A 72,089-nucleotide genomic window follows, 5' to 3' on the forward strand; every position below is an offset into this window, starting at 1 on the left:
GAATAGGGCTATTTACTGTATTTTTCCATCCATCCATTATCTGTAGCTGCTTATCCTGTTCTACAGGGTCGCAGGCAAGCTGGAGCCTATCCCAGGACAATGGGCGAGAGGCAGGGTACACCCTGGATAAATTGCCAGGTTATCACAGGGCTGACACACACCTACAGTCAATTTAGAGCCACCAATTAGCCTAACCTGCATGTGTTTGGACTGCGGGGGAAACCGGAGCACCCGGAGGAAACCCACGCAGACACAGGGAGAACATGCAAACTCCGCACAGAAAGACCCTCGCCGGCCGCCGGGCTCGAACCCAGGACCTTCTTGCTGTGAGGCGACAGTGCTAAAGACTACACCACCGTGCTGCCCTTACTGTATTTTTATTATTTACTATTTGATCTCAAACGCTCTAAGAAGGTAAGAAATTGCACTAATTAACTTTTGACGAGGCACGCCTGTTAACTGAAAAGCATTCCAGGTGACCACCTCATGAAGCTGGTGAAGTGCAAAGTGTTATCAAGATAAATGGTAGCTACTTTGAAGAATCTAAAATATGAAACATTTTTAACACTTTTTTTGTTTACCACATAATTCCATACATGTTATTTCATAGTTCGGATGTCTTCAGTATTGTTCTACAATGTAGAAAATAGTCAAAATACAGAAAAACCAATGAATGAATAGGGGTGTCCAAACTTTTGACTGGTACTGTACTTCACCCATTTGAATGAAAGCCATACCAGCTTTTTAACTGGATAATAAAAATAAAATAGGGACGTCCTACGCAAGTACAAACAAACAAACAAAAGCTAAAGGTTAGCAGGCCTATTACATTCTTTTTGTTTGTTGTATTTTATTTTCAATCTCAGCCCTCACGCGCGCCCCCTAGAGGGCACTTTGGAAAAACAGTTCAGCATTGAGCACTAATTTAATATCGATAAACTGCAGTGATTATGTGCTAATATGATTGCAATCTCGACATCTCCCCACTATTTCATATTGTTAGTCGTATATATGGATATGTAAAAATTAACTAACTAATTAACCGAAATGACTCATTCACGAATATAAGACATAAAAAGAAACACTTGCGAATTAAAATGACATCACGGCGGAGGTTTCTATCGAGTGTGACATCATCAAAGTGCGCCTCAGATTTGGTGCACTGTACTCGTTTTCATGGCGCGTTAAAAGTCCTGAGTTGGGGTTGATTTGGGGGCTTTCTTCCGTATTTACATGGTAAATTACTGTTTACCGTAAGCAGTGTTTGTTAATAGATAAATTTTGTTTTATGTACTATAGACTGACGAGGCTACGATTGCGGAGCTAATTCTCTCGTTAGCTAAAATATGTTTGAGGCGGCTGTTAGCTAGCTAGCGCTCTGTTTAGCGAGCGCATGCTATATAAACTTTTTTTATGACTAATATTGCTATCCAACGCTCATTTATGCTTATCAAGTCGAACTGTGGCGTTAGCGTATTGCGTGCTTGATAAATTAGGGTGAATAAAAGCTGTACGTGTAATTTGCTAACTGCGTGTTAGTTATCTCGGAGGCGTCATTTTTTTCCCTACCTGTATTCGTATAAATCCCGCCTCCTTGTCTAGGATTGGTTAAGAACGCTTTTTAAGAAGCGTACACAGCCAATCAGCGAACTGCTTGTGAACATGAACACGCAGTGTTCGAGGAAGAGGCGGTTTTATTTTTCTGAATACGAGTGGGAGAAAAACATGTCAGTTCGCGAGGCACGGATATCATTCGGGTTGGTTGGTTGTTTTTTGGTGCTCTTTGCGGTTCCGAGCCTTTACCATTGATGTTTTTTCCGCAGTTTGCCATCTCAGTAACTTACAATGAGCTTGTTCGGATCAAGTTCTGGATTTGGGGCCGGAAGTACAGGTGTTTTCGGCAGCACCACAACAGACAGCCATAATCCAATGAAGGTATACAGACTCGGCCCACAGCACTGCACATCTCATCTCAGTTGTAGTAGCACTTTTCAGGCCTGGTGTGACTTTTTCTAAACCCATCTCCATCTTGTTGTTGATGCAGGATGTTGAAGTGACGTCCCCGCCTGATGACAGCATAAGCTGTTTGGCCTTTAGCCCTCCAACATTGCCTGGAAACTTTTTGATTGGTGGCTCTTGGGCCAATGATGTAAGTTATTTAATTATTATATAATCATAGTGTGTCCTACACGTGTTCTAAGACTTGGTTCTTCTTTTTTTTTTTATGCTATTTGCTAGGTGAGATGCTGGGAGGTGCAGGATAACGGGCAGACGGTCCCTAAAGCTCAGCAGATGCACACAGGGCCTGTGCTGGATGTCTGCTGGAGTGATGTAAGTATAAACAGAAATAAAAACACATTCGCAGTACGCATCTCCCATAACCCAGGACGGAACAGTACCGTCACGTATTTTAATGTGGTGTCACGTATTTTCTCATATTTGGCTTCCGGGTTTTTATATGCCGTTCCATCCCATGGTGTTCAGTCCCGCAATACCATTTTTGTGACATTTATTTACATAATGTCTAATCTTACCTTTTTTTGTTCCAGTTTCAGAGACATCCGTCACGTCCACCATTTTATTAATCGGTACTTACATTAGTCATCCCACCCGCCTTTATAAATGAACCCGTCCGGTCACGTATGATAATTAAAGTTAGAAGAAAAACAAAATGTATTATTTTGTTGTCAAAACACCAGGATTTCTTTCTGACGTCACGCCGAGGTATATTCCGTAATTGGAGTTCCGGGCTTTTAGGTCAATTTCGATTGCAAATATCGTGAATAGAACGTTAATACAGTGTGACAGGATATAATAATACTGGATAATCATGACAGTGATGCGTGTGAGTGCAAGATGTTAAGTATGAAACCCCTGAATCAGCGCTCGAAACTAACGGTGTCCCGATGTCCCGGGGACCATAAAAAATGTCATCGGGACACAAAATTATCATATCTGGGACAATCCCGGGACAATGGAAAAAAAAATAGATCTAGAAAAAAAGTTCTACATTAATATTATTTACAAAGCCGTAACACATACGTAGACATTCACCTAATTTGTCAATTTTAATTTTAAAACGTTAACAGCGAAAAATACATAGTAGCTACACTTTCGATGCACCTGCATCCGCAGGCTACAGAGCAGCGCATTCTGTTCTAGAATCTTCGGCCGGAGTCCGCATTATATGGACTTGGAATGGAATTGCTACTGCACACGCTGCGCCGACTCTTGCCAGAACAAAAATGCTGAAGTGGTTGAAGCGGACCGACCGCGGGGAAGAAACTGAAAGCCCAGACATAACGTCTCCGGGACCTTCAGGATCCAAAGCGTCATCGCCTGGTCTGCAGGCAACGCTAGCAACTGAATGAACTTAATGACCACTGTTAGACACGTTATAGAATACAACAGGAATGATGTGGATGATACTGACGGAAGATACCGTTCAACAGAATAAGTGAGTTTTCTTGGTGTCTTTCTAGTTCAGAAAGTTTAGTCAGTCAGCAGCACAACTAGGCTCGGACCTGCCACTATGCTGATGTTGCTAACATTTGCACCCGGCAGCGAAAGTTCATAAAATGGATAACGGAAAGTTCATAAAAATGGATAACGGAAAGTTCATAAAACTGGATAACGGTAATGGTGAAAATTATAAGTTGGCCTTATAAGTGCCAACAGATATTCAAGGTATAAGTAGATGAAATGAACATAAAAGGGGTCTTATTTTCAACTAAAGTGTACTGCAGATGTAGGGAGTTGAAACATTTTCTGAATGAGCTAGTTGCCCCTTTAAATAAACGGGTATCTATTCATACAGTGAGATCGCCAAAGTTTAATAAACTGAAAATGCAATAACTGTAATTTTGAAGTAGATGATGTATTGGACATGTGTCGCTTGTGTCTTGTGACTTACTGTAAAAATGATATAAAGGGTTCAAAATCGCATAGTTACAAATATAATAGTAACTTCATATGATAATATTAACCACTGGTTATTTCAGAGAGGAAAAAAATGGGGACACTATTGCTTCCATTCGGGACAATACAACACAGAATTCGGGACCACTGGGGGACACAAAGAAAAAAAGTTAATTTCGAGCCCTGCCCTGAATGTTTAGAAAATGTAATGTTATTGTAATGTCCCGTTCTGGGTCATACGTACTTTCCGTACCGGGTTATGGGAGACATCTTTGCAGGACTAATCGTGCAGCCCGGTACATAATCTACAATTAGTGCTGTCACTATTTATTGGATATGTAAAGGTGTGTACAAAATCTACTGAAAATGTTGGTGTTGTATGCCATTACATTAATTAAGAGAGAATGTGTAAACAATTTGGTAGATATAGGAAAATAACAATGGTGATAAAATGTTTCCAGACACTGGTACACTGTATACCAAGGGGAGACTTCACATACTGATGGGTGACCACATTAAAGGTTAAAACCAAGATGAATCTTGTTGACCAACCAGAACAGCTTCAGTGCACCTTGGCATAGATTCAACAAGTCTGTAAAGCTGTGCTGGAGGGATAGAACATCATTCTTTCAACAGATATCTCCTCAATTTTTTTTGTTTATGGTAGTGGCGAATATAGTTTAAAAACTTATCGGTGTTCACATAAGTTGAGATTTGGTGGTTCTTTTCCCCCACATCTTTGTAGACCAGTGCCTGTTTTTGCAAATGCGCATCGTCTATCCTCTAAGAATTTTATGCACTGTAACTATAACTCTGTGTAGCTGCCAACAGACTGCAACCGTTTTTTATTTTTTCTTGCATGTGCACTGCACATGCTTCACTGTCAGTGTGCATTCTCAAAACTGTTTCTCATAGAAAGAGCAAGTTTCCAGCTAGCGCTTGTCCCACTCATCATTGAAGAGCATAATCCATCAGTAACGAAGAGAAAATTACTAGCAGTCGTCACAGTGACGAATGTATTTATTTTAAAAATCCCTCCGTTTGCTGAAATCCAACTGCAGTGAAGAGAGGACGGGAAGCCAGAGTGTAAACAATGAGTACCTGCCTGTCCCCAATAAAAACTGATTACACATAATGACTAAGTGAGCGCCAAGCTTTAGACCAATTGCAATGTGTCTTAATTGGTTTGGTGTGGTGGTGTAATTATCTCTGCGTGAACCAAACAATGGCACAGTTGACGCTGGCGGTTTTTTGAACAGGCTTCTTCAAGCACTGAAGATGATTTAAGGCCTGAAACAGCCATGGGGGAGGCATGCTCAGAGCTCCTACCGTCCCCAAGCACATCAGATGGTGTCAGTAATACAGGGGTCAGTAAAAAAACACCAAAGTGAAAGTGCTGTCAGCCAACAAGCAACTGAAGGGAGCTATGTTTCAGGGGGCATAGGCGAGTGTATGATGAAAAACGCGGCGTCATTCTGTGTTCTGCTTCTAAATCTGTGGGGAATTTGGATTTCTGCTCTGTTGGTTGTTCCAAGATTCTTCTTGACTCTGTCCAATTGTAAATGAAGTTTTGTGTTGCAGTAAAGGCTAAAGGGAGTCCTAATACCTCTTTTGAATAATTCCATGCTAAAACAAGTAAACTCAAACTAAAGAGGTTTATTTTTGTTGATTGTACACAGGCTGCCCAAAACGAAGTCTTATTAGAGGCTGGAGTGGAGCCCAAATTTATATGTAATGGGAGAGGCCTGTATCTGTACAAATATTTGAATTGTGCCAGTTTGGTTGGTATAAGCCTGTATTAAGTCCACTTTGATATGTGGGTTACTAAGAAAAAAATACAGACTAAGTAAAGAAAAAAAAAAGTTGAAGAATACTTCTTTGACTTGATTTTTCAAGGGAAAAAAGTGGAGATGATTTTTCAGAACTTGGGGGGGATGCTGAAAGACGTCAGTAAATATACAGGGGTGGGCTTCCTGAAAGCCTCTTAAGGCTACAAGCATCTTTAACTAGTTCTGAAGAGCCATCGTTAAGCAAATGTGGTTTTCCTGAACAGCAGCATAGTAGTACTTTAACTTGCGATGTACCTGGATCACTCTTTCACAACAGAGGTGGGGTTTACATTAGACCGTATCAGCGGATCATCAGATTAACGTTTTTAAAACGATTAGCGTGCACACAGCAACACCAATACACGATTTGCGTGCACACAGCAACACCAATACACGGATACGCTCGGCTCCGCGGGCAACCTGCGCTCCAAATCACTCCGCCCTGAACAGCGAGTGCCCTCTGGAGGGTGCGCACTCCGGCCCTGCGCAGCTCACAGAGCGCGCGAGTATAGTGCACAAGCAGTGATTCGGGACTGAGCCGCTGTGTGTGTGATCCCAGCGCATATCACTTACCACTTGCAAGTGGAAGGATGGCAAGCCTAAAGACAATCATAACTACACAATGGGCAGTATTTGCATCAGTATTTGCAGTATTTTCATACTTTTGTACTCTTTAATGAAAGGTGATACAAGGCGGAAGTCCGCGCCGTTTTTCAGCAGTCGCGTCACATGACCAACGCCAGCGAATCAGGAAGGTGGATGTCACAGTGACGTTGTCCAATGACGACGCCAGCTAGAGCTCAGCACAGCGTATCCGCGTATTCTCAATGTTTACACAGCACCGGAGCTGACACGATCTGGATTGAATACGTGGACGCTGGCGGATTCCCGTTTCCAGGCGTTTTAATGTAAACGGACAGTGCATCCACGAAGAAAACGAGACAGATACGGTCTAATGTAAACTTGGCCAGAGAGCGTGTCCTCGCTGCCGAATATACAGCATGTGCCTTTGAGGGATTCTTGCAATCAGTGGTCGGAAAATAGTCTTAAATATGGTGCGGCTGTTAATTTTTCTTGTATATGGCAAGTATATTGAGTTAATTATTAAATAAATATATGTGGAACATTATGAATATATTTCAATATGTTATGGAATTATGTATGGGTATCGTAATGTCATGTTGATCTTGCCACATTTTAATCAAATTTAACTCAGGCTATCTAATTTAGTGTCATGAGACAGATTTCTGCACCTGTTTTTGTGTGTGTAAAAGGAACATCGTCAACTTGCCATTGTGGGTAACAGTTGAAATAATCATGACTGCATGTTTGGGCAACAGTGAAATAAGCAGGCACAGAGAAGTTCCTTAATTATTTAGCTGGTTATTTGTTCATTGAATTTAAAAAACTACACTTGGAATAAAAAACGTTATTGTGTGAAAATGAAAAAGTTTAAATTATTAATTACCACTTATAGACCCTTTTCAGTCACGTGACCTTCGTAAACGCGACCGCCATTTTGGACATGTAGTGGACTTCGGCTCGAATCAGTTTGAATGCGAGGAAGGCGACAAACGAAAAACATAAAAGAAAAAGGAGCGAGATGCAGAAAACACCTTCACTATCCAGCGACGTAGGGCATTTACAGGGCGAGCAGAGGGAGAGGCATTTGCAAAAATTGAGGTTAGCAGGCTTAGAGAACGACGTTTACCTGCTTCCACCAGGATTGTTCACTGACGTACGGAAGTACACGAAGCCCTCATCTTTACCTGACTTCGGCCCACGTGATCTGTATACATATGTCGTTAAAAACCCATCGCCATACACGCCAACGTCCGAGGTTCCGGAGCGCGCTCCGGCTTGCTCCAGGAGTGCTCCGGCCGAGGTTCCAGAGCGCGCTCCGGCTTGCTCCCCCTCAAATTAAGCAGCGCGCTCCGGCTTGCTCCGGAGCAAGCCGGAGCGCGCTGCTTAATTTGAGGGGGAGCAAGCCGGAGCGCGCTCCGGAACCTCAGACGTCGGCTCCGGCAGCTATTTACACTGGATCCGGTGTAAATAGCTGCCGGATCATAATTACAGTAAACTAGTAAATACAGTAAAGGAAAAACTTGAGACTGAAAGGTTTTAACAGTCATCCAAATGACTGAACGTAAACATTGCTACAGTAACATACTAGCTACTATATTGTTGACATTAGCTAGTCAACAATAGCTACTACAGAAGAACAGAGGTTACAATGGGTTATTTTAACCTATTTGGTTACACACTCGCCGCCACAGAATGTTAACAGCAATGTAATGCCTTTTCTGGCTAATTTTATTCGTCTTACCTCCAACAAAGTGGTCACTACACAAGCGCTGGTATGCCGAGGGCTGCCAATCTTTCCTGTTAATGGCCGCTATCCATCTTCTCCGTCGGGATCCGATAAAATGATAAACCTTGCCTTGTTTGTTGATGGTTACTACATCCAGGTGCACAACAATATAGTGGCATGATGGAAGTCTTGCTGAAAGTAAAAACTTTCTTTGCTGCCGTTCCTCAATGTTGGCTGTGGTAAACTACTGGTAGTACATGTCCAAAATGGCGGCCGCGTTTGTCGTGACGTCACGTGAAAAGGGTCCATATATATAAAATGCTTAATTATATATTTTAACAATTATTTATTTTAATATTTCATTGTGTTTTGGTTAAAAACGAACGCCATGTGACCTCACTGACTGGATTTAGCAACTACTGATGCCTTCAGCAACTACAGTACTAATGCCTTTGTCAAGGGCGTGTGCTGGAAAGACGCTCTTCGCAAAGTTACTCTTGAGACTCCTTATGAGTGAATTCGGAAAAACCATGTACAGAGATGACGTTCTTTGCTGAAGAGCATCTTTAAACTCTTTAGCCCGAAAGTGCAATGTTATCGGAAAACCTACCTGTAATCAGTAACAATACAATTTTCACTGGTGTCTTTCCCATAGAAAGACTTTGAATTACTTGACTGCTTAAAAGTTTATCGTTAAACTTTTATCAGATATTTTTGATCAATTTTAGGTTGCACTTATGTTTAAGGTTGCCCAATGTGTGATGCAAAACAAATGTCAAGATGCACACAGCTATTAAAAAATAACATTTTCTGACTATCGTTGCCCTATTATTAATTGTAGCAAATCAGTTTTGAAGACCAAATAAAATACAATTTCCAAATATTATGGTCATGAAATTAAAAATATATTGTGGTATTTCAGTGCAGAAGTGATGTATATGGCTTGTGCACTGAATTTGTAGTGCAGTATAGGTAATAGTTTGGTGTACTCTCCCAGAAATATCTACTAAGATTTTGAGGAACCCTATATTTTAAACACTGTTGATGGACTTAAATCGTGCACTGTACGGTAATTCGGATCTCGCTGTTGAGTACGTTTTAACTAGTCGATAGATACTTCATCAGTATTAAGTTGTTTTGATACCTTGGAGTGAAACTATCAGTGCAAACCTCCAAGAAAAAAACATAATGAATATGCAAATTTTGGTTGCATGAATAAACCCCAGGTATGCTCTCTCCCTGCCTAATAAACAGCATACAATATCCTTTTGTTGCATACTCCATTATAAGTGACACGCAAACAGCCACACGTTTAACAGGTGTGTTCTTCAGTTGCACCATGGACATGTAACAGCAGAAACAGTGTGGAGTGAAAATGAGCAGGGTTTCCCACAGGTATTAAATATACTTGTGGTGGTAGCTGGTGGAAAGGGCCAGCATTACCTGCCAGCGCAAAATACTCTATGCATATTATTTATCAGCAACACAGGTTGCTTCAGGGTTTTGTATTCTGATGATCTCATCTCATTATCTCTCTCTCTAGCCGCTTTATCCTTCTACAGGGTCGCAGGCAAGCTGGAGCCTATCCCAGCTGACTACGGGCGAAAGGCGGGGTACACCCTGGACAAGTCGCCAGGTCATCACAGGGCTGACACTAATACCCCTTTTCCACCAAATCAGTTCCAGGGCTGGTTCGGAGCCGGTGCTGGTTCACAACTCGTTCAACTTGCGAGCCAGCTGAGAACCAGCTTGCTTTTCCATCGCTTGCGATGCTAAGAGAAGACACGTCATTATGTCGCTGTATATGTCAGTTACGTCGTTGTATACGTCATTACGTCACTGTATACGTCAGTTACGTCGATACGTTTGCATAAACCTTGGCGCGAATATCGAAGCAAAAACAATGCGGAAGAAGCAGCAGCAACAACAACAATAATAATGGATGACTTCGCGTTTGTACAGCTGCTGCTTCTCGTCGCTTAAAAATGGCGATCTTTCGCGGTCTTGTTATTGTTGTCGGTCTTAACAACTCCGTCCCCCGCTGACGTAAGTGGTTCTTTCCTCTGGCCCAGCAGAGAGTTGGTGCTACCCTGGAACCGTTTTTTCTGGCCCCATAGCCAGTTCTTTGTCAGTGGAAACAGAAAACCCGGTTCCAAACTAAGCACTGGCCCCAAATCAGCCCTGGAACTGCTTTGGTGGAAAAGGGGCAATAGACACATACAACCATTCACACTCACGGTCAATTTAGAGTCACCAGTTAACCTAACCTGCATGTCTTTTGGACTGTGGGGGAAACCGGAGCACCCGGAGGAAACCCACGCGGAGACACGGGGAGAACATGCAAACTCTGCACAGAAAGGCCCTCGTCGGCCACGGGGCTCGAACCCGGACCTTCTTGCTGTGAGGCGGCAGCGCTAACCACTACACCTCCGTGCTGCCCTATTCTGATGATAAAACCCAAAATTTCCTATTAATTTTTGTTCCTGACATGAAAATATGATAATCAAATGTACACGTCCTGTTAACATCCTCTTAAATCAGTTTAATAGGCTAGGGAAAAGTACTGTGAAAATGCTGAATGTGCTGACTGGACTAGAGCACTCCATGTTGTCATGGTAACAATGACAATAACATGTAATGTGCACATTAAGATTGTCGACAGCATGAAAGCTGTCCATTCGTGTAGTCGGCTGTTTGGCCAATCATTCCAGCACGCCTCGGTTTCTTTTAGCGATACAGTAGGCTACATCATGTTTATTATTTATCTAATAATGTTTATATTGTAATTTCGTTTGCGGTATATTGTAGCGGGGGATATTGTGCTCTCCGAGCACTCTTGTTAAAACTAAGTTATTAAAAATATTAATGATCAGAATTGAATGAAATTAAGCATTTTATCATAAGTTTTTCAGCTGTATTGCCCAGTCCTGTTTTTAACCCACTGTACTTCAGAGGCACCCCAGAATAAGTAATTGATCCACCTGGTATTTAAAAACAAGTATTTTTGTGGCAATGGGATAGGATTTAATAACAGTGTTACAGAGGGTAATATTGCAATAACAAATAACTATGGGAATCTGTTTGGTGCTAGTGATTGAAGTTACAGCACTACATGATTTTTCCCATTTTAACAGGATGGAAGTAAAGTCTTCACAGCGTCCTGTGACAAAACTGCCAAGATGTGGGATCTGAACAGTAACCAGGCCATGCAGATAGCACAAGTAAGCCACATTTTCTTTCAGTGCAAAGCTCCTCAGCTCCAGTCTTGGAAGACCCACTGCTCTGGACTTTCAAGGTTTCCTGCACACCTGATCCGACTTGATGGACAACTTGGTGATGATAAATGCACGTTTGAAATATTTATTTATTTATTTATTTTTGGTGTGCACTATTGAGGTATTTCACCTGACGTCACAGGGTCACGTGACGCCCCGGTGTCCACCATTTTGGACGGCAAGCTAGCTAATGTCAACAACAGTAGCTGGTATGTTACTGTAGCAATGTTTACGTTCAGTCATTTGGATGACTGTTAAAACCTTTCAGTCTCAAGTTTTTCCTTTACTGGATTTACTAGTTTACTGAGCCAGCCGGCCCCGGAGCGCTAGCCAGCTAGCCAGCCAGCCGGCCCCGGAGCGCTAGCCAGCTAGCCAGCCAGCCGGCCCCGGAGCGCTAGCCAGCTAGCCAGCCAGCCGGCCCCGGAGCGCTAGCCAGCTAGCCAGCCAGCCGGCCCCGGAGCGCTAGCCAGCTAGCCAGCCAGCCGGCCCCGGAGCGCTAGCCAGCTAGCCAGCCAGCCGGCCCCGGAGCGCTAGCCAGCTAGCCAGCCAGCCGGCCCCGGAGCGCTAGCCAGCTAGCCAGCCAGCCGGCCCCGGAGCGCTAGCCAGCTAGCCAGCCAGCCGGCCCCGGAGCGCTAGCCAGCTAGCCAGCCAGCCGGCCCCGGAGCGCTAGCCAGCCAGCCGGCCCCGGAGCGCTAGCCAGCCAGCCGGCCCCGGAGCGCTAGCCAGCCAGCCGGCCCCGGAGCGCTAGCCAGCCAGCCAGCCAGCCGGCCCCGGAGCGCTAGCCAGCCAGCCAGCCAGCCGGCCCCGGAGCGCTAGCCAGCCAGCCAGCCAGCCGGCCCCGGAGCGCGCTCAGTAAACTAGTAAATACAGTAAAGGAAAAACTTATAACGGGCCATGTCTCAACAGACTAAGTTATTTCAATGACATTTAATAACATTTTGTTTATCCTGAGGACCGAAAGTAAATGAAAATGTGAACAAACCTTAGCTGTCAGTGAACAATCCTGGTGGAAGCAGGTAAACATCGTTCTCTAAGCCTGCTAACCTCAATTTTTGCAAATGCCTCTCCCTCTGCTCGCCCTGTAAATGCCCTACGTCGCTGGATAGTGAAGGTGTTTTCTGCATCTCGCTCCTTTTTCTTTTATGTTTTTCGTTTGTCGCCTTCCTCGCATTCAAACTGATTCGAGCCGTGCCGTCCAAAATGGCAGTGTCACATGACTTGGTCACGTGAGTGAAATACCTCAATATCAAATAGGTGGCAGTGGACCCCCAGGACTGGAGCTGAAAATCCTTGTTTTTAAAGACCATGAGTGCAAATGGAAAGAATGCAAGTTGTAGAATCAGCAAAGGAAAAATACCTTTTTATGATTTAGTTAGTTCCAAAATAAATTCTGATAAAGTGCAGTGAAGCTATGAGGTTATGAACAGTATACTTTTGTATTGGAGTCAGGATTTGCCAAGACTGCCAAACGTACATGTAGACGACTCGGTCCTTAAAACCAAAAAGTGTGTGTGTGTGTGTGTAAGTAAAATGAGGATATTGCATGGTTGCACAAAGATATGAAGTTTATCTTTGAGTGGTGAACATCTGATATATATTTTTTGTGTGTGTGTTTTCCTTTATTTAGCATGAAGGTCCAATCAGGACAATCCACTGGATAAAAGCTCCAAACTACAGCTGTGTCATGACTGGTAGTTGGGACAAAACACTGAAAGTACGTCATGTTGCAAAACCTTCTTGTAGTGTACCTAATATACTTTTTTTCTTTTTTTAACTTCTGTTTTCCCATGCTTGGGCCCTTTACTTCTTATAAAGGCCCATCTTGTATAGTGACTTGATAACATTTTGTTGGCCATGGCCTGTCTGGTTTGGCTGCTTGCTGTCTGTGCTCTATGGTTTTAACGCTGTTGGGAGAACTGATAATGTTGCTTTCTCCATGACTGACAGTTTTGGGACACTCGCTCTCCAAACCCCATGATGTCCCTCCAGATGCCAGAGAGGTGTTACTGTGCTGATGTGGTAAGATAATGATTATGGGAAATTACGTTCATCTTTGTTAAGACCGAATACGGGCCTCACTGGTTAAATGGGACCCCACACACAAAAAAAACCCCACAACAACCTATTTATTTATTTTAGAGCTGTGTCTCTTTGCAAGTCTGCTGTCTCTGTCATCAGGAGTGTCAATCTCTTGCCTTTTTAGACTATAGATGAATGAAGTTCAGGTTGTTATCCAAGTACAAATTGAATTGTCTGTGGCTTAAAAATATACGTATACACGAGCAAATGTAATTTCTTTTGTTCCTGTAGCCATGGATGCAAACGGCGCGCCTTTTGGCGGATGCTGCCTTTTTCACGGCTGTCTGGGGGACTTGTGTGAATCGCGCAGATCCGATGAGTGTTAATTTCATCAAAGTAAATTCTGTATTAAAATTACTAAATAAGCAAATGCCGTTACAGTCCATGAAACATAGGAAGTATGAGAAGAAAACAGTAAATCAGAAACCTGCGCACGTAAAGCCAATTGGCTGCGCGCCATTATCTGCTGCTAGCTGCACGCGCAAGGATTTCCATCAGTCCAACGTAAGTTACGTAATTGGCTTTACGTGCGCAGCTTTCTGATTTACTGTTTTCTTCTCATACTTCCTATGTTTCATGGACTGTAACAGCATTTGCTTATTTAGTAACTTTAATACAGAATTTACTTTGATGAAATTATAATCAGACACTCCAACGCCCCCCCCCCCCCCCCCCCCCCAAAAAAAAAACTCATCGGATCTGCGTGATTCACACAAGTCCCCCAGACAGCCGTGAAAAAGGCGGCATCCGCCAAAAGGCGCGCCGTTTGCATCCATGTGTAGCAACCAGTCAGTCTTGTCTGATGTCATGAATGTATAGCTATGTCTTCTCTCACTTCTGGCCTGGTTGAAAACTCTTTTTGTGCTGAATGTGTTGTGATATTTTCGTCTGAACTTGGCCAGGTTTGTTCAGTGGCTTCAAAAGTATTTTTGCTTTTCATCTACACAGTGGCTATTAAGTAAACTCTTTCTGAAATTATTTTGGAGCACTTTATGTTCAGGGTGCTAATACTCTGGCTTTGACGCTCTATGCACAGGTGTATCCAATGGCTGTGGTGGCCACTGCAGAACGAGGGCTAATTGTGTACCAGTTGGAGAATCAGCCGTCTGAGTTCCGGCGTATAGATTCACCTCTGAAACATCAGGTTGGCCCAAACTTTTCTTTATTTTGTAGAAGTTGAGCAGCATGAGAATTAAGCACAGGACAAGTTATGAGCGACATTAGACATTTTAACCAAAGTAAAAAATATATATAATATAAACAAAGTGTGCGTTATTCCACAAAATTGAGTTGTACATGAGCTGATAAGCCACGCATGACAAGATTGAGTGGAATAACGGTTTTATTCTATCCGCGTTCACTGGATTTTGAGAAACGGAGCATTGTATTTTGCAAATTCGATAAATAAAAACTTTGTACAAAACTTCTGACAAAATCCTTTTCCGCTTAGAATGTAAACAAACCGGTGAAATGACAGTAGCAATTTGTGAAAAATGCTATAATAGTTAGGGGAAAACAAAGATGTGTTGTTGCCATCAAATACCTTTTTATTCCATGTTTTGTTGCTTTTGGGGTTTTGTTTTCGAGTAGAGTTTTATGTCGTCCTCAGTTGGTTCAGCAACACGCGCCGCCATTTTCTTTTTCTCTACTCACAGTATATGAGCTAATAGCCTAGTAGTAGAGTCGCCAATCAGAGCGTGCGATTGCTCATATCCAGTGAATATGGATAGGAAAATATATATTTAAAAAAAAGTGCAGATATACTACAGGATTTTCATGTTGTTAACTATTCTTTGGATTAGCTTTCTGCTGTTTCTATAATTTGCACAAATGCAAACTCCTCACCTTTTGGCGAAATTCGCCGTTTTGGTCCCAAAATAGGTCACTTGTGTGAATCGTGTAGATCTGAAGAGTTGTGTGGTGGGGTTTTTTTTTTTTTTTTTTTTTTTTTTTGGGAGGGGGGGTAGGCAGGCTACAACGTTATTGTTGCCAAACATTTCACTTACAAGGTTTACAGCCAATCGAGATAAACAGTAACACGCACTTCTTTTCCATTGGAGTTCTGATCAGCTGGTGCGCAACCCACTGCTGGTTGCCAGTCCTCGCTTACGAATATCCCACAGATTCAGACCGCAAAGTCACCTTTTTATAGAGAGATCTGGCACCCTCATCTCGCGACTGGATCTGAACATACCAATGGAGCAGTTTCCAGCGCGCTCAGGGGTGAATAACCATGGGCGGATCTACCGGGGTGGCATAGGGTGGCAAATGCCACCCTAAAAGAAAGCCTTGCCACCCCAGTTGGCAGCGACGAATTAAAAGAAAAATTACGGCCAATTTGACATTTACGTGCGCGAATTTCCAATGTCCGACTGCGGCGAATGCAGCACGAGATAACGCCAGAGATTGGTTGTTTTGGAAAATTGAGAGGCACGAAGTGAGGGAGGCAGGAGTCGCGAGGAAAGGAGACACGGGAGGACAGAGGTAAAAGCTGATTAACTGTCTATCAAGAAATGAAATTATAATGAATGAACAGTGCTAGCATAGTTGCAGTGCTGATTGTGAGAGGATAAAAATCAAGTTGGAGAACGTTATTTAGCTAACTACATGTAAGGCCAAAAAAAAAAAGTGTTTCCGGTAACCCGACCGACTGAGAATTTCCACGTCGAAATTGCCGACCGTAAAGTTTTTATTACAAATTTCCCTCTATTTTAGTGTAAGCGGCGTTAGTGTATCATAATTTTTTGTTTCAACGCATTCAAGTTGTGAAAGAAACGATAAAAAGTAAAATGTTTCGCCACTTCTATCAGCCCTCCTGCATAAACATGGAAGCGCACTTGTACTGAAGGAGGAAGGGAAAACTGAGCCGAGGCGCCATTTTGAATCCTCATTCAAGGCTGTAATGCAAATTGCTTCCTCTTCAGTATACAAGTGCACTTCCATGGCAGGAAAAACACTGTTTTGCCACCTATGTAGTCCCCTATTTATACAAATAGGAGTCATTCAGGATTCATCCATGTTTATGCTCGGTGTTTTTGCTCGACCCAAGTTCTACAGTAGGCTAGGCGAGGCCGTCTGCTTTTAATGGAAGTAGCCTAGCCTAGGACGTTAAACCATATTTTCACGTTATTTCTTGATAAGGTGTTTTCACGTTATTACATGAAAATATCATGAAATAACGTAATAATTTTGTATCATGAAATTACATGTTATATTACATGATAAATATATTGTAAAAACGTGATAACTTTGTTAAAATCAATACTACGTTAAAACAGCTGAAATTTTAGTTCTAACAGCCACAGAAAACATAGCACAGCGGGGTCACAGGGAGTCTCTTGACTCTGGAAAAAAAGGGTATTTTTCTTTCTATGTTAGACTTGCTGTGTAATCATGTTGTTGTTTTTTAGTGTCTGTTCTTTTGCATATACAGTATAAAACTGTCCAGAAACGGTATAGACCTCATCTGAGAATGTGTGTTCTTCGTGAACAATAAAAGCATGAGATTAAGTTTGTCTGTATGAGTTTGTAAATGGCAGCCCATGCCCTTTTGTAGTGTGTACATACTATTTGTCGTCAAACTGTGATAACTGTGATTAAATTCAGTATATATACACGTCTGTAATACGTTGCCACCCCTCAAATTCCTGCCACCCCATAAATATTTTTCTAGATTCGCCCCTGATTTCACATAGGTGATGTCTTTAAGAAAATTGACAGACAGGGATTGGCCAGGTGTGTCCTCTGGGGTAGGTCTGTTAAATAGCACAGGCAGCAATATATACCTTTTTGTAAATAGCCCACTGTGTTGTACACAGGGGTGAAAATTAACTTCACAAAATCTCAAACTTTACCGGCCACTGACAAATAAATGGTACAATTTACCGGCCACTGACAAATAAATGGTACAATTTACCGGCCACTCAACAGTAACTTATGACATGTTTATGGAAAGTTATCTCATCTCATTATCTCTAGCCGCTTTATCCTTCTACAGGGTCGCAGGCAAGCTGGAGCCTATCCCAGCTGACTACGGGTGAAAGGCGGGGTATACCCTGGACAAGTCGCCAGGTCATCACAGGGCTGACACATAGACACAGACAACCATTCACACTCACATTCACACCTACGGTCAATTTAGAGTCACCAGTTAACCTAACCTGCATGTCTTTGGACTGTGGGGGAAACCGGAGCACCCGGAGGAAACCCGCGCAGACACGAGGAGAACATGCAAACTCCGCACAGAAAGGCCCTCGCCAGCCACGGGGCTCGAACCCGGACCTTCTTGCTGTGAGGCGACGGCGCTAACCACTACACCACCGTGCCGCCCGGAAAGTTATTTTGTATTGTATTAAATTCAAGATGTCACTGGTTGCAATTTTTTTTGTAACGGAGACTACAAAATGTACTTTTGCGCGCGTGCCGTGTGTCCGTGCACCCTTCTCACCTTTTTCACCCCTGACCAGTTTGCATGCCTGAATTTGTTTCAGAGATTGAGGATTATATAGTAAAATAAATTGAGCTTCATTTCAAGTGATAAATTGACTTTGAACTAATTTAATGTAGACTCTGATTTGAAATTTGTGCTCTCTTACAGCACCGCTGTGTGGCCATCTTTAAGGACAAACAGAATAAACCCACTGGATTTGCACTGGGCAGTATTGAGGGGAGAGTGGCCATTCACTACATTAACCCACCCAATCCGTGAGTTTACACACACTGTCCAGCCTTCACTACAACAACCCACTACTTCATGAGAAATATGAAGTGTTTAAAATATATTTTTGTTTTCATAGCGCCAAGGATAATTTCACCTTCAAGTGCCATAGATCTAATGGAACAAACACCGCCACACCCCAGGATATTTATGCTGTATGTATTCTGTTCTGCTGCTTCTAATACTCTTCACCATGGTATTGTGAGTGTCCCCTCTATAATCTTGATTAGAGTGTTTTCACTTGTGTGTTGAAAATGCAGTGGCTATTTAGACCCGTTAGATAGTGGTTTGAAACTAGTCATCACAAGGAAGTGCTGACATCTGCAGAATTAAATTGTGTACACAAATAAGCAGCTTCTGGTGTTACAAGTGCAGGATTTTTCTGTCCCAGGTCAATGCTATTGCTTTCCATCCAGTGCACGGCACGTTGGCCACAGTGGGCTCTGACGGTCGCTTTAGTTTCTGGGATAAAGATGCTCGCACAAAGCTGAAAACCTCTGAGCAGCTTGATCAGCCGATCACAGCTTGCTGCTTCAACCACAACGGCAACATCTTTGCTTACAGCTCCAGCTACGATTGGTCCAAGGTATGGTCTATCAACAAACATCAGTGGTAATCATGTTTTAGTATGGGGTTGTCAACCTTTTTCTCTTAAATTCACAAACTACAAGCTGTATTAAATTAGTGAATTTGGTCATGGGTTTAAACCATGATGGTTCCCTATTTGGTATATTGTGGAAACCATTATTTCATGCTGTGTGTATAGTGCAGGGTGTAAGGAGGGAGATGAGTAAATTGTAATTTACTGCTCGCTTTCTGACGGCTGCCCTAACATAATGACTGATCTGCCTCTAATAGGGACATGAGTATTACAACCCCCAGAAGAAGAACTACATTTTTCTGCGAAATGCTGCTGAGGAACTCAAGCCTCGGAACAAGAAATGGTGAGAGTGGGATTTCCATTACCATGGAGACGGTGTCTGTCGCCAGGCTTCGTTGTGGTCTTCTCTCTGTGCTGTTTTGACACTTGTCTTCTTCAGCATCCAATGATGCTTTGCATGCAGGAAAAAAAGGTGGATTTTTGAGGATTAGGAAGTAGGAAATGTTTCTCAAATCCTGGATGCTGTATTCTGTAAAATACTACAGATTGGCCATTTTGGAGTTTACTGGGTTTATTTTTGCTTATAGGAGGAATTTATGATGGGAGAAGCTGCTATGCTTGACTAGTCTTGACTTTTAGTGATGAACTTACTGAGGGGAGCTAGACCAGCAATTCTTGGCACTTTATTTTTTTCTGGAACAAAGTTGTATTGAGAATTAGAGTTGATTTTGAGTGTTCTATTAAGATGATTTCTGGTTTAAAATTGAGTAGCAATCCTCTGTGATCTATCTTCAGCTCACCAAAGACATAATTAAAAAGAAAGAAATGCCAAAGAATAGTTTTTGTTGGAAATGAAGCATGTACTTATTTTGAGAGGTGGGAAGAAAAAAAACAAAACAATAAACATGATTTTAAAAAGAAAAAGAATGCTGTTATGCCTTATGACTGACCACATGCCCTCCTGTCTTTAGATCCTGTCAAGCTGTTTCATCTCGGAAGACCTGCGTTAGCATGTAAATACGGGAGAAAGCGAGAGACCGTCTTATGGCTAACATCTGGACCAATGACGTGGCATTGCATACTATTATGGACCAATCAGAAATGGCCAGCCACTCTTACACGATGGTGATGACAGCAAATTGCTTTTGCGCTGCACGAGAGAATCCAAGTTTTAGTGTTCTTGGTGTATGTGATTGTTTTATGGTATCCTTCGTAACTGCAGCTTTTTTCTTTTTTTATACTGCTTTCCAAAGCAAAACAAACCCACACGTTTCCACCACTTCTTTGCTGTCACAACATGGTGTAGATTCTATTCTTTATTCTGTGAAATCAATAAATGTCTCAAGGACTCCACATCTGGACATTTTTGTTCTCATGGTCTGGAGGAAGTGAAGAGATGAAAGGGTATCATGATGTAGTGCTTCTAAAGCATGGTACTTTAGATTGGGACATTTAACCAGTGTGTCACACAGCATTTTGTTATGGAGGGATTATCTTGTAAAAGGTCAAAGCATTTTCTGGTCAACTTTGCATGTTGATCTTACTTCATTTTAATTGCAAAAGTTTCACTTATCATATTTTAGAACTTGTAATTGGTCTATAATTGCTGTCCCTAATAGTAGGACTGTGTCGTTACCAAGTTGCTGCAATTTCAGTAAGCCATCATGATAGCCTAAAATCATACAAGCTGTGTAAAGTTCTTTTGAATAGAGCCCACAAGCTCATCGACTCTGCTTTTAAGATTAATGTCCACTAGGAGGCAACACTTCACTCCTCTGGGTTAAAGCAAAAATCAAAGTGAGAGTTGATGCATCAGGTGAGCTGGTGGAAAAACGCAGCAGAGAAACATTGGGAACTTGTCAGTAGGATATGAAGAGCAGATTGTTGGAGCTACAAAGGGTTGGAGTGAGAAGACTTACGTGTGAAGGTGTGAGAACTACCACCTTGCTGTGGCCATTAGAAACTCACCTTGCTGTCAGTTGCAGCTTTGGCACTTAGCAGCGAGACTTCAATGGGTTGTGGGAGGGGAAACTACCAAGACCAAGCAGTCTACAGTGTGTGATTCCTTCAGAATTAGAATTTCAGTACTTTTGAAGTCAGTGGTTTTCAAAGTTGAACCCCAGTGGTATGCTGTTTTGCAGACTGTGGATGGGGTCCCTACCCCCATATTAATTATTTATTTATAAAGTAGTGGTGATCCACCATTATCAAAACTATTATGTTTATGATTTGTTAGTCTGGTTACTTAATTTAATGAGTTTAATGCAAACAAGTAGGCTTATATTTAATGCCAACCTGGACCTAACACATTGTCAGTGGAAAGTTCAGGAATATATAAAGCTCTATTTCTCCTATAAATAGCCAGAATATTGCAATGTAAACACTGAGCCTAATGTTTGAATAGCTGGATTAAGTTTGTTCTGAGACGGCCTGTGGGAGTTATTTTACAATTAGAGGCATCCCTGACTACAAATAGGTTGAGGGCCTGCTTTAAGTGACTCCTAAGGCCACTTTATTAGTGAGGTAAGAGAAGACTACTGCTCCTCCTCCTAATACCATGAACCTGTTTGTACATCATGGCTAAACAGTGGCTACAGCTGGCACAGTTACACCAGTCAAGAAGTGAATGGTTGTCAATGGTGATGCAAGCCCTGGCCTGTTCTCCTTGTTGTCTAGAGGCTTGTCTGATTGATGCTGTTCTGAAAGGCCTTTGTGACCGTGCATTTGGGTTGAAGATCATAATCCGAGCTCAGCGTCCTAGACATACGGGGCTAAATATTTCAGATCTTGTTGCTCTAGTTCATAAAGCAAATAGTTCCTTTACTTTCTACTGTCGTGAGCTCTAATCTTAGTGGACTGGGGTGTAAATTCATCCTCTTGGTGGTCTATTGGCATTCAATGGATTTATCATGTTTGGAGTCGCATCACAATCAAAATTACAGCTGGGTTTACTTTTATACGGAATTTGGTTTTTAAGCTACTACAAAGTGCTTAATTTGATCTGAAACGTAAGACTTGAGCTGTTGATATGAATGAGGGAAGGAACTACAGCATTACTGAATTGAGAATAGCTTTTTATTTACCTTCACTTTTACAACAGTATGAGTGACATAACCAAGTCAGTTGTTCAGAAAGTTTATGGATTTGTTTTTCTGAATTTAAAAAAAAAAAAGGGTTTATTCAGCAATAGGGAAATAAAACCCTTTCGAGTAAGGTCACGTTGTCTAACCCTACAGTGGCCGTTTTTCTTTGTTTGGCGCAAGGACAAAAGCAGGTGCAAGTTTAAAAGTGGGCGGGCTCAGGGGCGGAGACTGTACGTCGGAACAAAGTTTTCTGGTCGTTTGGTTTTTTTGAAACAAGCTTCACGCCGTTGGCTAGCACGAATAATGGGCGTGGCCTTTGTAAGACACTATAAATAAACAGAGCCCGGAAGAAAGGAAAGGGGTGGAGGCTTATCACAGTCGGGTGCTAGTGGTGGTCGTGTACCAGGGAGCACGTTCACTAGGCTACTGCGATGGTTTGTATTGCATAGGAAGTTTAAGGACTGCAAAATTGAAAGCCTGGACAATCGAGCCTTCTTGTAGGCTGCTTTGTCTCTCTAAGTCTTTTTACATGTCAGGATATTTTTAAACGATTGTTTGAAGGGGGAAAAATCCGCTGCTTTTACGTCTCCGTTATAGTTTGCTTATCCAATGCTTTTACATCCGTTTATGAATAGTACACTCGAAGCTATGCACCCAACGGGAATCCAGAAAGACACTACGTTCACGAAGATTTTCGTAGGGGGTTTACCCTACCACACGAACGACGCGTCTTTGAGAAAATACTTCGAAGCGTATGGAGAGATAGACGAGGCTGTGGTCATAACGGACAGACAGACGGGCAAATCCAGAGGTTATGGCTTTGTAAGTCACTTTTATTTTATGATCTCTTAACTACTTTTCTAATTCTGTCTGGGTTTGTAATGCGGCATCCTTAATCGACTTTGAATGAATGAGATGTTTTGAGATCCAAGCCCAGCTTTTCTTTCTTTCTTTCTTTCTTTCTTTGGGTACATGATGTTGTGCGTAAACGCGCGCGCGACGCATTAAGGCTTGTTTTGGGGGGAGAAACATCTGTTCAGTTTTTTTTTTTTTGAAGGCGTATAAAGTTAAATAACCCTTATACCCTTTTCCCGAATGAGTTATTTTTCGAGTCCACGCTTCCTAAATGGTTAGTCAGGCTTAAAGTGCTGCTGCACTCGACTCAGTTGGGCAGCGCGAGCGCCTGCAGCTCTAAGGGCTTTATATGGTGAAGTTCCTCAGTGATGGTTTCCAAGCCTCTTGGTTCTCCTCCTACTACTTATTCATGCTACATTAATGAAGCTCGGCAGCACCCAGCCACCGAGAAATGTTTACAGGCTCTTAAGAGAGAGAGGCAGTTTATTTTGGCCTAAGATGGAGGAGTTGTGTTTTTTACTAGCCTGGTTCTTATTCCTCAAATTCCTCCTTCTCCTTCTGGAGTTCTTGTCCTACTTGCTTAACTACTACTGCTTAAACTTTTTGTACTTTTTTTAATATGTATCCTTTATCTAGAAAGATGAATACAACCTGTGTGTGTAAAAGCTTTAACCTAAAATTTGTCAGTTCATGTATGTACCAGCAAAAAAGTTTCTAAGTGAGAAACTCCTATTAAAGGAAAGGTAAAGCGTTTGTACTATTTCTGAGTGGATAATACAGAGGTTAACCCCCCCCCAGGACACACACAAAGAAACTTCCCCTGGGAAGCTGACAAAGAGGAACTCCTTTAAAACAACCAGAGATTAAAAAAAAAAATCTATTGGCGTAACCATGCTCCAGAGTTAGTCAGTAGAGCTTTTTAAAATATTTTTATTTCATTGATCTGCTGCTGTGATCTGAGCCCTCAAACAGTGTTTTGATGTATAGTAATGTGCAATGACGATAAAGAATCTATCTAGAGAGCTTGCAGGTAGTGCTAGTGAGGGTCACACTGAGCATTTTAAGGTCCTAAGGAAGCCATGTGCTTCAACTTGAATGATTCATGAGATGATGATTAATTTCTTACAAGGGTAACAACCAAAAAATGGACTGGAAGACTGTTTGTGACAGTCTCCTGTTTTCTTCTAGGCTTTTGATGGTCTTGATGCACAGCACATGGTGGCTGGAGGTCAAAAAGGGCAATGGTGCAGTGCTTCAACGGCTTTTCTTGGCTGAGTTTGTGGCAGTGCAGGTTTGGCAGGCTCCATTAGATGAGGGCTTCTGCCTTCATAGTATTTGGTGGTCTGGGTGATTCCTTCATAAAAACTTGTTTCCCATGAAAGATTTTTTTTCCCATCTAACTGGATTGACTTGTTGTTCCTGTTTTGTTTTTTGAAACTATGAGAAAAGGATTGCATGTTGCTAAACTACACATGCTTCCATTGCTTGGTACCATGCATGGTTAAGTTGTAGCAAAGGATGTTGGCCACAACTGTAAGCCCTTAAACTCCCAGGCTATCATTCAGGTGTCTATTCAAATGGCACCTTTAGTAACTACTGAGTACTACAGTTAAACTACATTACAGTTGGTAATATAAGCTTTAACCCACCAATAGACCTTGGATTAAAACTTGAACTCTTTTTGTTTAAAGCTGTTTGGCTCTTTACTGGAGGCATCACTTGTTGTTAATGGCAATTGTTTCACAAGATTTTAGGTTCAAGTCTCCATTAATAGTTTTGTAACTGCTCACAGCATTCTTATGTCCTCTAGGTGACGATGACTGACAGGTTAGCAGCAGAACGAGCCTGTAAAGACCCAAATCCCATCATTGATGGTCGGAAGGCCAATGTCAACCTGGCTTATCTTGGAGCTAAGCCACGCAGTCTTCAGACAGGTGAGCAGGGGTGATGTGGGCACACTTGGAACCTTGAATGTATTAGTAGCTGGTTCCTTTTAATTCAGTTTTCTCTTTCTAACCTTGTTACCTTGCATGAAACTTTTAACAATTCCATGTTAAATGAATCTTGTGCTGTATTAAAATGACAGCCTTTAATATTTCTTGTGCTTTATAGGCCTATCCATTGGTGTGCAGCCAATTCATCCAGCACTTATCCAAAGGCAATATGGGTATGTCAGATGTCTGTTCTGTTACATTTAGTTTGATGTTGTAGCAAATGTGCATCCAGTGTCTTACAATCTCCATTAACAGTGACGCCACATATAAAGGAAACTGAACAAGTTCCTTGTGCTCTTTGTCATGACTGGTCTTGTCTTTTGTCTGGCAGTAAGATTGTTAATTTCACAGCAAGTTCCTGACTTCTGTTGCTTCAGGTCCTGTATCTTTGGCAGCGGTCAATTGGAGGTGGTCAGTGAGATTGCAGCATTTATATTATGGAATCATTTCTAAACATGTTGCAGTTCTGTGGCTGCCATTTGTGTATTTTCGTCTTTTGGTTGACGGTACACATGTATTCTTTGGATATTCATGCATGCTAGAAGTCTAGTATGAGATTTTGATTCTGTCAGGGTGTATTTTGCCTTTGAGGTTTGATGCATAAATTTGTATTAATCTGAGGCCTACATATGAGAGAACCTGCCCTGTGAGTTTCTTGCATGGTTCCAACCCATTGTTGTGAATAAAGCAGTTAACATGGCTCTATCACTGCTTTATTTGTCTAATTATAGTAGTCCTAAGAAGACACCAATGCTGTTTCTTGGCAACCTTTCAACTGGTGCAAACTTTTTTTTAATTGGCTTGCTAATGGTATAGCTTTCAAATAGTCTGCTTGGTTTGCCATGGTGACAGACGTTTTGTACAAATTTTTACCTGCTTCTTGAACATGTTCATGTAAGACCAAAATGTTCCATCTGCTGCGAGTTGGTTGCTGTGGTAACGAGGTGGAGCAGTGTTTGTGTGTGGGGGGGAGACCCACGTTTCTGGCTGTATGACAGGTGTTGTCTCATATTTCCTCAATTACATCCTTCATGCACATCTACCCACCCCTTTTTTTTTTTTTTTTTTTAAAGGCACACACCTGTTGTGTTCCCCATGGATCTCTTTGTCTCGTTCTGCTCAGAAATGGATTGTTAGTGATGAGAACTGCTTTTTCTAAATTGTCCATCAGTCTCATTCCCTCTTTATACTGTTCTGGACCTTTTGTCCTCAACTACATGTCGTCCTTGGTCGTAAGTATCAAATTGAACAGGACTTCATAACGCATATGCACATTCCAGGTCCTTTAGTTTTGTGCATATTTCTAGACGTCAATGTCGGAACAGTCATTGGCTGTCTTAACAGTATTGTGTGATGTTTTCTAAGCAGGTGAAATTGGTCATATTGTCAGCTTGGTGATTAGACTGGGGCTCTGAAAAGTGACACCACAGTGAGAGTGAGGGGGATGTAGTGTAAAGGGAGGGGATGAGGGTCAGTGGGTTGTGAGTAAAGAGAAGAATGGAAATATTTAGATGTGAGCAGAAAGAGGGAAATGGGTGAAATGTCCCCTCCCTGTCTACAAGTTCAACACTATATAATAGAATGCATGCTTATGATAATGAAGCACAATATTACAAATGGTCAGTGCACATTCAACATATTGCGTGAAGTCATCTGCTAATGTTATTGTGGGCTTAAGCACTGGGTATATGTGAATACCATTCGTAGACATTTAGAAGGGAAGGTAAAACTTTTGGTGAGTTGTCGTCTATCAATACAGATTATGTATGTAGATTTTAAAATTGACTTCACAGGATTGTTTGACTTCAGTGATCACTGGTGTGTGGCTGCTATTCACTAAAGTCATGTTTAGCCATTTCCTCGTGATGTGGTGTTCAAGAGTAAAGTGACCTCCAGCAGTCAATTAATGCACACTGTAAGAGCCCAATGTGTAAATGTGACTTGGCAGCTGCCGTGCATGTGTGCGTCTCCATGTGTCCTTGACCGCTGTATCAGCTAAGTCTGGACTTCAAACAAAGCTGCCAGTTACTTTACTCAGTCCATGACTGTCAGCTGAGCACAGTTTGTGAGTCTGTGTAGCCAGTGCAGTAGGCAGTAGTTGAGGATCACAATGCCACCATTTCTCTTTTGCCCTGATGTGTGTGAGACCACGAGAGAGTCTGCATTTTCTTGTATCCTCTAATCTAATTCATTATATAATCAAGTGTTCCTCTAACCTCCAGTCTTCCATTCATGCTCTGTTACTTGGCCAGTTGAAGGAGCGCATTACTGAGGGAAGAAGACGCGCAAGCTCCTGGCTACGCTGGGCCTAGTGTAGAGGTCCAGATTGGGTGCTGCTCACCCTGACACCACCCTTAAGGTGCCAGTCATGGCTTGAGAGTGTAGTGTTGTAACGGTTTGAAGTGCTGTGCGCATGTATGACAGTAAAGCTTATGCTGATACAGCTTTCATTCTTTGTCTTTCGCATGGTTTTTGGTTTGCAGTGCTGACTAAAGTGATTTACTACTTGGGGTACATGTATGGGGGAAGGGGAATTATTGGATGTTTTGCACACATTCTCCGCCCACGCACCCTTTCCTGTGTTGAACCATAGTGTGTACAGTCTCTTCATTTATGTGCACATGAGTAATTCCAAGTGTGCATCTGTGTAATTATGTTGAATGTAGCATTGAGTTCACATTGCCTGGGTGATGTTTTCTTTAGGTACATATTCAGTTTAATTTATGGGGGGAACCCTAACCTCTTGAATCTCCCGAATTCTAAGGAATGGTGTGTAAATGAGTCCGCACTTGAACTCGTCAGTTGTAGCTTGTTTTGCATTGTGTGGATTCCCCCTCCCTTTCAGGTAATTACTAGATGATAAACAACAACCCTGGGGTTAACAGTGTAAAGGAGCACAGTAATTAAAACACAACCTACCTATCTTGTGCTAACTAGTTGCTAGTAGGGAGAGACCTATTGTATATTATAGGAAATGTCTGCCATGTTTTGCCATGTCAGACAGATGAATGGCAGGAGTCTTGAGTGTGAACCAAGGTGTTTTTCAGCTCTTGCTGTCAGTTCCCTAATGACTTTTTTTTTTTTGTCATTTTTCCTTGGGGAGGTTGTTCTGTTTGTTTCCAGGTGCAGCATCTTGAGACCCCCACCTCACCACACCTTCTACAACTCCCTACATTCTGAGAGGTGTGTCTTTTTGTGTAATAAAGCTGCCCCCCTACACACACTTTCTCTAGCGAAGAGAACTCATGGGGGTATAGTCAGACCTTGTTAATAATGGCACAACAGTCTGTGAGGGAGAAGAGGTGAATCTGTCCTTTCTTCACACTGTTAATTACCCTTGTAGGCCTAAAGGCTCACCTGTGAATATTACTACACTTATCGTTTTAATATAAACATGCTGTGACTGGTGCCTGCCATTGGTGCATTGCACTGGTGTGTGTGAGAGAGAGAGACTCCTAGCCCTTACTGAATGAGTGAAAAGTAGCAGCTGTTAAAACACTTGTGGGTGTTGGTTTAGAGAAGCTGCCAGAAGCAGCTGTCTCCCACCTCTCTTGCTAAGAATCTATTCCAGTTACCAAGATTGAATTTACAGTGCATATGTTGCTGTTGTAGGTGGGATACTCCATAAACCTGCAGAACAAGTTCCCCTTCCTCTGTTTCTGACTTAATTTTAATGTAAGGCTTGGGTTGAGTGTTTATCCTTCTGGCCTTCTCCCAGCACTGATGTGTTCCCCATCTTATTGAAGGAAGTACAATAAAGACATGAGCATATGGTCTTGTCATTAATAAGATGGAGATCGCTAACAGGATTGGGGAAACGGCTGCTAATTCTCATTTGATCCAAGACTGAAGAATGGTGTCATGTTGTCTCTGTGTTCACTCTTATCTCTGTGTGCAGGCTGGCACCGCAGTATGTATACCCACAAGCCTTTGTACACCCCAGCCTCGTGCTCCCTTCTCAAGTGGCCTCCTCACTCACTTCACCGTATATGGACTACACTGCTGCCTATGCCCAGTACACCTCGGCATTTGAGCACTATCCTTATGCCTCTTCTCCAGGTTTTGTGGGTTATGGCTACACCAACAGCCACATCACTGGCCCAGCCTCCAGTACCACTTCGCTCCACCAGACCCTCACCAATGCACCCACTGCCACCACCCCTGCCTTCATCCAGTATCCACCACAGCAGCATCTGCAACCTGAGCGCATGCAGTGAGGGCCAGGCAAACCAAGTGAGCTCTGAAGGAGGGGGGGAACCCATAAGGATAAAAACTATTGCACTGTCACCAGAATTCGCTTCCGGCAGCTGAGTCCAGAGACAGTGAAACTGTGCAGTGGCTTTAAGAGCTTCCAGAAGCACTGATGCCTTTTTTTTTTTTTTAATTTCCTTCAACATTATTACTGTCATTGCTATTCATATAAGCTTAATTGTATTAATGTTTCTTTTTGTGCTCACATATTAAGATCAATCACAGTAAGGTGCCTCATTGTATAGAGTGGAGAAAATGAAGATGAGGGAAGACTGTACAGTCATACACTGAACATGAAGAGGCTTTAGAAGGTTTAATGGGATATTGCTGCTTAAGGATGCCAGGAAAAGCATTTGAGAGGATGGAAAGTCAAAATTTAAGGGTATAGATAGGGCAGGACACAGGCGTGGGAAATGGAGATACAACAGAACATGTGTACCTGCACAGTGACATCTAATTGTTGGTACTAAATCAAGAACAACATGGAGAACTTCAAGCTACTGCTTAGAAACTCAAACCCCAAGGACTACTACTTTTTTTTTTTTTTTTTTTTTTAAATGAAGAGGCCTTAAAACTAGAATCTTACTTTAGATACAAGACCATTTTAGCGTTTGTATATAGGGTGAACTGTGAATAAGCCATCACCTGTTTCCAAACAAAATAAACCCCAGTCTACAGACCTCAGACTTGTTTAAGTCCAAAGACTTCTAATATGGTATTTTAGAGTAAGGATGCTAATTAAGGGTTTTGATCAGGTTTCTGTCCATGGTGATAAATGTGATTTTATGCCATAATGCAAAACTGATTTGGAAACGGGTGTCAGTTCAGGAGAAGCATTGAATGTGCCCCTTGTTTGTTTGGATTCTGGATGAATGGAGAATCATATGATGCAATATGCATTGGATTTTAAAATGTATGGTAGCAGACACTGATACCTACAGTGCATCAGTTTAGTATAACTGTTAAAACTAATTGTAAAACTTTTTTTTTTGAATACCCTCTCTGACAGAGGTGTTCATGTACAGCATTCACAGTTTAAAAGCATTTTGCAGTATTTATGTTGATATTTAAGTGATCTGTGGTACTATAATTTTTTTAAATGTATAAATTGATCTTTCAGTACACCAGATATGCAAAACGTACAATGTTTCAGGCTTCTGGTTGCCAAATATGTACGTAGTTGATTTAGCGTTCATGTACTAATAGTCCATATGTGCACCTAAAAAAAAAAATTTAAGTTGATTTGAGCCTCAAGCTTGCACCTGGCACATAATTGCTCTACGAAGCATTTGTCACATTTCACTATCTGTGAAGAAGCCATACCAAGAAAAGTCGGGGAGGGGGAAGGAAAAAAAATAAAGACTTTATAAAAAAATAGGAATGCAGTCAGTTTCTTTTTTTTTGGGGGGGGGGGGAGCATACCTCTGTTCTGTGTACTTTAATTAAAAAGCAGGCCTTTAGACTGCAATCAGGAATGTGCAAAGCTGCTCAATGACACTTGAAGTAGTATATTACATGGTACCAAATATTAATTAAATGCATAAACTAAGCTTGTCTTACGACCATTCCCTGGTCCATGCTATTTAGTTTTAATTGTATTCAAGTGCTAAGTTACTTTTTTTTTAATGCATGAAAGGATTTTTTTTTCTTCTCTTTAGGACCTGATTAGGAGTGATTTTAACAGGTTCACTATGATAAATATGCTAAATTTGACTGATGCTGTTTGCAGTAAAGCCAGTCTTGTCTTGCAGCATATCCGTGTGCTCGGAGTGTTTTGTGATGTTTGGTTAGGTCACAGGGAAGGGGCCCTGCTGGTTATCTGGCTTTAACATGAGCAGTGGCCCCAGGCATGCACTGTTCTCTACCAGCACACATGCACGCTTTGCCTTTGCCAGCTTTTCAGGGGAGGCTGGTTATGAGGATGGCTTATATAAACAGCAGTCTCATATTTTCCTAGTCGTCGTAGTTGCCAGGCACTGCAAAAAAAAAAGACACTTTTATTTATATATATATATAGCCAGCATGGCTACTTGATTCATTTCTAGGTTTGTTTGGGGTTCCCCCCCCCCCCTTATCAAGCAAAATCTCACTTTCCTCAAACAGTTAAAGCTTTGTCTAGTGACTTGTATATTTTAAACATTTTAATTCTCAACTGTAGGAAGTGTGAGCCACTTTTAATTCCATTGTAAATGCATCACTCAGGTTTTTCTGGGTGAACTGGAGGTAGCTGAATGGCCTGTTGAGCAGAGATAAATAAAAGTAGAAGTGCTTGTGAAGTTGTTGTGGTGTAAAGGAGTCATGGAATTGGCTTAAACAGCTCATTCATTGTGCATACTTAAGATGAAGTTATGGCTGTTTGTGCAGCTATGGAATGAACCTGATCTCTTTTTGTCACTGGACTAGATCTGATTATTTGCAGGGTTTAACTTGGATGCTATGCATCTTGTATTTTAAGCTCAACCAAACTTTTAGCAATATTACTGCAGGCTCCATATCCTGTTCTTTCTTTCATAGTTCAATCATGCATCACAAGTATATTTGAAGTCTCTTCTTCTTAACAGAATTCACTTATTTCTTCTTCCTCACTACTAACAACTCATCGCCTTATGGTCTTTATGCTTCTCCATTTTCACTGATATGAATTGATTTTATTGCACTTCTCCCTTTGTCATTTCTCCAGTCTGACTGTTATGTTACTTCCCTTATTCTCTTTAATCACTTTTGCCTCTCATCCTGCTCTCCTTGCCACACGTTTACAATAGAAGGGGAGTCAGGGTTGATGAACCACAAGTAGAGCTTTATGCTGAATCATTGATGTACACATGCCACTGTGCTGTATTAGTCTTGATGTTTCCAAGCTATCGGTCACACTTTCTATTCATAATGCCACACTGTCTTAAGACCTGACAGTCATTAGCAGAAAGGCGCTTTAAAATCTAGGAGCACGCTGAATCCAACCCACTTGGATTTTGTTTTCAGCAATTCACAGGGGTAAGCATTGGTGTCCGATTCATAGCACATTGTTTATTTGTATATTCATGAATGAGGATATTGAACAGTTTGTCTATACTGTGTATCAGGCCCTGTATGAATTAATTTAACTCAAATTTAACTTTGGTCATCATAGATCAAATGCTGCTGTAGTGACCTGTGGATTAAAATTGGTCCGATCTGGCTAATGTCTGGAGACACTCAGCATGGTGTTGTGAGATAGTATAGACACTATATTTAGTGAACCACTCAAAGATGGAGACACCAGGCCAATAACCCACCTCGTTTTATTGCCTCTGCCTGTTGTCACTGGCTGTCTAACTGAGATAAAGTTGACAAGTTTGGATTGGGTGGTGAAGGGAGGCTCAGAGATACCCACTCTCTGTGGTTTTAAGGAAACTTTCACACACACACAGTTGAGGTCAGAAGTTTACATACACTCATCATGGACACGAATGTCATGGAAATACTGTATTGGGGTTTCAATGATTTCTTTGAACTGTTCTTTTTCTGTAGCAGAATGATTGCACAACATAAATCTTTAATAGAAAAAAAATTGGTACACAAGTTTTAATTTATTTTGGGTTTACGGACATCAACAGAGGGTCAAAGTTATACACACAGCACACCTAATATTTGGTTAAATGTCTCTTAGCAAGTTTTACCTTGACCAGATGCTTTTAGTAGCCATCAACAAACTTCTGGCGGAATTCTTGTTGGATATTCAACCACTCTCCTTGGCAGAATTGGTAGAGTGGAACTAAACATGTTGGTTTCCTGGCAGGGGGCAGCAAGGTGGTGAAGTGGTTAGCACTGTCACATCACAGCAAAAAGTTTCCGAATTTGAACCTCGTGGCCAACTGAAGCCTTTCTGTGTGAAGTTTGCAGATTTTTCCCATCCCTGTGTGGGTTTCCTCCCACAAAGACATGCTGATTAGGTCAACTGGCTCCTCTAAGTTGCCCATAGGTGTGCATGGTGAGTGTGAATGCTTGTTCGTCTCTGTGTTAGATTGGCAACCTAACCAGGGTGTACCCCTCCTCTTACCCAAAGTCAGCTGTAATTGGCTCCAGCTTCCCCAGTAACCCTGGTGGATAAGCAGTATAGAGGATGGATGGATGAGTTTCTTGGCAGAGACCCGTCCTTATAAGCACAGTCCAAATAGGGTTGAGATCAGGATTTTGGGAAGGCCATTCGAAAAGCTTAATGTTAGCCTGCTTTATCCATTCCACAACCAGCTTTGATGTGTTTGGGGTCATTGTCCTGATGGAGCACCCAATTGTGTCCAAGTTTCAAACATCTAGCTGGTGACTTCAGGTTATGCTGAAGAATTCTGAGGTAGTCCTCCTTCTTCATTATTCCCTCCACTTTGTTTTACCATGATCAACAGTTGGTGCAGTGTTCTTGGTGTTGAATGCCTCACCTTTACTCCTCCGAACATACCTCTGGTCATTGTGGCCAAACAGTTCAATCCTTGTCTCATTTGACCATAAAACTTTCCTTCAGAAGACTTTTTCTTCATCCATGTAGTCAACTGCAAACTTTAATTGAGGTTGAAAGTGCTGATTTTGGAGGAGGGGCTTCTTTCTTGGACAGCAGCCTCTCAGCCCATAGTGATGTACATTGCATTACATTACAGGCATTTAGCAGATGCTCTTATCCAGCGCAGTGGACAAGACCCTGACATACCCACAGCAGTGGGCAGCCTAGTGAGCACTTGCCTAAGGGCACTTCATTCCTGCTGGTCCAGGGAATCGAACTGGCAACCTTTTGGTCCCAAAGTTGCTTCTCTAACCTTTAGACCATGGCTTCCCGATGTAAAACTTGCTTGACTGTAGACTCATTTGACTCACTTGGTGTTCCACCAGCTTCCAGTTCATGGCAGACCTGTACCTTGGTGGTTCCTGACCATTCAAACCCATTTCCTCTCAGCTGAGGTTGACAGTTCGGGCCTTCTTCCAAACCTTGGCAAAGTGGCTACACCTCCCAATAACTTGTACTTGTCAAAAAACCTTTATGTTGGTACAGAGAAGCTACTGGTGGTAGTCAGTCACGGTCACTAGAACAGGAAGTTAAGCAGCCTTGGCAAGTTAAGACATTTTGAGACTTTCAGCACCACTGAATTAATAAACTATGGAGGTACACATATGCTCTTGACATTGTATGTATAATTTTGACCCTGTATCAATTTCAGAAAACCCAAAATAAATTAAAACCTGTGCACCACATTCTTATTTATTTTTATTAAAGATGTAAGTTGTATAATTATTCTGCCACAGAAAAAGAACAGTTCAAAGAAATCATGAAAAGCCCAATATTGCCATGACATTCATGTCCATGATGAGTGTACGTAAACGTCTGACCTCAACCATGTACAACCCCGATTCCAAAAAAGTTGGGACAAAGTACAAATTGTAAATAAAAACGGAATGCAATAATTTACAAATCTCCAAAACTGATATTGTATTCACAATAGAACATAGACAACATATCAAATGTCGAAAGTGAGACATTTTGAAATTTCATGCCAAATATTGGCTCATTTGAAATTTCATGACAGTAACACATCTCAAAAAAGTTGGGACGGGCAATAAGAGGCTGGAAAAGTTAAAGGTACAAAAAAGGAACAGCTGGAGGACCAAACTGCAACTCATTAGGTCAATTGGCAATAGGTCATTAACATGACTGGGTATAAAAAGAGCATCTTGGAGTGGCAGCGGCTCTCAGAAGTAAAGATGGGAAGAGGATCACCAATCCCCCTAATTCTGCACCGACAAATAGTGGAGCAATATCAGAAAGGAGTTCAACAGTGTAAAATTGCAAAGAGTTTGAACATATCATCATCTACAGTGCATAATATCAAAAGATTCAGAGAATCTGGAAGAATCTCTGTGCGTAAGGGTCAAGGCCGGAAAACCATACCGGGTGCCCGTGATCTTCGGGCCCTTAGACGGCACTGCATCACATACAGGCATGCTTCTGTATTGGAAATCACAAAATGGGCTCAGGAATATTTCCAGAAAACATTATCTGTGAACACAATTCACCGTGCCATCTGCCGTTGCCAGCTAAAACTCTATAGTTCAAAGAAGAAGCCGTATCTAAACATGATCCAGAAGCGCAGCCGTCTTCTCTGGGCCAAGGCTCATTTAAAATGGACTGTGGCAAAGTGGAAAACTGTTCTGTGGTCAGACGAATCAAAATTTGAAGTTCTTTATGGAAATCAGGGACGCCGTGTCATTCGGACTAAAGAGGAGAAGGACGACCCAAGTTGTTATCAGCGCTCAGTTCAGAAGCCTGCATCTCTGATGGTATGGGGTTGCATTAGTGCGTGTGGCATGGGCAGCTTACACATCTGGAAAGACACCATCAATGCTGAAAGGTATATCCAGGATCTAGAGCAACATATGCTCCCATCCAGACAACGTCTCTTTCAGGGAAGACCTTGCATTTTCCAACATGACAATGCCAAACCACATACTGCATCAATTACAGCATCATGGCTGCGTAGAAGAAGGGTCCGGGTACTGAACTGGCCAGCCTGCAGTCCAGATCTTTCACCCATAGAAAACATTTGGCGCATCATAAAACGGAAGATATGACAAAAAAGACCTAAGACAGTTGAGCAACTAGAATCCTACATTAGACAAGAATGGGTTAACATTCCTATCCCTAAACTTGAGCAACTTGTCTCCTCAGTCCCTAGACGTTTACAGACTGTTGTAAAGAGAAAAGGGGATGTCTCACAGTGGTAAACATGGCCTTGTCCCAACTTTTTTGAGATGTGTTGTTGTCATGAAATTTAAAATCACCTAATTTTTCTCTTTAAATGATACATTTTCTCAGTTTAAACATTTGATATGTCATCTATGTTCTATTCTGAATAAAATATGGAATTTTGAAACTTCCACATCATTGCATTCCGTTTTTATTTACAATTTGTACTTTGTCCCAACTTTTTTTGGAATCGAGGTTCTATACATAGTCATTCCCTTATGCTGTATGTCATATTCTACATACCCTTTCCTTTCATGCTTTAATTTCTCTCCATCACTCTCCCTTCCTAACCTGAGCGAATGGGGTATAATTACTATACCTGGACAGATAAGATTAATAATAGCAGATGCATATTGTTAATAGCAGATAATATTAACAACATACTTTTAACAACTGCTTTTAAAAAAAATAGGTATGTTTTTATGTTAATCATTTTCAAAGTTTAGTGTAGTTATCTGTAGGTTATATTATTTTATAGGTCACAATCTGTCTCATCTCATCTCATTATCTCTAGCCGCTTTATCCTGTTCTACAGGGTCGCAGGCAAGCTGGAGCCTATCCCAGCTGACTACGGGCGAAAGGCGGGGTACACCCTGGACAAGTCGCCAGGTCATCACAGGGCTGACACATAGACAACCATTCACACTCACATTCACACCTACGGTCAAATTTAGAGTCACCAGTTAACCTAACCTGCATGTCTTTGGACTGTGGGGGAAACCGGAGCACCCGGAGGAAACCCACGCAGACACGGGGAGAACATGCAAACTCCACACAGAAAGGCCCTCGCCGGCCCTGGGGCTCGAACCCAGGACCTTCTTGCTGTGAGGCGACAGCGCTAACCACTACACCACCGTGCCGCCGTCACAATCTGTCAGTATATATAATCTAACTACTTCAGTTTAATTAAATTTTTTTTTTGTATAATACCCTTAAAAACAGACATTGATAAAAGCAGCTTTACAGAAATCTGATGGGATGTAGATTTAGACCTCATGAGCAAGCCAGAGGGGACAGTGGCAATGAAAAACTCCCTGAGATGACATGAGACAGAAACCTTGACAAGAACCAGACTCAAAAGGAAACCCATAATCTTCTGGGTGACACTTTTATCTAAGCTTTTTATCCACTGCAGCTTGGATTACACATTTAAACTTGAGTTGAATCAGTAAAACAGAGATGTTTTCTAAGTGTGTGACAAAAAGAGACAGAAATAGATGGAGTGATAATAAGACATAAATACATGCAAAATTGGAATGACTCAATTCACTTTCCTTGAATGAATCACATGGCGGTCAGTGATAAAGACAAACAGAAATAGTTTGTGGCTTTACTGCATCTGGGACAACACATCTGTTCACACATTCATGTGTGTCTATTAGTTATGTCAGTGGGTCCAGACTGCTGTTGCAGATACCTTTCCTATTAGGGTCAGTGTAATACTAAATCCTTCATTTTGGTTACTCAGTTATATGAAAAAACTGAATAATAATCTATATTATTTTTTCGTGGTCCGGTTTCCATCAAATCCTGCGCTCTGATTGGCTGGCAAGCGGGTCCGTATCCTATGATATGGACCCCGGTTATGGACCTCTGGCGACTCGCTTGTTCACAACAACAACAAACATAGTAGCATTTTTTGTCAACATTTATCTTTTTTTTTATAAGATTTATTTATAAGATAATCAAAAATCTTGTAAATTTTTGCCAGCATTTCTCAGGAGAATAGCATGAATTTTATATCATGGATAGTGATAATGACAGTCTTCACAGCGAAAGCAAGTTTTACTACCCTGAGGAAGAAGAAATAAAAGAAAACATTTCAGGAGAAAGCTAAAAACCTGTAACTGCTGCTGCTAACGCCAAGCAAAAATATGGCTGAATCCTGAATGACTCCTATTTGTATAAATAGGGGACTACATAGGTGACAAAATGTAGTTTTTTTCCTGCCATGGAAGTGCACTTGTATACCGAGGAGGAAGCAATTTGCATTACAGCTGTGAATGAGGATTCAAAATGGCGGCTTGGCTCGGTTTTCCCTTTTGGGTGCCCTCGTTTTCTGTTAGAATTTGAGAAAGAAAAAAATATATTATTTTAAAAACCGGGCGGCACGGTGGTGTAGTGGTTAGCGCTGTCGCCTCACAGCAAGAAGGTCCTGGGTTCGAGCCCCGGGGCCGGCGAGGGCCTTTCTGTGTGGAGTTTGCATGTTCTCCCCGTGTCCGCGTGGGTTTCCTCCGGGTGCTCCGGTTTCCCCCACAGTCCAAAGACATGCAGGTTAGGTTAACTGGTGACTCTAAATTGACCGTAGGTGTGAATGTGAGTGTGAATGGTTGTCTGTGTCTATGTGTCAGCCCTGTGATGACCTGGCGACTTGTCCAGGGTGTACCCCGCCTTTCGCCCATAGTCAGCTGGGATAGGCTCCAGCTTGCCTGCGACCCTGTAGAAGGATAAAGCGGCTAGAGATAATGAGATGAGATGAGATTTTAAAAACCTGTAACTGTTGCTAACGCCGAGCAAAAACATGGCTGAATCCTGAATGACTCCTATTTGTATAAATAGGGGACTACACAGGCGGCAAAATGTAGTTTTTTTCCTGCCATGGAAGTGCACTTGTATGCTGAAGAGGAAGCCATTTGCATTACAGCCGTGAATGAGGATTCAAAATGGTGGCTCGCCTCGGTTTTCCCTTTCAGGCGCTCTCATTTTCTGTTAGAATTTGGTAAAGTAAAAATAAATATATTATTTACCAGCTTAAGGTTGGTCCATACTTTCAAGACCTCTGTCACGGTATTTCACGATACGGACCTCCCAGCTGGTAAATAACATATATATCTGTTTAAGGAGTTACAGTACATAGTCTGGGTTGAAGAAAATCATAGCACAACCTACAGCTTATTCAACCTACAGAGCTGGAACATTTCCTTGATTTTTATTTTTATTTTATAAAGCTGTGATTTTTATTGTCAAAAATAAGTGCACATCAGTGAAGAAACTGTTGTTTTGTGAATTGTCAATTTTAAATATCACCTACATGTTTTGCATAGTTATGTCATATAACATTTGTGAATTATTACTCACACATTAAATTCTTCTTAGTATATCTCACTTTAAAATTTTAAACATTCACATAACATTCAGAGGTTTTGACAGTTTGTAGACACTAATCACAAAGCAATTTAGTTTTCATTTCCACATCTCTCCGTACCTGTCCAGCTGGATTATCACATCACACACACATCACATTATCTCTAGCCGCTTTATCCTTCTACAGGGTCGCAGGCAAGCTGGAGCCTATCCCAGCTGACTATGGGCGAAAGGCGGGGTACACCCTGGACAAGTCGCCAGGTCATCACAGGGCTGACACATAGACACAGACAACCATTCACACTCACACCTACGGTCAATTTAGAGTCACCAGTTAACCTAACCTGCATGTCTTTGGACTGTGGGGGAAACCGGAGCACCCGGAGGAAACCCACGCGGACACGGGGAGAACATGCAAACTCCGCACAGAAAGGCCCTCGCCGGCCCCGGGGCTCGAACCCAGGACCTTCTTGCTGTGAGGCGACAGCGCTAACCACTACACCACCGTGCCGCCCAGCTGGATTATAAACATTACAATTATGAGGCACGTCATATTACAATTGCATGCTTTGACTTGTGTGACCAGTGATGTGAAAACGTCACATCAAAATTATAAGTACGTGGATTATAATTTATAAGCACTAGAGTAGTTTTGAACGCATATATGTAAGGGTTTGATGAGGACTTGTAGTTGTGTTATTACACAATAAGTGTGTTACGGAGTTGTGTTATTACTTTGTGATTCATAAAACGATCTTGTGCTTGCATTACAGACTATTGTTTTTGACATAAAAAGAATCTGATACAGTTTCACTGTTGGATCAGGTCATCAGAAGCTGGGACTAAGTGGAGAAGAAATAACTAGTATCGAGCCATCCACCAAAAATTTAAAATATGAGACAAGCAACATGACATTCTGTTCAGAGGTATTCAACACTTAGCCAATGTGCTAATAAAAGTAAAAAAAAAAAGTCACAGATGATGTGTTTGAGTCTTTTCTGTGATATGTCACGCAGATAAAAATTGAGTTCAGTTTGAAGTAAATGACCCCCTCGCCTAAGAAGGAAGAGCTGGTTCAGATTAGGGTACAGTACACATGCAAAACATTCACTCTAGCTTAGAGATAAAGTTAGTTTACAGCCTCATGTAACCTCTTGTGAGTCTGCAGATATAAATTCTCTCTCTTTTTTTCCACGTTTCTGTGATGCTCTACCCCATGTCCTTATCTGTGGTTAGCATGTGTTCAGGGTAGGGAGGGCCTCCTCTACACTCCCCCCGATTACACTTCCTCCAGCGTCCAAGAGGCCAAACAGGTGCTTTCACATGCACTCCCACATTTACACAGGACTCACACAGACTCACAATACGTGGATGGAACACACCATCATTTATTAACCGAATCTCTCTCTCTCTCGATGTGTGATTGCAGTTCTGTGTGATTATCATAAATAATAAATTTGGCATGTTTCCCCGTACAAAGAAAAGTTATCCTGACAACTTAAAATAGTCCAAAGGAAGACAATAAATGTTCAGGTGAAACATTTTTTTTTTTCATTCACTGTTCAGTTAAATGTTTTCATACATTTTAGCTAAATTTCTCTAAAATTTGTCCTTTCAAATGATCTTTTTTTAGTGGAAAGAATGTATGGTTATGTAGTTAAAGGATATACGCAGAACCTTTATTTTTAAATAAATCCCTGAGTGGATAGTATCTCCATCCTTGACTCTTGTATGCTGCATAAATGGGAATTTTAAAAAATATATTTTTGAGAGTTAAAATCGACCGCAAAGTTGGCATTCGAGCTGCCCCGTTGAGCCAGCCAGTCCTGAGTGCGTGATGTCAAAGCGGCAACCACTTTTAAGGCCGAGGCCTTTTACAGCTATAGGCCAAAGTCATATAAATAAAAAATTTATGGTGAAAGTAAGAAATACCGTTACCGACTTGCTCAACTAAGGCTGGTTTGACTCCATTGATTGTGGGTTGACTGTCATTAAAACAGGATAGGTGTTATAACTTATGCAACATACATGTACATGCATGCATTTTCACTGATAAAACGTAAAAGGCTAATTAAATAATCAGATGAACTGAGACAGTCACATTCTGAAGCAAATTAAATAATCTTATACCGGTAACTTAAACACACAATACAAGTTACATGTATTAATCTAAATGCAGGTAAACAACGTGTTGTTTTTGTTGTTTTTTTATCCAAATGAGAGTCGGAGCTTACCCGTCTGTGTTCTCACTTCTTGAAGGCCGATCTTGTGGCCGATTGTTTTGAAACAATCTGACTTTCAGTTGTTTGTTCAGTTCTCCGTTCATTCACTTATTCCACGTAAGGGTGAGATGGCAGCAAAATCCAGTTTAGAAATAAGACGGCTGCTCCACTCATTCTCCGTTCTCTCCATTACTAAGTACTCCACCATTACTGCTCGGCTCAGGCAATTACTAAAACCTGGGACGGAATGGGATGTCACCGGTTTTAGCAACAACCGCGGGGAGGTTACTGTCTGAGCGATATGTCCTGTCCCGTTCCATCCTGGGTTTTACCAACAACCCTCGGCTCACTCCGGGAGAACTGGTGCAACTGAACTCACTTTCCTAATAAATAAATAAAAAAAATAAACACTTTCCTTTTCTTGTAGTTTTATTTAATTGTTGGTATTGCACCCTCTTTCAATACGGGCTTATAGCCAACGCTCCTCAACAGATCAGAGGTCTCGTACGAGTCTTCACTACAACGTGCAGAGCAGAGGAGAGACCACTTCATAGGCGCCCAATGTGCCCGTGAACTTCTCGCAAAACGCGTCCAAATCTTTGCAGTTTGAACATTCTTGGGCCATGAATGCAACATAAATCCACCTTCTGTCGGGTTGCTGCACTGGCCAGCAACACATCTACATGGCATGGCGATAAATTAGCTCAAAATGGAGGATTGGAGTTGCAGTCAGCTCTGTGTTTTAGTATAGTGGAAATGGCGATGACACTGATAGACTTCCTGCTGTGACGTTACAGATGTCAAGGTCATTCACTCAGACCGCTACCTGTATAAATCACTTTAATCATAAAATTACTATATTAGCTTTATTGTTAACACTTAAAACTATTCCTGTGCCATTCTTGAGGTCTCAAGGCATTTATATACGAAAGTGAGGCCATGGTTCTGCGTATCTACTTTAAGCAGTTGTGTGAGTCTGATAACACAACACACATGGATAATACAATACCTTGAATTCACCTTTAGACAAACTTAGGTAAAAATACTTCAGAACCATTTTACTAAAACCTTCTGTCATGTTCTTTACTTAGTACCAAGAAGCATGTCAAAATTTTTGTCTGTGTTAACCATAAATATGCAACAGATTGGGTAAATGAAAATTGCTTAAAGTCTTAAATAGACAGCCAGGCAAATTTGGCTTAGCATTAGCATTTATGATTCACTCAGGTCATCACAGTAACGCTTTGGGAACTCTAGAATTGCCCTGACTAATACATGATCAAAACTGAAAGTGGGGGTTAATTTCTGTGACATTAATACAGGTTTAATGGGAAAGAAAACTGAAAGTCATCATAGGTTTAGAGTCTTCTACTCAGCTTATCAAATGCTCACACTTTAATACAGAGCTCCTGAAATGTCCATATCTGTTTCAGCCAAGAACATGTATCTGTATGTGGAAATGTGCAGCACATGGACATGCTGGAGGCAACACCAATTGGATGAACTATTTACTACAGTACACAACCCACGTGATGCCGGTAGACAAAGCATTCTCCTCACAGTACAGCAGCTGCATAGTGGTTTAACAACTTTATACATAATAGCACAGAGAGAAGGAGATTATAAGATAATTATTTATATTACACAAAAGGTTATCATATGCTAGTTTGATGTTCTATAGTACTTGTGTGTGTGTGTGTGTGTGTGTGTATGTGCACCTAGTTCAGAAGGTGTTGATTAATTTTCTAAAACAGCAAGGCTCTAACAATATATCTGGCTGGCGTTCAAGTCACAGGTTTATATTAATGCACTTCTAATACCTTTGTTTTTTTAACAAAGAAAAACATGATTGTTGACATGGTGAAGCTATCTGTCAGGCAATGTTCATTCAACATTCACTGACTGAGGCTACATCCACACGACAACAGCAATGAGATTTTTTTTTTAAATATCGCGTCCACATGGGCAACGGATCAGTAAAATATCAGGTTCATATGGCAACGCAACGTTTGCTGAAAACGATGCAATACACATGCCACACCTCTACGTGCGCTGTAAGACGGTCCCATCGGAGACACCAGAACAATAGAAGAAGTAGACGCATGCGCATAAACCCCTTCTTCTGTAGCATCAACCACATAAAGTTTTGATTATTAGTCAGTAGCGTAAAATAGTATCTATTGTCTAAGACACTTATTTATATTTCATATTAAAACGTCTATGTAAATGAATACATAGAAAGCCTGGCCAGGCGCTGAACGTTCTTCTGCCTTCACTTTAAGAGAAATTCAGGGCGAGCATGAGCCTAGGTTCTTCCCTGTCACTGTCACACGCGCGCACTTTCTCACTCCCTGTCCTATGGCTATAGTCTCTTTAAATCACGTGCTCGTTTTTTGAATGGAGACGCAGAAAGAGGAATGAACAGGGGTAGATGGAGAGAGAGAGGAATGAATGGGGGTAGATGGAAGCCGGTACGCCAACATTCTGATATCCTCCAGAATTCTTTAATGGTCCGGAATAAATTGAATGCTACACGTTGATGGATTACTTTGTTCTTCTACACCCTTTTTGAGGAATGTATTGTCGGACTTAAACCAACATCTGAAGAAGTGAGATCGCTCCTTTTTTTTCCCTATTTTTGCTGGCGGGATTGTCATGTGGTTGTGACGTCATCATAAACAAATCCATTCTACTCATCCAGACGACTTCGCAACGGGGCCGTTGCCAGATTTTTTCACTCTGGAACCCGTTCTCAAAAGATTTCGTTTTGGGGCACCCAAAACGCCGGTGCCGTGTGGACGCCAGGCCGAAACGATAAACAATTTAATCAGATTCACCTGAATCTGTTGCCGTGTGGACAGGGCCTGAGTCTCTGACAGAGGTGTATTTCCTAGGAAAATACTCGCTCATGTGTGTCATACTTATATATACAGTGGTGCTTGAAAGTTTGCGAACCTTTTAGAATTTTTTATATTTCTGCATAAATATGACCAAAAACATCATCAGATTTTCACACAAGTCCTAAAAGTAGATAAAGAGAACCCAGTTAAACAAATGAGACAAAAATATTATATTTGGGCATTTATTTTTTGAGGAAAATGATCCAATATTACATATCTGTGAGTGGCAAAAGTATGTGAAGCTTTGCTTTCAGTATCTGGTGTGACCCCCTTGTGCAGCAATAACTGCAACTAAGTGTTTCTGGTAACTGTTGATCAGCCCTGCACACCGGCTTGGAGGAATTTTAGCCCATTCCTCTGGAAAGAACAGCTTCAACTCTGGGATGTTGGTGGGTTTCCTCACATGAACTGCTCGCTTCAGGTCCTTCCACAACATTTGGATTGGATTAAGATCAGGACTTTGACTTGGCCATTCCAAAACATTAACTTTATTCTTCTTTAACCATTCTTTGGTAGAACGACTTGTGTGCTTAGGGTCATTGTCTTGCTGCATGACCCACCTTCTCTTGAGATTCAGTTCATGGACAGATGTCCTGACATTTTCCTTTAGAATTATGCTGGCATAATTCAGAATTCATTGTTCCATCAATGATGGCAAGCCATCCCAGCCCAGATGCAGCAAAACAGGCCCAAACCATGATACTACCACCACCATGTTTCACAGATGGGATAAGGTTCTAATGCTGGAATGCAGTGTTTTCCTTTCTCCAAACATAACGCTTCTCATTTAAACCAAAAAGTTCTATTTTGGTCTTATCCGTCCACAAAACATTTTTCCAATAGCCTTCTGGCTTGTCCACATGATCTTTAGCAAACTGCAGACAAGCAGCAATGTTCTTTTTGGAGAACAGTGGCTTTCTCCTTGCAACCCTGCCATGCACACCACTGTTGTTCAGTGTTCTCCTGATGGTAGACTCATGAAAATTAACATTAGCCAATGTGAAAGAGGCCTTCAGTTGCTTAGAAGTTACCCTGGGGTCCTTTGTGACCTCACCAACTATTACACACCTTGCTCTTGGAGTGATCTTTGTTGGTCGACCACTCTTGGGGAAGGTAACAATGGTCTTGAATTTCTTCCATTTGTACACAATCTGTCTGACTGTGGATTGGTGGAGTCCAAACTCTTTAGAGATGGTTTTATAACCTTTTCCAGCCTGATGAGCATCAACAACGCTTTTTCTGAGGTCCTCAGAAATCTCCTTCGTTCGTGCCATGATACACTTCCACAAACATGTGTTGTGAAGATCAGACTTTGATAGATCCCTGTTCTTTAAATAAAACAGGGTGCCCACTCACACCTGATTGTCATCCCATTGATTGAAAACACCTGACTCGAATTTCACCTTCAAATTAACTGCTAATCCTAGAGGTTCACATACTTTTGCCACTCACAGATATGTAATATTGGATTCATTTTCCTCAATAAATAAATGACCAAGTATAATATTTTTGCCTCATTTGTTTAACTGGGTTTTCTTTATCTACTTTTAGGACTTATATGATGACACCACTCCTTTTTCTCTCTTTTCTTATTTTTCAAATCTCTTAAAACAAAAGGATGTTTGTTCCTTTTGAAAAGCCTTTTCGGGAGCGAGACCTCCCTGTGTGACAGTATGAAATGGCAGGCAAGGCAACAAGTGTATGGAGGCTAAGGACTATTTCAAAAGTTTCAGTGCTGTCACTGCTATCTTTCAGAAACAGCTGTGTCAGTTGTCCCTACTACTCATCTGGGAATGACAGCTGTATTGGGCAGGTTGTGACATTTGGAGGGTCACCAAGGAGTGGTTGATGGAGAGTGGTGTGTGTGTGCGTGTGCATGTCTGCATGCATGTGTGCGTGTGTGTTCCATCTACTCTAAATTGAACGGCCTGGGTTAATGGTGATGGCATTTTCTCCATCTTCATGCCTGGATTCAAGAAACTTTTATTTGTCACACGTCCACTCAAGCACAGACTTAAGCACCCAGTGAAATTTAACCTCTGCATTTAATCCATCTGAAGCAGTGAACACACACTTGCACACACAAGTGAGCAATGAGCACAGAGAGCTACCTAGAGCAGTGGGCAGCTATGCTACAGCACCCGAGGAGCAGTTGTGGGTTAAGTGCCTTGCTCAAGGGCACTTCAGCCCAACCTCAGGCCATGGCTGCTCCATGTTAACCTAACCTGCATGTCTTTGGAGTGTGGGGGAAACCTGAGCACCCGGAGGAAACCCACGCAGACACGGGGAGAACATGCAAACTCCACACAGAAAGGCCCTCGCCGGCCACGGGGCTCGAACCCGGACCTTCTTGCTGTGAAGAGACAATGCTAACCACTACACCACCGTGCCACGCAATCCAGAATTGTATTTTCCATGTACATTATATACTTAACAACAGTGGACTAATTGTTGAGAAAAAATACGTTAATTGTTGACAACGAGCCAGTTTGAGTTACTCATAAAAAGTGTACATGATAATAGATGGTTTAATCTCCTTCAGGAAGAAAGGACAACCCAGTTGGGCTACGTTGCAATTTAAAGAGCAAACATGACAGAGTTTCCTAAACAAAGACAACAAAAGAATGGCCTGAAGGAAGCCATGTTGCTGTGTTACAGCATAACTGCTCACAGTAGCCAAAGGCATCTCTTCCTTGTTGCAGTGCCAGAACTACATAGCTCTCTCTTTCTCTCCTTCACTTTTCTTTATTTTCTCTCTATCTCATTCCTATCCTCTCTCCCTTTCTAACCTCTCTCTTGGTCATTACCCATTTCAACCTGTCCCTCCTTACAGTATATTCTTCACCTCTGTAAATTCAGTGTAAAACCTCTCCACCATAGTTTTTTTCCAAAAGCAGAGCAAAAGGTAAAGCTTGTTCAAACAGACTGTTGCTGTGTTGCCTCTTTGACAAGGACCAGTGAAGCTGGGGATACTACACACACACACACACACACACACACACACACACACACACAGAGAGAGAGAGAGCGCGATTCCAGCACAGTGCTTTATAAGGACAGGGAGAAAAAAGCCCAGCCGGCACTAAATTTAGAACACTTCTGTTGTTCCCTCTCTTTCCTTCTCCTCCTTTCTGTCTTTTTTTTCCTACCATCCCTCTTTCTCTCCCACTCTTCCTCTTTTTCTCTCTGTGGGTGGCATTGAAGAGAGCATGTAACTGATGATGATGATGATAATAATAATAATAATCCGCAAGATAAAAGCCAGGCTAGTAGAAGGTGTCTCAGGATTCAGCATCACTAGCACTAGCATCAGCATTATCTCTGCACAAGAAGGCATGCAGGAAAATGAGGCTTGTGCTCAGATAGATAAGGTTTCCATTACCGATTACTTCTTTTCTTGTTCTTTAACAGTCATGGTTTTGACATGCTTCTGAAATGGCCAACAAGATATTGCCCAAAGACTTGTGTTAGTGTATTCACGAGAAGAAAAAAAAAGAGAGCAACAGTTTTAGAATCTTTAAAGCTCTAATCTAACAGTCTCTCTTCCTTATCTTACGATGACTATCTGTCTGTCAAGGTGACGTGACCCATATAAGCCAAAGTAAATGAATGACTTAAGAAAGTGGCACCACCTCAACTGGAGCAAACCTTTAAGTTTTCCTTTATGTCTGCCTCATTACCCTGGTGACACTAACAAACCACAGTTGTGTGTTGGTTGGAAACGGTAGCTGGTCAACTGCTGCCAGCTCTGTCCTCAGTTCACACACATGCGCGCGCGCACACACACACACACAAATATAATGGAGTGCAATGTGAGGGATTTTTTTTAAAAAGGCGGGGGAATTTAAGACAATTGTGTGAGAGAGAAATAGAGATGAGTGTGTGGTAGAGATATCATTACCCAAAGGAACAATTAATGTGAAATTATTTTTATTTGAATGTACTTAAGGCAAAACAAAAGAGGAACATGACACATAATTGAGGGTGTACAAATCAGGCACTTACTGGATCCCAGTTGTCTCAATTAGCTGGATTTTAAAGTTCGATTAAGTTGTCATGGAAACCTTACTGTAAAGTGGGTTGGGTTGGGTATTTAAATGACAAAGCACGGGTCTTCTTGACCATTTTGAAACTTAATTTGGAAATCAGTGTTTGCACACTATGCTTGGGAAGATATTGTGTTAAAATGAAACACAGTCACCTTATAAGCACAAGATATCACTCAGTGCATGTGCTACTCATTTTCTAATTTTTCCCCCTTGTTTTCATGAAGGATGTTAATAATTCCAGAGTTTGTGTGTTATAATATATTTCTTTAAAGACACCTTATATTTTACATATATTTTATCAAGGTAAAACCTACATACATACATACGTAGAAATTTGCATGTTAAATAATAAGCACAAATAAGAATATAATTAATTCATGTTACACTTTATTTTTATACAGATTATTTAATTTAATTTCTACTATCACAATTCTCATTTTATGTCTTTTTTTTGTCTTCAGTGTCCTGTGTTTCTATATTTGCTCTATAGAGTGGCAATTTTAATTTCATTGTCTACATATACAATGACAAAAAAGGCAATTCAGTTCAATACATATAAGTCAATCCATCCATTATCTGTAGCTGCTTATCCTGTTCTACAGGGTCGCAGGCAAGCTGGAGCCTATCCCAGCTGACTATGGGCAAGTCACCAGGTCATCGCAGGACTGACACAGACAACCATTCACACCTAGGGTCAATTTAGAGCAGGGGTCACCAAACTACGGCCCGCGGGCCAGATCCGGCCCGCCACCCCCCTTTGACTGGCCCCCCAGCCCCTCTGCCCCCCATCACTTGAACCGGCCCTATGACGCAATCCCCAAAAGTGGTCATGGCCTATTATTTTAAATTGCTTTTTGGCAAATAATAACATGTCTGCATCTTGTATTTTGTTGATTTTATCAATTAAAATTGATATTTAGTTATAAAATGAACTATTCATATTTTCTGAATTTTCGTCATATGCTCGCGATCAAGCAGTGACTGGCAGCGCATGCGCAGAGAACTGTCAGTGTTCAGGACAGCAAAATGGCTAGCGGTAAGCGAAAAGCTGACAGAGAGTGCAGAGTTTTTAAAGAACAGTGGACCACCGATTATTTTTTCGTTCAGTGTAAGGACCGTGCAGTTTGTCTTGTATGTAAAGAAAGTGTGCCGGTTTTCAAAGAATATAATCTGTGTCGTCACTATGAAACCCGCCACAAAGAGTATGCTAGTTTGCGAGGGCAAACAAGAGAAGACAGGATTCGGAGGATGAAATGCGGACTGGCTGCACAACAGAATGTATTCCTTCACCAAACCCAGATCAACCAGGCTGCTGTCCGAGCTGGCTATAAGGTAGCTCACCTACTAGCTACCCATGGAAAGCCGTTTACTGATGGGGACCTTGTTAAAGTATGCATGCTTGCTGTGGCCGAGGAGGCGTGTCCCGACAAGAAGGATGCGCTCAATGCGGTGAGTCTCTCCGCACGTACTATGACCAGGCGAACCGAAGATTTGGGGGACAACGTGTATGACCAGCTGAATGAGAAAGCGTCAGAATTCGAGTTTTTTGCTTTGGCCATGGATGAGAGCAATGACGTGCAGGACACAGCACAACTGCTGTGATCTATTGATCTATTGCTCATATTATTATAATGTCACTGTTTTTTAAAATGTATTTATTTTATAGGCCTATTTATTTGACCTTTATTAAGTGCTGCATACAATTATTATTAATAATATCAACAGGCCTACCTACAATTTATAATTTTCCACTCACCTTTGCCAGTGTCAATCACCTCAAATAGGCAGATGTTTCTTACCTTGACAGCTTTGATATTATTTTTATTAGAAAATAAATAAATGGAATATCAGTGGTATTTCAAATTAAAACAAAGTGTGAAGACTTGATTACTACTTTTGCAAACCACTAGTAAAGATAAACAAATATGTGCCAGGAATCAAGTGTTGATATAGTAGTATGGATATAGTAGTGGGGATGGCCGTGCCAGGCTAGTAATCTCTACTACACAATGAGGCCTGCTGGTGGTCATATTTGTCTGGGTCATACAAGTCTATGTGATATAGCTGACCCGACCCCGGCCCCCATCACAGTCAGGAACGACAATGTGGCCCCCAGAGAAAAAAGTTTGGTGACCCCTGATTTAGAGCCATCAATTAGCTTAACCTGCATGCCTTTGGACTGTGGGGGAAACCGAAGCACCCGGAGGAAACACATGCAGACACGGGGAGAACATGCAAACTCTGCACAGAAAGGCCCTCACTGGCCACTGGGCTCGAACCCAGGACCTTCTTACTCTGAGGTGACAGCGCTAACCACTACACCACTGTGCCACCCTACATATAAGTCAAAATATGTGATACTGATTTATCCATATGCCCTGCGATAACCTGGTGACTTGTCCAGGGTGTACCTCGCCTCTCGCCCATAGTCAGCTGGGATAGGCTCCAGTTTGCTTGCGACCCTGTAGAACAGGATAAAGCGGCTACAGATAATGGATGGATGGATGGATGGATGGATTTATCCATATGTCCATCCATATGCTACAATAAAGATTTGCACTAAAGAGATATACCCAGTGTTCTTCTCTTAACTCATCAACATAGTCACATTACATTCTCACTGCCTTTTTATCATCAGCCCCTCAGGTGGGGTTTACATTAGACCGTATCAGCGGATCATCAGATTAACGTTTTTAAAAACGATTAGCGTGCACACAGCAACGCCAATACACGGATACGCTAATCACATGACTAATTCGGCACGTAAGTTGAAATGTGTCAGTGCGGCTCATCGCATCCTCCTCAGCGGCTGCGCTCCAAATCACTCCGCCCTGAACAGCGAGTGCCCTCTGGAGGGTGCGCACTCCGGCCCTGCGCAGCTCACAGAGCGCGCGAGTGTAGTGCACGAGCAGTGATTCGGGACTGAGCCGCTGTACGCAAGTCACTTACCACTTGCAAGTGGAAGGATGGCAAGCCTAAAGACCATCATAACTACACAATGGGCAGTATTTGCATCAGTATTTGCAGTATTTTCATACTTTTATACTCTTTAATGAAAGGTGATACAAGGCGGAAGTCCACGCCGTTTTTCAGCAGTCGCGTCACATGACCAACGCCAGCGAATCAGGAAGGTGGATGTCACAGTGACGTTGTCCAATGAGACGCCAGCTAGAGCTCAGCACAGCGTATCCGCGTATTCTCAATGTTTACACAGCACCGGATCGGACACGATCTGGATTGAATACGTGGACCCTGGCGGATTCCCGTTTCCCGGCGTTTCCAGGCGTTTTAATGTAAACGGACAGTGCATCCGCAAAGAAAACGAGACAGATACGGTCTAATGTAAACTTGGCCTCATACCTCATAGATTGGTACTGAGTTTCTCAAAATAAGGCTCTCACAAACACTCATTCATGCTGTCGCTCTCACATCAATTATTTGTCTGGAAGTGAGTGCTGTCCCGTCATCTCCAAAGAATGAGGGCCTACAGAAACCTGTTCTATAAAAAAGAGAGAATTTATTATTTGCATGCCTTGTCAAATTAACTGGGAAGCACACAAACCCTTCAACTGCCATTCAAAGTGCATGCAAATCATATTCAAATAACAGCCAATGAGGAGAGGTTTAAAGGGAGTGGCCTATAAACCACCTCTGGATGGATTACTTATTATTCATGCAATACAAAACAAAGACAGGACTAGGAGAAGGGGTCAAGAACAGGTTTGAGAAAGAAGATGGGGAGTGTGCTTCCTGGAAAAAAGGAAAAAGATGTAGGAAAGAAAAATGTGGAAATCAGAAACTAAGGTTTGCAAAACTGTTTTTGAAAAAATTACTTTGTGCATCTCTGTTGGGGATGCTGTGTATTTAAATGCTTGTGCAATCATGCAGGAACACACACACACACACACACAGAGCTACAGTTTATTCCCCAGTACAACCCAGCTCTGGTAATGACAAACTATGACATCACGATTGTTGAAACATTCAATTTCAGACAAAAGAGCTCTGTGATTACAAGACATAGGGAGTGACCTTCCTTACACAGAGGGCTCTCTCTCTCTCTTTCTATGTTTCTCTCTCTCCCTCCCTGGAATGCAGCGATGGAGGTGGAGTAGGAGGAAAACTGGAGATGTTTCTCTCAAGCTCTCAGACAAAGGTCCAATACACAGTCTTATCATCATATATCCACGCTCACATGCCCATCAAGAGCCAGCTATGGAGTGTGCATACATTATGTTGTTGCGTACAGAGTACATACATACACACATGGACTTGTCTAGACCATCCACAAAGTCCTACATTTCCCTATAGTTGTCTCCTGATAAGTTGCAGTTCTCACTACACACTGGCCACTCAGTACATTCAACTATTTTTTCTGGTTCTCATCAGCTCTTTAACTTTCCTCCCATGAAGGACCCATAAACCTCCCATAAATATGTACTAGCATGATGCCCCCCCCCCAAGTGTGTTGGGTCTTGAAGTGGCTGCGTTTCAAAAAGGCGTCTCTCTGTTGAAACACCTGTGCAATAAAGCAGGTGAGTGGAGTAATAAGCGATAGTCAACAAACCCCTCATTATGATAGCATCAGTCCAAAAGAGGAGCTCAGACTCAATAGGAAATCTGGCTGCCTGTCGTTTTACATTTAAAGACAGCAAACAATGCATAGGCAAAGCAAAGCATTAATGACTGGGCCTGAGGCTCTTAACCAGCTATTCATCTGTTCTGTTCTGCTGGTTTTAAACAACATGTGAATATCGTCTCTCTTTTTTTCATATGAACTTACAAAAAAAAAACTTACTTTGTAACCAAGCAGCTTGTTACCTTCTTTTATTCTTGTCCACTGACCGACATCCAGTCTAAGCCTGCTTTCTGTGACATTTGAGGTTTTAAGGCCTTGTCACTTCCCTCCTGCAGGTCCATTCAGGCCCTGCAGTGAAGCTCCAACACATCTTCACTCTATTCACTAGTGACTTCTGAAATAAATATCATTTGCTACCTTAAACAATCCTTAATAGCATATGGAGTTTGTTTTGTTTACTCCTTGTCCATATTCTGAATGTATCTGGCAAATCCATGTCCCTGAGGAATGGACACAAACATAAAGCCTAATATGGAATATGAGCCTCGACTTTATTTATGCACTATGGTTTACTCATCTATCTGGGAGAATGGGGTTTTCTCATTCCCTTGGAAAGTACCTAGCAATGACCAGGTTTTTTTTTTTTTGTTTGTTTGTTTGTTTGTTTTTGTTTTTAAATTGTTGTTGTTCATTTACCATGTTTAGGCAATGAATCTAGTTATGAGTTGATTAGGAATGATTAGAATATACACTATTAAAATATCCAAAATACTGTAATATATAACAATAGCATTTTTTAGCCCGTCAACTGCCCTGCGAGACTCCATCCAGCAAACTGTTGTCAAAATAATTGGCAAAGGGCGCCATCTAACGGACATGAGCATACTGCACCAAGGAGCAAGGAAAATTGTTTTACTGGTTGCAAATGGATTGATGAATTTTATAGTTTCTAAATAAGCATTTGATCATAATCTGTTTATACATATAACAGATGCATGTTATAAGCTATGACAATTATTTAAATGAACTCTAGGTCGATATGTTTTATTAAGCGTTCATGACTTGCCAGGCCTCGTGATTAGAGAAGCAGCTTTGGGACCAAAAGGTTGCTGGTTCGATTCCCTGGACCAGCAGGAATGGCTGAAATGCCCTTGAGCAAGGCACCTAACCCCCAACTGCTCTTCAGGCTGCTCTGGGTATGTTGTATGTTGTTCTGGATAAGAGCATCTGCTAAATGCCATTAATGTAATTGTAGCTTCAGATTTATTCATCTCATCTCATCTCATTATCTCTAGCCGCTTTATCCTGTTCTACAGGGTTGCAGGCAAGCTGGAGCCTATCCCAGCTGACTACGGGCGAAAGGCGGGGTACACCCTGGACAAGTCGCCAGGTCATCACAGGGCTGACACATAGACACAGACAACCATTCACACTCACGGTCAATTTAGAGTCACCAGTTAACCTAACCTGCATGTCTTTGAGGGAAACCGGAGCACCCGGAGGAAACCCATGCGGACACGGGGAGAACATGCAAACTCCACACAGAAAGGCCCTCGCCGGCCACGGGGCTCGAACCCGGACCTTCTTGCTATGAGGCGACAGTGCTAACCACTACACCACCGTGCCGCCACTAGTGTACACTATATGGCCAAAATTATGCAGACATCTGACCAATTACACCCATTTTGTAAAGCTTTTCTCTTTGTTTGTAGCCAGAATGCCAAGCACTGGAACACTCCCAAATAAGTTCAGGTTAACCAAGGAGTATCGGGTAGGTCAAGTTATAAATAAAGAGAGAGAGAGAGAGAGGTCAAAAATACTTGTATCCACACAGTTTCACACGAATCCTTTTTTTAAGTGGCTAAATAATTTAGTGAAAATTACCCTATGTATATGTATGTAAATGAACCAATTCAGTACCCAGCTTTACACCACAAAAGATAAAAACCACTTGTATGAACTTGTGCTTACTAAACTTCTCATTCTAGATTTAGTTCTCTTTTGGCTGTTATAGTAACTTTCATTCTTCTAGATTTTGGCCTAAAGCTGTGGGGATTTGCTCATTCAGCCACAAGAGCATGAGTGAGGTCGGACACTGATGTTGGGCGAGGAGGTCCAGAGATGTACAGTGGGGTTGAGGTCATGGCTCTGTGCAGGCTATTTGATCTCTTCCACACCATATTTGGTAAGCCATAAGTTTATGGACCTTGCAAAAAGCACAGGGGTGCAAAGAGCTGGAATATGTTTGGGCCTCTTAGTTCCAGTGAAAGGAAACTGCAATGATACAGCGTACACAATCATTCTAGAGAATTGTGTGTTTTCAACTTTGTGGCAACAGCTTGTCAGGTATCCACAAACCACTGGCTATATAATGGATGTTTCTCTCAGAAATTTTAATAATTAATGATAATACTAATGAAAGACAAGTAAAATGCAATAATTTGTGAAATTAAAAAAGTCAGTCCAACTTACTGTAAGATGAAACACTTTTTCTAGCCTCACATTAGCTTTGACGAGGCTACTTTTACCAGCAGCATCTACCCACTGGTCACTGTGACTATTTAATTTACTGCAGTTTCGAGCTGTTTGTATCGACTCTGTAAATAGACAGGTAGCCTGATTACTGTGTCAACACTGTTAAATTTCTAAGTAAAACAACAACAACAATAATAATAATAATAATAATAATAATGAGGGGCGGCACGGTGGTGTAGTGGTTAGCGCTGTCGCCTCACAGCAAGAAGGTCCGGGTTCGAGCCCCGTGGCCGGCGAGGGCCTTTCTGTGTGGAGTTTGCATGTTCTCCCCGTGTCTGCGTGGGTTTCCTCCGGGTGCTCCGGTTTCCCCCACAGTCCAAAGACATGCAGGTTAGGTTAACTGGTGACTCTAAATTGACCGTAGGTGTGAATGTGAGTGTGAATGGTTGTCTGTGTCTATGTGTCAGCCCTGTGATGACCTGGCGACTTGTCCAGGGTGTACCCCGCCTTTCGCCCGTAGTCAGCTGGGATAGGCTCCAGCTCGCCTGCGACCCTGTAGAAGGATAAAGCGGCTACAGATAATGAGATGAGATAATAATAATGAAATAGTGAAAGGCTTTTTTTCAAAGTGAGTGAAAGGTGATGAGTGTAGTCAAGTTTTCCCACATTTTGGCCCTCATCCACACCACTAATTGCTAACTCCGGAAGATGCAAAGTCTTCCATTTTATAACCATGCATATTTATGCTTTTCAGTCTTTTTTTTCTTGTGTGTGCCACTGCAAATTTAAGCGCATGCTTTAGGTGTTATGTCATTTGTAATGACATACGTATTAGGAATTGGTGTTAAAGAAGTGATGATGAAAGGTCATGCTTGCCATAGGTTCAAAGGGTGAGGTCACCCTTGCAATGAACTGATATTGTGAGGTCTGTGACATTGAAACTGTTTTGGTGGGTGTATCAGAGTGGATAGTCATATCAATGTTACCATTTTAAATATAAACTTAGTGCATACACAATTTCTCTGACTCAAAGACACCTTTAAATATATATAATAAGCCTAATGTGTGTAATTATACACAGTAGGTGTGACAAGGTTGGACAGGATAAGGAACGAGCACATCAGAGGGACAGCACGTGTGGCGAGCTTGGGAATTAAGCTAAGAGAGATGAGACTGAGATGGTATGGGCACATCCTGAGAAGAGATGCAGAGCATGTGGGAAGGAGAATGTTGAGGATGGAGCTGCCAGGCACACGAAAACGAGGAAGGCCAAAGAGGAGATACATGGATGTGGTGAGAGAGGACATGAAAGTGGCAGGTGTGGTAGAGAAGGATGTGGAGGACCGGGAGCAATGGAGACGAAAGATCTGCTGTGGTGACCCCTAATCGGGAGCAGCCAAAAGAAGAAGAATGTGTGTAATTATACACTCTAAGAAAAATGCTGGCTTAAATGGATGGAGAGTTCACTCCCTTAGCCAGGTCCCTGTGGATGAGGTGCCTCCATCGGCTCGAAAGGAACCCTTAAGGTCCCTCCTTAAAAGCCTATGCAATTTGCCAAATTGAAAATGGTTTCTCTGAAAACTACCTTTTAACTAGCAATCACTTTGTCCAAAAAAAGTGGGAGGATGGCATATTATATACACACACCAGCCAGCCATAACATTAAAACCACGGACAGGTGATGTGAATAACATTATATCATTATGCTGACACTCCAAGGGGTGGGAAGTGAACCTTCACGAATATTAGGAAGTGAACAGTCAGTTCCCTTGTAGACCGCTGAAAGCGCCTACAATGGGCATGTGAGCATCAGAACTGGAAGAAGGTGCCTGGTCTGATAAATCATATTTTCTTTTATCATGTGGATGGCTGGGTGCATGTCTGTTGCTTATCTGAGGATGAGATGGCACCAGGATGCACTATGGGAAGAAGGAAAGCTGGTGGAGACAGTATGATGCTCTGGGCAATGTTCTGCTGGGAAAACTTGGGTCCTAGCACTCATGTGGATGTCACTTTGACATGAACCATCTGCCTAAATATTAAGTTTGAAGTAGAAGTAGACTTGAAGGATCTGCTGCTAACATCTTGGTGCCAGATACCACAGCACACCTTCAGGTCTTGTGGAGTCCATGCCTTAACGGGTCAGAGCTGTTTTGGCAGCACAAGGGGAACCTACATAATATTAGGCAGGTGCTTTTAATGTTATGGCTAATCGGTGTGTGTGTGTGTGTGTATGTGTGTGTGTGTGTGTGGGGGGGTGTTCTGTTTTTTTCTTATCTTCCAAAAATATGCTCCAAGGTGAATTTGCTACTCTAAATTGCTCCTAGGTGAGAATAAGTATGCAAATGTATGTGCATACAGGTAAGTGCTGGGAAAAAGGAAAGGGTTTCAGAATTACTGCAACAATAAGAAAAATGAGAAAATCTCAAATACGCATTTTTCGATATTATCAAGTGGTAAGGAAGTTGAAGCTGAGAAATAGGTGAGAGCAGGGAGACTTGAGACATGCTTTCAGCTTTTGTAGATAGTATCACATTCATATTGTATTAGAGAGTATTTACGATACCCTCTTACCACAACATCAGTTTCTCAGCTTGTTACATATACTGGCCTTCAGGCTTCACTTTTTCTGTCATTATTTTTTTTTGTAGCGAGATATGAGACATTGAAGGGAGACAGGAGACATTATGTTGCTGGACTTGGGACATAGTGGGGAGACATGGAACAAAAATAAAATACCTAGACCTACATGTTTAATTTTTAATTATTATCAAAACTTGTAACATTTGAACTGTATGAACACACAGTGCTGGTACAGCGATAGAAAAATGTCAGTTTACCTAAAATCTGACAAGACAAAATACACTGAACAAAAATATAAACGCAGCGGTCCATATTTTATGAAATACAAATGTTCAGATAGAAATTCATTTTCATTTTTATTTTCTATGTGCCCGAGCCCAGTCCAGACGAGAACGTCGTCGCCCAGCAGTCAGGTCCAATCCTCGATGAGGTCTACGTGCATGGAGGCCAGCTTCTCTAAATCGGTTTCTCACAGTTTGACTGCTGACCCTGCGATTGTGTCTCCCCATGGTCTCATCTGCGGTCCGTGTTGCAGTCCGGCACCGATCACGCAGGTGGGTCAGACGGATATGCCGGTCTTGTGCTGGAGTGGTGACACGTGGCCTGCGTGCATGTGGCATGTTGTCTGTGGTGCCATGCTGCTGAAATCGTCGTCGGAGGCGGACTATCGTGGAATAGCACCCCCAATTGACGCCCTACAGCTCTGATGGACATTCCAGCCTGCAGCATGCCAATGGCTCGTTCCCGGTTGATTCTGGTCATCTGTGGCATCTTGACATTTGAACATTTTTGTCATTTTAGGGTGGCCTTTTATTGGCCCCACATAAAGGATGGTCATGACATGCATTACTCAGTGAAATTTTTGTCTGCAATGGTCACACCCGACTGGATCATGGATTATCTCAAGTCTGGGCACTGCTCAGAACTTGAGTAGAGGGACATTTTTTTTTTCAAAAAATGTTTACTGGTATGCTATACTATCATTTGATGTGGGCAGAAAAAAAAATCAGTATCGGATGTACAAAATAAATAAAATCTTTAGGTGCTGCGTTTATATTTTTGTTCAGTGTAGTTCCATTCTCGAGAAGGAATGAAATAAGCTTAATCCTCATGTAGCTACACTCCCACATTTAAAAAAAATAAATAAATTAACAATTTTATATTTGGAAACTGAGGCAGCACAGTGGCATAGTGGTTAGCACTATCGCCTCACAGCAAGAAGGTTCTCGGTTCAAGCCCAGTGGCCGACAGGGGCCTTTCTGTGTGGAGTTTGCATGTTCTCCTGTGTCTGTGTGAGTTTCCTCCGGGTGCGCCAGTTCCCCCCGCAGTCCAAAGACATGCAGATTAGGCTAATTGGTGGCTCTAAATTGACCATAGGTGTGAATGCGAGTGCGAATGGTTGTTTGTCTGTGTGTCAGCCCTGCAATAACCTGGCGACTTGTCCAGGGTGTACCCCCACTCTCACCCATAAGTCAGCTGGGATAGGCTCCAGCTTGCCTGCAACCCTGTACAGGATAAGTGGGGATGGATGAATGGATGGATAGTTGTAAACCACAAGAAAAAACCTGTAACATGAATTGTCCCAACTCTCCCCATCAGGCCATTTTGAAAAAGAAATCCTTAAATGTTTTCCCCCAGAATTTAAGTTCAATAAATAATACCATATACAGTGGCATGCAAAAGTTTGGGCATCCTTACTGAAAATGTCTGTTACTGTGAATAGTTAAGTGAGCAGAAGATGAATTGACAACCAAAAGGCATAAAGGTAAAGACAACACATTTCTTTTCAGCGTTTTCTGCAAGATTTGTGTATTATTTTTGTTTTGCACAATTGGAGAATGAAAAAAGAAAAGGAACACCATGTGAAAGTTTGGGCACCCCAATACATTTGAGTTCTCAGATAACTTTTACCAAGGTTCCAGACCTTAATTAGCTTATTGAGCTGTGGCTTGTTCAAATTCTTCGTTAGGAAAGGTCAGATGATGCAGATTTCAAAGCTGTATAAATTCTCTGACTCCTCAAACTTGTCCCTAAAATCAACAGCCATGGGCTCCTCTAAGCAACTCCCTCGCATTCTGAATAATAAAATAATTGATGCTCACGAAGCAGGAGAAGGCTACAAGAACATAGCAAAGTGTTTTCCAGTAGCTAACATGGCAGTTAACAGAAACAGTGGAGATCAAGGTGAGGTCTGGAAGATGAAGAAAACTTTCTGAAAGAACTGCTCGTTCGATTGCTAGAAAGGCAAATAAAAACCCCTGTTTGACTGCAAAAGACCTTCAGAAAGATTTAGCAGACCCTGGAGTGGTGGTGCACTGTTCGACTATGCAGCGACACCTGAACAAATATGACCTTCATGGGAGAATCATCAGAAGAAAACCTTTCCTGCATCCTAGCCACAAAATTCAGTGTCTGAAGTTTGCAAATGAACATCTAAATAAGCCTGATGCATTGTGGAAACAAGTCCTGTGGACTGATGAAGTCAAAATAGAACTTTTTGGCCACATTGTGCAAAGGTATGCTTGGAGAAAAAAGGGCGCCAAATTCCAGGAAAAGAACACCTCTCCAACTCTGAAGCATGGGTGTGGATCGATCATGCTTTGGGGTTGTGTTGCAGCCAGTGGCACAGGGCACATTTCATTGGTCGAGGGAAGCATGGATTCGAATAAATACCAGCAAATTCTGGAAGCAAACATCACACCATCTGTAAAAAAGTTGAAGTTAAAAAGAGGATGGGTCCTACAGTAAGACAATGATCCAAAACACACCTCAAAGTCTACAATGGAATACCTCAAGAGGCACAAGCTGAAGGTTTTGCCCTGGCCCTCACAGTCCCCTGACCTAAACATCATTGAAAATCTGTGGATAGATGTCAAAAGAGCAGTGCTTGCAAGACAGCCCAAGAAACTTGTAGAACTGGAAATATTTTGCAAGGACGAATGTGTGAAAATCCCCCAGGTCAGAACTGAAAGATTATTAGCTGGCTACAAAAAGTGTTTACAAGCTGTGATACTTGCCAAAGGGGGTGTTACTAGGTACTAACCATGCAGGGTGCCCAAACTTTTGCTTTGGGCCCTTTTCCTTTTTTGTCATTTTGAAAATGTAAAAAATGAAAATAAAAAATAGTTTTTGCTTAAAATATAAATGGAATGAGTCATCTTTATGCCTTTTGGAAATCATTTCATCTTCAACTTGCTTAACTGTTCACAGTAACAGCAATTTTGACCAGGGGTGCCCAAACTTTTACATACCACTGTATGATAACTCTAGGCTACATACTTTAAAGGCCAATTTATGCTGACAACGCAGTCCTCGCAGATGGCGTCGCAGACAGCGTCTGCGTAGCCCCCCCCACCTTCACAGACGCTCTGCGCGCACCTCCCAAAAATTGTGATCACCGCAAAAGCCTCACAGACAAGAGGGCTCTGATTGGTCCACTCTACATCCGCTGTACATGCACTTCCGCTTCCCTACTTTCCCGGTTTGGTTTGTTTTCATGACCGCCATTTTTAAAAACACGAGCGAAGATGGAGCAGCACGAAGAGTGGTTGATCGAGGAAGTGAGGAAGTACGTACATCTATACGACTCCAATTCTAGTCATTATAAGTAACCGGAGGATAAACACTCCACTAACCACACCCACCAACTACTCCTAGCGATTTCGCGACTTCGCGCCCCCTTGCGTTGTGGCGGTGAATAACATCGCGCACGCCTATTACTCCCCGCTCAATGATAAATTGCAACTGTCTGCGAAAAGCTATCTGCGAAAGCCTTGTCGCAAGAGCATGCAGAGGCCTTAATTCCTAACAAATCCCAAACTCACCAGTGTACATTACACCATAGAATGGAAGTGGACTGAAGTAGAAAATACAAGTTTTGGTTGACAAAAATATTTAACTACACAAACCTTACTACAGTGTCCAGCTTCGTGGCTCCAAAGGAAGTCAGTTATTTTCAGGGGTAATGTAAGCTAAAACCTGACTGGTTGAAATGAATTTATGGGAATACAAACTGTCTCAAGTCTCCCCTGTCCCAAGTCTCCCCGGTCTCCTCTAACTTTCCATCCACCATTATCTCTAGCCACTTATCCTGTTCTACAGGGTCCCAGGCAAGCTGGAACCTATCCCAGCTGACTATGGGCGAGAGGTGGGATACACCCTGGACAAGTCGCAGGGCTGACATATACACACAGACAACCATTCACACCTATGGTCAATTTCTCATCTCATCTCATTATCTCTAGCCGCTTTATCCTGTTCTACAGGGTCGCAGGCAAGCTGGAGCCTATCCCAGCTGACTCCGGGCGAAAGGCGGGGTACACCCTGGACAAGTCGCCAGGTCATCACAGGGCTGACACATAGACACAGACAACCATTCACACTCACATTCACACCTACGGTCAATTTAGAGCCATCAGTTAGCCTAACCTGCATGTCTTTGGACTGTAGGGGAAACCAGAGCATATGGAGGAAATCCACGCAGACATGGGGAGAACATACAAACTCCACACAGAAAGGCCCTCGCCGGCCGCTGGGCTCGAACCCAGGACCTTCTTGCTGTGAGGCGACAGCGTGAACCACTACGCCCCCTCTACATTTTGGTGAAAAATTGTTTGACCAGCTCGGCCTGTGCTTATGCAAACAGTACAGAAATCATTTCTGGGCCAGAAAAATATGAAAAACCTATTAGAGCCATTGCATTGCAGTGTTGCAGATCATGCTATCTATGATTACTGTAGGTGGGATAGGTAGGTTAAAAAACACAAAAAGTGAGTGACGTTGCAGGTTACGTCATGTCGCTGCCGTGACGTGAACAGTGAGCATGCGCGTTTCAGTCTTGTCAGTACGCCGACAGGGAAAAGATGGCAGCATCCGTGTGCAGATTCGGGGGAGCCGTGGGCCAAGCTCTGGCTAAAGCCCGTAGTGTGAGTAAATTGTGTGTCCAGTTCTTTCAAAATGCTCGAGGAGCTCTTAATAAACCTTTCGATAAACCTTTGAGGCTAAAAGCCGGTTTTTGGCTTCTGAAGTAGATGTTTGTCATTCACATGACTTCCGTTGGTCCTTGGTTTCCTTGACGAACATACTAGCGAGCTATAGAATATATCAAAAAGTAAAGTATGAAACAACTGAACACAAACTGTGGTGCAAAATACTATTTAGTACGAGTGTGTGTGTGTATTTGGAGAGCTGAAGAATAAGGGAGTAGTTAGTCTCGAGGCTAGCTGCTCCGTGTAGCTAATGCTAGCTAGCCAGTATTAGAAGGTCAACAAATCCACTGGAGAGTTTCACACCGGTTTAGTTGTCGACAGGCATCAGCGGCGCTCTTCTGCAAAATTAATCACCGTGTTTTTGCGTTTGAGTTAAAGACTAGCGTTAGATGTGTGAAAATACACACTGTTCACAAGGTCACACAACACGACTCGGTGATCTCTGCTCTCGCTGCATTACAAGCGAGCTCATTTTGAAGCTTCGGCACAAAATAGCATCACATACGCTACCGTTCAAAAGTTTGGGGTCACTGTGAAATGTCCTTATTTTTGAAAGAAAAGCAGTGTTGTTTTCAATGAAGATCACTTTAAACTAATCAGAAATCCACTCTATACATTGCTAATGTGGTAAATGACTATTCTAGCTGCTGGTTTTTGGTGCAATATCTCCATAGGTGTATAGAGGCCCATTTCCAGCAACTCTCACTCCAGTGTTCTAATGGTACAATGTGTTTGCTCATTGCCTCAGAAGGCTAATGGATGATTAGAAAACCCTTGTACAATCATGTTAGCACAGCTGAAAACAGTTGAGCTCTTTAGAGAAGCTATAAAACTGACCTTCCTTTGAGCAGATTGAGTTTCTGGAGCATCACATTTGTGGGGTCGATTAAATGCTCAAAATGGCCAGAAAAATGTCTTGACTATATTTTCTATTCATTTTACAACTTATGGTGGGAAATAAAAGTGTGACTTTTCATGGAAAACACAAAATTGTCTGGGTGACCCCAAACTTTTGAACGGTAGTGTATTATTCACCAATAACTTTGCCATTTCACTCAGCGAACCTTAATCTGTCATCAAAGATTTGCTTTGAGGCTGAGTTTATTAAATAAACACAGCTTATTCAATTCAGTACAATACAGTGGTGCTTGAAAGTTTGTGAACCCTTTAGAATTTTCGAGATTTCTGCATAAATATGACCTGGGTTTCCTCACATGAACTGCTCGCTTCAGGTCCTTCAACAACATTTCGATTGGATTAAAGGACATGGGACATGGATTTTTTTTCTGGGTATAATTATGTATAAAGGACATAAGAAATGCCATCTAAATCACTGCAGGGCATCAAAAATGTGAAAATCATCACATTATTCAACTTTTTTATACATCAGCGTAAAACAATGATTCGTTAATTAGCTAAGCGGTCACGTGACCCGTGACGTCACAAAAACTTTTCAAGGAGCCAGCGCTTGGGTATCTAATGTAAACAGGTTACCAAAATGGACACCATCGACAGTGATATTCCCGATGTTTCACAGAGATGTGAAGTTAGACCCTATCAATTCGAACCGATAGCTGGAAATTCACATGAACATGGATCTTGTCTTTACTCTGATGGGTCAGATGATTCTGAGAGTGAGAGTTCATTCAGCCCTCATGAAACTGAAAGCGGTCGGCTCGATAACACTTCCGGTAAGTTAAAAACAATTCTGCTCAAAGGCTAATGATCTGTTGAAAGAAGTATTATTTTTGTATCATACATTGAAAGTTCATCATAGATCTAGCTAAAGTCCGTTGCAAGCTAGTTTTTTTTTTGCTGATATTTTTCGAGATTGATTGAGATACAATGCTTCCAGAGTCCGAGATGAAAACATTCAAAATGGCGAAACGAGTCAGAATTATGATAATCAATAATTGATACACCCAAAATTATAATACTAATCCTTACCGCATGAGGCCCATGGTAAAACCACACTTCCAGGAGGGGCTGCCGTCTGCCTCCTAAGCCGGCCGAGAGCGCTCCTCGTCGGGCACGGCCAGGCGGGCGAATGCCCTGGTCCGTCCGCCCTGTCTAAAAAATAATGGTACAACTCCGAGTGACGGTATCAATGCGCTGTCGAAGTGCGCAGAAGGTGTTAGTACGCCTGTCATTATAGTGCGGACTTTCCATAGCATAGAAAATTGCCACGTTTCAATTTGTGTAACTGAACTTTGTTTCATGTCACTGGTCATATAAACCTATGTAAACAGGAAAAACGTGGAAGAGTTTGGTCGCATCTAACTACAGCCCCAAAAAATACCATTGACCATGCTGAGCCTAGCTACATTGCTAACAGGAGTAACAGCGCGTCTGACTGACTGGGAGGTCGCAATACACCATGTTGTTCGATGTATGTTAAACACTCTAAAAACCAAACAATTTTCTTGTCATCCAAGACACAAAAACTATTTTGTCACATTCGTCATCATCACGATTCACACTTCTCCATATTCATCTACCCGCTTGTGCTGTACCCGAAGGTTTTTGTGACGTATGATCACGTGACAGCGGCTCTTCCGGTTGTAAAATATGCATATCGGAGCTCGAGCAGAAGTGCCATATAATCATCACGAATGTAACGATTTTGCTGAATTTAATAGATAATTTTGTATTTGTTGATGCAATTATTTCATATTTTTAATGGAAAGAAACTGATATAGCGTGCATTTATGTTTCATGTCCTTTAAGGTCAGGACTTTGACTTGGCCATTCCAAAACATTATTCTTCTTTAACCATTCTTTGGTAGAACGACCTGTGTGCTTAGGGTCGTTGTCTTGCTGCATGACCCACCTTCTCTTGAGATTCAGTTCATGGACAGATGTCCTGACATTTTCCTTTAGAATTCGCTGGTATAATTCAGAATTCATTGTTCCATCAATGATGGCAAGCCGTCCTTGCCCAGATGCAGCAAAACAGGCCCAAACCATGATACTACCACCACCATGTTTCACAGATGGGATAAGGTTCTTATGCTGGAATGCAGTGTTTTCCTTTCTCCAAACATAATGCTTCTCGTTTAAACCGAAACGTTCTATTTTGGTCTCATCCGTCCACAAAACATTTTTCCAATAGCCTTCTTGCTCCTCAATAAATAAATGACCAAGTAGAATATCTTTGTCTCATTTGTTTAACTAGGTTCTCTTTATGTACTTTTATGACTTGTGTGAAAATCTGATGATGTTTTAGGTCATATTTATGCAGAAATATAGAAAATTCTAAAGGGTTCACAAACTTTCAAGCACCACTGTACAATACAATGGATGCTTTTCATTTGCACATGTTAATACTCAAATAACAAAAGTACAGGTTTAGTGTAATTCCTAGGTTGATTTTTCCTGTGAGTTCTTCTCCAAAACTGAGCTTTTTGTTTTCTCATAAACTGGAACTGGTGTCAGGTTGAAATGGCAAATAGAACATTGAGTTGTGTTTTTGTTTTTTTTCCCTCCTGTCTGTTCGCCAGTCTTGAGCCTAGGCTGTGATCGTCTGTGAAAGCGATCATATTTCAGTGTGGTTTTTTTTTTCTTTTTGTCTCTATAGCCTGTTCTGCTTTCTCTGAGACGGGGACAAGCAAGTGTGTCTTATGCCCAAAGCCTGCTGAGTGTTCCAGAGACACGCGTCACAACACTGGAGAATGGACTGAGAGTGGCATCTGAAACGACAAATCAGGGCACCTGCACTGTGAGCAATCCATTTTCTTTATCAGCTACAAATACAAAAATGATTCATTTCAGGAACCTGAGTAGCAATGCTCATCAAATTGTGTGTAAAAAAAAAGCAGTGTTTCCCTTATACACTTTACCTGGGCAGGCTGCTCAGGTGTGTTCACAGCCACCAAAGTATATTTTTCAACCTATTTTACCAAAAATGTATGGACAATGCGAATGTTCTGTGAACACTAAGGTGGGGTTTACATTAGACCGTATCAGCGGATCATCAGATTAACGTTTTTAAAACGATTAGTGTGCACACAACGCCAATACACGATTCGCGTGCACACAGCAACGCCAATACACGGATACGCTCGGCGCCGCAGGCATCCTGCGCTCCAAATCACTCCGCCCTGAACAGCGAGTGCCCTCTGGAGGGTGCGCACTCCGGCTCTGCGCAGCTCACAGAGCGCACGAGCAGTGATTTGGGACTGAGCCGCTGTTTGTGTGATCTCAGTGCATGTCGGGCATGCGCGTCACTTACCACTTGCAAGTGGAAGGATGGCAAGCCTAAAGACAATCATAACTACACAATGGGCAGTATTTGCATCAGTATTTGCAGTATTTTCATACTTTTATACTCTTTAATGAAAGGTGATACAAGGCGGAAGTCCGCGCCGTTTTTCAGCAGTCGCGTCACATGACCAACGCCAGCGAATCAGGAAGGTGGATGTCACAGTGACGTTGTCCAATGACGACGCCAGCTAGAGCTCAGCACAGCGTATCCGCGTATTCTCAATGTTTACACAGCACCGGACCAGACACGATCTGGATTGAATACGTGGACCCTGGCGGATTCCCGTTTCCAGGCGTTTTAATGTAAACGGACAGTGCATCCGCGAAGAAAACAAGACAGATACGGTCTTATGTAAACTTGGCCTAAATAATAATGAATTGTGTCCAAATAGCCAATCATATGAATGGGAGCTTTCATGCTGTAGACAATCATGATCAGTATGCATGTTACCTGTTCTTGTCAACATTACCATGACAACATGGAGCGCTCGAGTCCTGTCAGTACATTCAGCTTTCAATTAGTGCTTGTTTTTCTAGTCTGTTTAACTGATTTTTAAAAGGACACTAAAGGTCTGTGTACATTTGGCCATTCTATTTTCATTTCAAAAACGGAAATTGATACGCCATTTTTTGTTTTTATCATCAGAAATCGCATATTCAAAATTCTTCTTGTAAGTCAAAAAAATGAAATTGTAAACAAAATAAAGAGAAAAGTCAGTTGCTGATGGGTAACATGCACGATTCGCTGAGCAGTGCAAGTGGAGCAGGTTCCAGAGTGATCAGAAATTATATGTGGTAGATCATTTTTGACCCTTTCTGCCAGCTATGACTGCAAGTATATTCAGGGCTGTGAAAAATCCGCGGAATTCCGTGAATTTGGCTGCCAAAAATATCATTTTAGTAAATCATCTAATTTTGCAATAAAAATTGGGGGGGGGGTCGGTCTTTTGCAACAATGACAGACCGATTTATGGCATTTGCGCCATGCTTACAAACCATGGCATGAATCTTGTGCTCTTTAAACACGCTTTCGATATCAACGGTTTTGAAAAGGAGTATTTTTAAGTTCGTTTCTTAGACAAGGATTTTAAGAAAATAGATACCAGCGTTGGATTTTAGAGGCAGTGGAGATACGCAAGCGGGCACAAAGGACGATAAACCGGGATGAGGGAGCGTATGCACTGTCACACACCTGGAGCGCCGTCCTGGGGGAGCGACCTGACAGCAGGAGGCGTGAACTACCTGTCAAATCGGACAGGACGTTCACGCTTCCGTAACGTAACATCAGCTGATAAGGCACGTCACCACCTGACATCTGGTGACAGTTCTGAGGAAGGCGGAAGTTTCACGCTGAAACTGTCAACAAGGTAACGATCTTAAAATCCTTGTCTAAGAAACAAACTTAAAAATACTTACAGTCAGACATAATGAACTTTCACTACATATTTGAAAAGGAGAATTTCGCGGTATGTCCGTGTCACGGAGGGACATCGTTCAGAGGGAGGACTGTAAGACCGATGATGTCAAAAACATTTGACAAGGAAAACGGCATCAAAAATCCGTGGAACTGGCAATGGCTGGAGTTTAAAGTCGGTAGTGAATATCTCCATGAGCACATACAGAAGATAAAAGAACCAGGGAAAGCTTACTGCATCTTGTACCATCAGGATGTGAAGTACGGTTCTGGTGGAAGAACGTGTTTGGTTGACCATGTTAAAGGAAAAAAACATGCGGAATTGGTGAAATTGAAGCTGTCGAACTATAGATTACCAGGTAGACCATCTTGTTCACATTTTATATATTCAATTTATAATAATAATAATAACAACAACAATAATAATAATAAACAGTTCAAATTAAATGGCATGGTTGAGAAAATATTTGCTTTCAGGAGATGCTTCAAATCTATCAATATACACAAAATCTGTTCAGCTTCTGGGGCCCTGCTGGCCCCCGGCTCCTGGGGGGCTGCTCCCCCCAGACCCTCTGCTAAAATTGTTTCCTCGGATTTTGTCATTTCTATTTCACAGCCCTGTATATTTCAGACCGTTAAAAAACTGTGAAAAATAATTTAAATGTGAACAAATTGTGTATGTACTCTACGCTGGAATTTACATCTTTGCTTGTCTCCTAGGTTGGCCTGTGGATCAATGTTGGTAGCAGATATGAGTCTGAGAAGAATAACGGTGCTGGGTTTTTCTTGGAGCACTTAGCTTTCAAGGTACAAATGTTCATTTTTATTCATGTCTCTCTATACTCTTGTCCACACACTTTTAGTCTCAAACATTTTTTTTCCTGTCAATTCTAGGGCACAAAGAAACACCCCCAGGCTGCTCTTGAACAAGCAGTAGAGTCCATGGGTGCTCATCTTAGTGGATACACTTCTCGGGAACACACTGCCTTTTACATGAAGACCCTCTCTAAGGACCTACCAAAAGGTGAGATGAAAATGCATATTTCATTGTAGTGTTCTATGCACTTATATGCCCACAGAGAACAGTGTAGGTTGCAAAATTGCAGTACAATTCCTGATTTATTGTAGAAGTCATAAATTATTTGGTCAGGAACATGTCTTGTGTTATTATTTTGGGGTAAATTCAACATCTCTTACTCTCACACTGACTGAGTTATGTTGTGTATAGCGGTGGAGCTCTTGTCTGAGGTGGTGCAGAGTGCGTCGTTGAGCGAGGCTGAGATAGAGCAGCAGAGAGGAGTGGTGCTCAGAGAGCTGGAGGAGGTGGAGGCCAGTTTGCAGGATATCTGCTTGGATTTGCTCCATGCCACTGCATTCCAAGGAACACCCCTGAGCCAGAGTATACTGGGACCCTCTCAGAATGCCAGGTATGCACACATGCATGCACAAAATTCAAGTGTATTGTTTTGGTTAGATAACTGACACTTCTGTTCTACCTTGATCTCAAAGGACTCTGACACGTCAGGATCTGGTGGAGTACATCAGCAGTCACTACAAGGCTCCTCGCATGGTGCTGGCTGCTGCTGGAGGTAATGTACAAGCCTCTGCTTTTTACGGATGAGTTTTCTTATTAAGAACTATCCTTTCTACCAATGGGCATCTTTCTGTGCAAAAGAGAATCAACACAGGAGCCAGTTGTGACAGCAATTAAGGCCCTGTCCACACGGCAATGGATTCAGGTGAATCTGATAAAATTGTTTATCGTTTCGGCCTGGCGTCCACACGGCACCGGCATTTTGGGTGCCCCAAAACGAAATCTTTTGAGAACGGGTTCCAGAGTGGAAAAATCTGGCAACGGAGCCGTTGTCTGGATGAGTAGAACGGATTTGTTTACGATGACGTCACAACCACATGTGCTTCACGCCAGGTAGAAGTGTAACGAACTCGATGCGAGTTGTCAACAAATCCTATAACTTGGTTCATGAAACGCGCTTACAAAATATTTTCACTGTGAATATTTATTGTGTAATGGTGCAAAGTGAGAGAGAGAGAGAGAGAGAGAGAGAGAGTGAGTGAGAGAATAGCCCTTAGGGCAGAGTCAGTCCCGACAGCAAAAACAGGGAAAAAAAAGGAGTGATCTCACCTCTTCAGATGTTGGTTTAAGTCCAACAATACATTCTTCAAAAAGGGCGTAGAAGAATAAAGTAATCCATCAACGTGTAGCATTCAATTTATTCCGGACCATTAAAGAATTCTGGAGGATATCAGAATGTTGGCGTACCGGCTTCCATCTACCCCCGTTCGTTCCTCTTTCTGCATCTCCATTCAAAAAACGACCACGTGATTTAAAGGGACTATATCCATAGGATAGGGAGTGAGAAAGTGTGTGTGAGACAGTGACAGGGATAGTCACTGTGCGCATGCGCAGTTATGCACATGCGTCTACTTCTATTGTTCTGGTGTCTCCGATGGGACCGTCTTACAGCGCACCTAGAGGTGTGGCATGTGTATTGCATCATTTTCAGCAAGCGTTGCGTTGCCATATGAACCTGAAATTTAACTGATCCGTTGCCCATGTGGACGCGATATTTAAAAAAAAAATTTCGTTGCCGTTGTCGTGTGGATGTAGCCTAAGAGACATTTCTGTATGCAGTGAAGTCCAGCATGGATTAATGTTGTTCTTTTGTAGCAGCTGTTTTATATCAACTGCAGTGAAATTACTGATGAAAAAAGGTTAAAAGTTTGTCAACAAAAATGGCAAGGTTAATAAAATTCCACCGTGACTAAACAGAATTTAATTTGAACTAAAGTCTGAATAAAGTCTGTGTACTTGGTGGCCACCTTGGCAACGCTCTGGGGCAGTTGTTTACAGTTGTAAGACCGGACTTCTATCTGCTTAATTAGCTGAGACCCATATGCCAGAAACCGGTTAACAAGATGATGTTTCAAACGTAGATATGAAGTGGCTGTTAAGTATCAGTATCTTTGGAACAGTAATACAAAGAAGAGTAATACAAATTATTCTCCAGGTTGCTTGTTCTAATGTACATGGACTTATCTTTATTACAGTCTTGAAGCACCCTAAATGTGTGCAAATGTCAGTGTAAGAAACTGATAAGCCAGATTTTTTTTTTTGTTAATGTTTTTTTATCAAAAAAAAAGGCAACTTGTTGGGCAAACCTGCGTAATAGAGCCAGCAGGTTGAGCGGTACATGTCGCCCCATTCATATTTTTGTGACCCCTTTTGTATCCATTCCTCTCATACTTTTTCCTGTCATAAACACAGATAACGTTGTAAAGATGTTAGTACTGCACTCTTTATGATGTTGGACACTGTATGTTTAGAAAATGAAAATGCTGCTTTTGAAAATTGTTTATGCAGGTTAGGAAATAAAGTAGCATGATTCCAAGAAAGCCCAAAGCTGAACTGGAGTCAGAGTAATGCAACAGTAGTAACGCAGATAACCCAGGCTGACGATTTGTGTAAGATGTGTGTACTGTATACAAATTAATATAAAAAAATAAACGATTGTCCAAATTTCACAAATAAAGCTTAGATTGTAAGAAAACAAGTGTACTTACTGTTTCGTGCACGTATTTGGTCATTTTAAGCGTATTTTAGCCATTTTTGGGTACCTCATACTCTTCTGTTACCTAAAAAGATAGAAGGTTGGAGACTCCAGCGAACCACCACGCCAAGTCACTCTGCTTCCACCTGATTTTTTTTTTTTTTTTGACTAAAAACAAGGATTCTTCCAGATTTAAACCCATCAGGCAAAAGAAGAATGTCTAAGGATATCCAGGAGGTGTTTCAATACAAAATGTCTTTTAACTAAGTATAAATTTCACCGTT

The 72,089-nt window shown here is 41.9% G+C and overlaps 3 protein-coding genes across 7 annotated transcripts in view; all 3 read left to right on the plus strand.

Moving 5' to 3' along the window:
• The first annotated feature begins 1,137 nt into the window (after positions 1–1,137).
• On the plus strand, positions 1,138–20,083 carry rae1 (ribonucleic acid export 1). 3 transcript variants are annotated; one of them, XM_060919521.1, is made up of 13 exons: positions 1,138–1,236; positions 1,824–1,935; positions 2,045–2,149; positions 2,239–2,331; positions 11,193–11,279; positions 12,961–13,047; positions 13,281–13,352; positions 14,449–14,556; positions 18,010–18,116; positions 18,209–18,284; positions 18,521–18,715; positions 18,988–19,073; positions 19,702–20,083. In XM_060919521.1, coding segments are annotated over exons 2-13 (1,107 nt in total). In that variant the 5' UTR covers positions 1,138–1,236; positions 1,824–1,845; the 3' UTR covers positions 19,703–20,083. The 3 variants fall into 3 exon arrangements, with proteins under 3 accessions (XP_060775504.1, XP_060775503.1, XP_060775502.1); XM_060919520.1 differs by lacking the exon at positions 19,702–20,083 and having other exon boundaries at positions 1,138–1,253; positions 18,988–19,077; XM_060919519.1 differs by lacking the exon at positions 19,702–20,083 and having other exon boundaries at positions 18,988–19,077.
• Positions 20,084–22,147: 2,064 nt separating this feature from the next.
• rbm38 (RNA binding motif protein 38) lies at positions 22,148–30,290 on the plus strand. Of its 3 annotated transcripts, XM_060919523.1 has the most exons (6): positions 22,148–22,247; positions 22,449–22,635; positions 24,479–24,602; positions 24,781–24,835; positions 27,786–27,845; positions 28,561–30,290. In XM_060919523.1, the coding sequence occupies exons 2-6, from the start codon at positions 22,462–22,464 to the stop codon at positions 28,877–28,879; spliced, it is 732 nt and encodes a 243-aa protein (XP_060775506.1). In that variant the 5' UTR covers positions 22,148–22,247; positions 22,449–22,461; the 3' UTR covers positions 28,880–30,290. The 3 variants fall into 3 exon arrangements, with proteins under 3 accessions (XP_060775506.1, XP_060775505.1, XP_060775507.1); XM_060919522.1 differs by having other exon boundaries at positions 22,149–22,635; XM_060919524.1 differs by lacking the exon at positions 27,786–27,845 and having other exon boundaries at positions 22,149–22,635.
• Positions 30,291–62,387: 32,097 nt separating this feature from the next.
• The window catches only part of LOC132885171 (cytochrome b-c1 complex subunit 1, mitochondrial), an 18,182-nt gene continuing 8,480 nt past the window's right edge, over positions 62,388–72,089 (plus strand). The window contains exons 1-6 of the mRNA XM_060919525.1: positions 62,388–62,496; positions 66,137–66,277; positions 68,957–69,043; positions 69,131–69,260; positions 69,465–69,663; positions 69,746–69,825. Coding sequence (XP_060775508.1) covers positions 62,434–62,496; positions 66,137–66,277; positions 68,957–69,043; positions 69,131–69,260; positions 69,465–69,663; positions 69,746–69,825 — 700 coding nt within the window. The 5' untranslated portion in view covers positions 62,388–62,433. The remainder of the gene's footprint in view (positions 62,497–66,136; positions 66,278–68,956; positions 69,044–69,130; positions 69,261–69,464; positions 69,664–69,745; positions 69,826–72,089) is intronic.

This window comes from Neoarius graeffei, chromosome 4 (genome assembly GCF_027579695.1).
Source record: "Neoarius graeffei isolate fNeoGra1 chromosome 4, fNeoGra1.pri, whole genome shotgun sequence".
Taxonomy (NCBI): Eukaryota; Metazoa; Chordata; class Actinopteri; order Siluriformes; family Ariidae; genus Neoarius; species Neoarius graeffei.

Coding starts and splice junctions, on each gene's coding strand:
- rae1 (XM_060919520.1), top strand. CDS start 1,846: ATGAGCTTGTTCGGATCAAGTTCTGGATTTGGGGCCGGAAGTACAGGT. Junction 18,285..18,520: donor CACCCCAGGATATTTATGCT/GTATGTATTCTG, acceptor TTTCTGTCCCAG/GTCAATGCTATTGCTTTCCA. Junction 18,716..18,987: donor CCAGCTACGATTGGTCCAAG/GTATGGTCTATC, acceptor TGCCTCTAATAG/GGACATGAGTATTACAACCC.
- rbm38 (XM_060919522.1), top strand. CDS start 22,423: ATGCTTTTACATCCGTTTATGAATAGTACACTCGAAGCTATGCACCCA. Junction 22,636..24,478: donor AATCCAGAGGTTATGGCTTT/GTAAGTCACTTT, acceptor TATGTCCTCTAG/GTGACGATGACTGACAGGTT. Junction 24,836..27,785: donor CTTATCCAAAGGCAATATGG/GTATGTCAGATG, acceptor GTTTGTTTCCAG/GTGCAGCATCTTGAGACCCC.